Source organism: Oryza sativa, chromosome 5 (assembly GCF_034140825.1).
Source record: "Oryza sativa Japonica Group chromosome 5, ASM3414082v1".
Classification (NCBI taxonomy): Eukaryota; Viridiplantae; Streptophyta; class Magnoliopsida; order Poales; family Poaceae; genus Oryza; species Oryza sativa.
In genome coordinates, this window is record NC_089039.1 from 14,825,656 (window position 1) to 14,896,731 (window position 71,076).

The window sequence follows — 71,076 nt, forward strand, 5'->3', positions numbered from 1 at the left end:
TCAGCCAGGCCTTTGGCCGCTCGCCCCCCACCTCTCGGCGGCGCTCCCGGCGTCGCCTGCCCACCTCCCTCCTCCTGTAACAACTTCCGGCGGCGCCCGTCCCCCTGCGCCTACCTCCCGGCGCCACCCCTACCCCCGGCGTCTCCCCCTCCCCCCTTCCCCCCTCTCCCTCTCCCGGCGTAGCTCTAAGCTTAACTAGGTGATACCCCACGCTTTGCTGCGGGAATTACTAAGTAATCTTCAATATGATTTTTGTTGTGTGAACAATCGAGCTATTGACAACAAATAACGGGTTTGCTGAACTTTGTTATAATGGAGAGAAAAATTGAGTAGAATATGTAAGAAATTGTAAATAATTATCTGCATCGCAAGAAGGTAGGAAGAAAATTGATGTAAAATCGAGGTTGTTATTCTGAGAACAAAATACTCCATATTACATGACTCGTAGTAATTGTTAAACATATATCCAAGAAAATTTGCTTATTTGTTGAAATAATTAGATCATTGCAGTCTTGCAGATAGGATGTCCTTAATTATATTCTTGATTGTATCATAAACTGGAAGACGACTTGTATAAAGATTTGGTCCAATTAGCTAAGAGAACTGGATATCGACGGACCTGGCTCATGTATTTGAGCCATAAAGAAGGTGGAGAAATGAAAAATCTGTTGGAAATAATGCATACTTAGCCATTAATTTTATTCCAAGCATTATTATTTGAAAGCATATACAGCAAGCATAACCTACTTGCGACATGATAGGACAAGAAAAACTCATAAATTCTATCATGCTAGATATCAAACAAGGCATAAATAACCAAGCCAAGTAGGTCATTAGGCTAATCACAATGCTAATCTAGCCGCAATATTTTAATCTAGATGAACAGTACCATGCATATAAAAAACTCAGGTACGAACAAAACTAGATTAGAAATGCACCGGTTCCTTTCCTTTGTAAACGAAAGAATTCACTCACTGAATGGATCGACGGAGATCAGCGAGTTGAAGCAGTGCAGTCAATCGATGATGTCGAGCGGCCGCGTAGAAATACGCTGCCCAGAAACCTTTACACCGCCCCCGTGCAGGTGCGAATGCGGCGAAGGCTCGGAGACACCGCTCGCCGGAATGCTCGTTGCACGACGAGCACCACGGCCGGCTTGGATCGACGGCGACGCAACACGACGGCAGTTTAGGAATTTCAGAGTAGATGGCTATTGTGTTCTGTGTCCTTCAAAGACGTCTCCTTGACTCCTATATAGAGCTAACACTGAACGGCAGCCCACGCTCAATCCGTTGCTCCTCCGCGTCAAAGCCGGATCGGCTCCGTGAGAAACGCAGCCGCCAAACGGCCACAAGCGCACGTTCTCTCTTCACGTGAGAACCAAGTCTTCAGGTGATTGACTCGATCAGCAGAGGTTGTTTTATGCAAGCATCTTGTCATCCAACACATGCTGATCGTGCGGCTAAGCATTAGGCATTTAAATTGATGAAATGATCAATGTTTCCAAGCATGTTATTTCCATCAAAATCAACAACCATTTTTACACAAAGTGATGAAAACAGTGATGATAAAATGGAGTCAATGAAGAATCATTAGCAACCATTATCGTTTTGAGAATATATATAGCAAATTAATATGAGGATCTAGTGAATTTGATTATATATTTGATGGTCTGATTCGGACAGGAAATCTGTAGTAACAATACTCTTTCAAGTTTCTTCTTCATGTTGATAAACTTTGACATGTCAAGTTTAGTGATTAAGTAAACACATAAATACTTGCTACATTCAAGAATGAACCACATGTTACCCAAGAATATGCTGAGAGCGCTCAAAATATGGTTTATCTGCCTCACCAAAAAACATATAGAGATGAGAGCAATGTAATTTTGAAAACATGTGCATGATACAAACTAATAGAAACAGGAAAAATTACATACCGTACATGAAAAATCCTTGTGTCCAACTCAAGCAAAAAAATTCTATGCAGATCTTGTAGTGAAAAGATAATTGTTCTCCAAAAGTTTCATCCAAGATTGTATATCCAACTACTCATGCTGAACTGTTGTAGCAATTGAAAGGCCAAAGCTGCCTATAGCATGCTCTAACATTAATTCACAGCTCATCGGTGAAAAATGTCCGAGAAAACCATGCGCCTGCAATGGAGAAGTGAATACAAAATCCAACATATTTCCTTGTGATGCAACATGCAAGCAGCAACAACGGACACCTAAAAAGAGGCAATTGAATTTAGGTATTTTATCAAATAACTTTGCAAACAATACAAAGTGCATATAAAACGGATGCAGGGCATTTTATCAAACACATAGTGCACATATGATTGGTTACTATGCATACCTGTGCCAAACCGGATGAGGCTCCTGACAGACTTCCTCTGGATCCAAATGATTTGGGAATAGGAGTCTGTCCAACAACGCGTACTTGATCTAACGGGGACTGGGGAGGCAACTGATCCAGAGCTTTTGAGGTGACTGATGGTTGGTATAGGATGATTTGAAAGAGGTTATGAAGAGGATTAGTTGGGTTAATTACGGCACCTCATCTTCGCGTAGGTGGTTGCAGTTTCTTGTCACTGATTTACTTCAAAGAGAAAACAGAACATGGCGCAGTTAATAGAAGGCGATGAGTCGTGGCTGTGGCATCGTTATGGGCTGGGCCAACGGAAAAACGTTTCACGTAACAGAGGCTGAGTAGGATGGGCTGGTCTGGCCTGGCCCAATATTGTTGAATGTCGATCTAACGTCCATCCGGAGACCTGCAAATAATCCAATGGCTCAAGAGAAAAGGATGACGTGGCGCAATGTGGTGCAAGCTTTATAGTCTAGTGGGTACCAACTATATAGGAAGAAAGAATTAGCTCTATAGGAAGAGGCCTTAGTTTGAAGCAGATTGGGCCTGTTCAGTAGCCCCTTGACTACAGTTGTACAGCTACTACCTCCGTCCCAAAATAAGTGCAGCCGTGGATATTCGTTCCCAACGTTTGACCGTCCGTCTTATTTGAAAAATTTATGAAAAATTTGAAAATATTTAGTCACACATAAAGTACTATTCATGTTTTATCATTTAATAGTAATGAAAATACTAATTATAAAAAATTTTCAAATAAGACGAACGGTCAAACGTTGAACGTGAATAGTGCAAAACTGCACTTATTTTGGGACGGAGGGAGTATATCTCTTGTAATAGACTAGTTGCCGTGTTTCTTATACAATAGCTGTACTGTAGGTGTAACTGCAACCGCTGCACCAATAATCTAAGCTGAACATGCTCATTATTGTGTGGATTGTACACAACATTTGCCTGATTATAGCGATAAATTAAATATTTTGATAATAAACTTAATAAATACTAGAAGAATGTATTTTAAGGAAATATATTCTTTAGTCGTGAAGCAAATAATCCGGCAAATAAACTAACAAGAATTGAGAAATTTTGATTTATTTTTTTTCCCGCTGACTTGACTCATGTATTGGTATCACTGGACCAGCCGCTTTTCCTGCAGGAGAATGGGATCCGGATCAAACCCGCCACGCCCGCATGGACGCAATAGTCAACTAGAAGTCAGAGGATGGCCCTGACCAAGAGTACTACGACTATGAATAAGAGTATGATGCGCAAATACGCAATAGCTTTGACCAACTCATCTTCCTGGCCCCTTAGCGCGTACTCATATTTTAGCAGCAGGTTAATCGAGTATACCCTATACTACTGATTAATCAGCCCAAGTGTTTGGATCCAAACTTTGAATCCAAACTTCTAATTTTTTTCATCACATCAACCTGTCGTTTTCAGTCACATTGTAACAATTTCAACCCAAACTTCCAACTTTAGAAGAAACTAAACACAACCAAAATTTCAACTTATAATCTCTCCAAAGCATCGAGTACTGACAATTTCTCATCTCGAGATTCTTGTACTGACAAGTTTTTATTATAAAAAAAGGAAAAAAAAATCGTAAATTAGAAGGCGGCGCCTACAAATTAAGCGAGTCAAACATTTTGGTAGAATGCAAGCAACGGACGGCAGATGTCGCGGACCACCTTAAAACCATACTCCTCGATGACAAGAGCGAGGATTACCACTAGTTAGCTTTGTAACTAGGAGCCTAAGCCAGGGAGGAGCAATGGCGAGCTCGAGCTTGTCGCGCCGTGCCCTCCTCCTCTTCTTCTTGGAGGTAGCCGTCGCCATGGCGCTGCTTCTTCCGGGCGGTCACGCGCGAGTGTGCCCGCCGTGCGGCTCGACGGAGGTGCCGTACCCGCTGAGCACGGCGGACGGGTGCGGCGACCCGGAGTACAAGGTCCGGTGCGCGGCGGCGGCGGCGGGGGGCACGGCGCCCACGCTCCTGTTCGACGCGCTCAACGGCACGTCGTACCCGATCACCTCCATCTCCCCGGCGTCGCAGCGCCTGGTGGTGTCGCCGGCGCCGTTCGTGTCGCCGGGCGCGTGCGTGTCGGTGGGCGCGGCGGCGTCCCGCGGCGTGCAGCTGGACCCATCGCGGCCGTTCAACGTCAGCTCGTCCAACACCGTCATGCTGCTCAACTGCACGGAGCTGCTGCTGCGGTCGCCGCTCAACTGCTCCTCCAACTCGCTCTGCCACGCCTACGCGGGCGCCGCGGGGTCGACGGCGTCGGCGTGCGCGCCGCTGCCGCTGTGCTGCACGTTCGTGGCGGGGGGCTCGTCGACGTCGTACCGCATCCGGCTGGGCCCGCAGTCGTGCAGCGCGTACCGGAGCTTCGTGGGGCTCGACCCGTCGCAGCCGCCGGCGACGTGGGGCAGCCGCCTCGGGCTGGAGCTGCAGTGGGCGACGCCGAGGGAGCCGCTGTGCCGCACGCAGGCCGACTGCGAGGACGGCGCCGCCGCCACCTGCGCCGACGACCCGTCGGCAACCGGAGGCGCGGGCACGGTCCGGCGCTGCCTGTGCGTGTCCGGGCTCGTCTGGAATCCCATCGCTGGCGCGTGCCAGCAGCAGAGTACGTTTAATTTTTTTGCTTCGACGGCTGACAGCTCGGCTGTGAGGCGCCTCTAATTTTTTTTTATGGCTGTTAATTTTGATGCAGATCTCACGGATAGCGGATCCAACCATGCGCCTCTCATTGCTGGTAATTATATTGCTTCCTTCCTTCAGCGCTAGCTAGCGTCTTAATTTCTTATTACTGTCATCCTGGGAAATTAATTAGGACCTCTGTTCTCGATCGGGATGCATGCTTGACGCCTACTATCTAGTTACGACTTCAATTTGCAAGGCGGGCGACTAGCCGCTTGCTTGGTTTTAACGGAGAGAGATCGAATTGTGGAGTCGTTATTCGTTGCTTTGGTGAAAACTCAGTGATTAAGTAGGCCGCTATTACCCTTTTGTTAGTTGTTACTGCGAGTAGTTACTCGCTCCGTGCACAAATATGAAAATTTCTCTTAGCATGGAGTAAAATTAAGAAGGAAAGAATGAGGTATGGATAGGGGTAGAAGTGTGGTCGTTGGGGATAAGACGAAAATAAATTTAAACGAGAGATAAATGATTGATGGGACACATATTATTTTAAAATCTTTACATTTGTGAATAAATTTTAATTGATTGGAATGTTTATAATACTGAATTTTTAAAAAAATATTTGGAATGCTTATATTTGTAGATAGAGGGGGTCGTAGTATTATAGTTATCTGATTATGAATAAGAAATAATCCAAGCATCGAATACATATCAGGAGCATGGTCAAGGCACTTAGTCATTTTTATTCGGTATACAATAAGTAATCCGGGCTGATAAAATAAAATTGAGGTCAATGATCTGGATTGAATATAAATGAGAGATCAACTGAAAGTAGGTTTACATCAGTATCATGCTGGGTCCCATACTCCCTTGCGCCAATGGTCAACTTGCGGCGGCTTACATCCGGAGAAAAGCATTGACCATACCAGAGCAAGTGTAAATCTACTTAACTCCATCCAGAGAGCTAGCATTGTCAGCTTTACAACACGGACGAACCAAGGAAGTTCAACGGTTGGAAATTTGGAATGAGTTGCTGCACGATTTAGCTCGCTTTGGAGTTTGTACGAATTCTCCACGCGAAACAATTTAACTCCTTCGTGGAGCCCAACCATTAAATGGATGTACCAAGATTTTTCTTTGAAAACAATACTTAATAAATAATTCATGGAGGCCACATCTTGGATAGTTTATATATGAAAATTGTCTATCCTGTCTCATGGTGCCACATCAACTTAATTAATTTTTTCTAGATTTGGGATAATCGATTGATCAAAGTTCCAAAACATATAAAATATATCAAATCAAACCATGTTCGCTAATCGCTACAATGAAAATCAACACACCACACAACTCATTTTAACCATTGTGAATTCGGTAGATGTAACCTTCTATCCCACGGTAACAGCAGCAACACACATGTAATTTTCATCTAGCTGGTTAAATATAGGGTGAATAGCTAATTTAGTCCCTCAAGTTTCACCGAAGGTTTAATTTGGTCTTTCACGTTTTATTTTGTCCATATAGCTCCTCTAAATATTTGTTTTGGCTTGAAATCATCCTTGGGTCCACTTAATATGCCATATGGCTATTTCCAGTCAATATTCCTATTAGAAAATATCCTTTTTGCCCTTAATTTGTATACAACTATACACTAGAAAAGAGAAAGCCAATATAAATAAACAACATTACATATGTACTTCCCATTATTTCAATATGTGCACATGAAACTTAAGCAATTGCTATCGTATACACTTGCTAGTACATAATTTATTTTTATTTTACATAATATACTATGTATTATCTATAAAAAATTCAAGCATGCAATTTTTCTCTTTTATATATATATATATATGTGTGTGTGTGTTATTTATGAAGAAAATTGTTGGTTCAAGGATAAATTTGAACTAAAAGGAAAACTTGAAGTACTTATATATATATAGATAGATTGAAATAGAACTAAACTAAGCCTCTGATGAAACTGATGAAACTTGGAGGACTACTTTGACTATTCACCCTTAAATATAGATATTTGATGTTTGTTGTTCCTTAAACATAAGCTAAGGAATTGAAGCATAAGGAATTGATTAACCAGTTAGTACTATTGGTCGACCGTTAATTAATAAGCACATCAAGGCAGCAAGCGTGGAATTTACTAACTAGTGAATTAAGAAGATAATGGATGGTTTAATCTTGCTATAAATACATGAATGCAATGCAGGGATCGTGTGCGGCCTAGGCGGCGCGCTGCTGGTGGCGACTGCAGGACTGTTCGCTTATCGGCGGCAGCAGCGCATCCGGCTGGCCAAGGAGAAGCTGGCCAAGGAGCGCGAGGAGATCCTCAACGCGAACAACTCGAGCGGCCGCACCGCCAAGAACTTCTCCGGGCGAGAGCTGAGGCGCGCCACCGCCAACTTCTCCCGCGACAACCTGCTCGGCGCCGGCGGCTACGGCGAGGTGTACAGGGGCGTCCTCGCGGACGGCACCGTGGTGGCCGTCAAGTGCGCCAAGCTCGGCAACACCAAGTCCACGGAGCAGGTCCTGAACGAGGTGCGCGTGCTGTCGCAGGTGAACCACCGCAGCCTCGTCCGCCTGCTCGGCTGCTGCGTCGACCTGGAGCAGCCTCTGATGGTGTACGAGTTCATCCCCAACGGCACGCTGGCCGACCACCTGTACGGCCCCCTCAGCCACCCCCCGCTCCCGTGGCGGCGGCGGCTGGCCATCGCGCACCACACGGCGCAGGGCATCGCGTACCTGCACTTCTCCGCTGTTCCGCCCATCTACCACCGGGACATCAAGTCGAGCAACATACTCCTCGACGAGCGGATGGATGGCAAGGTATCCGACTTTGGGCTGTCCCGGCTGGCGGAGCAGGGGTTGAGCCACGTCTCGACGTGCGCGCAGGGGACGCTGGGTTACCTCGACCCGGAGTACTACCGGAACTACCAGCTCACCGACAAGAGTGACGTGTATAGCTTCGGTGTCGTGCTGTTGGAGCTTCTGACGTGCAAGCGCGCCATTGACTTTGGCCGTGGCGCCGACGATGTCAACTTGGCCGTGCACGTGCAACGGGCAGCAGAGGAGGAGCGCCTTATGGATGTCGTGGACCCGGTGTTGAAGGATAACGCCACACAGCTGCAATGCGACACCATCAAGGCTCTCGGGTTTCTTGCGTTAGGATGCCTCGAGGAACGCCGCCAAAACCGGCCATCCATGAAGGAGGTTGCAGAGGAGATCGAATACATTATGAATATCGAGGCCGGCAACGCTCATCTCAAGGAGCTGCACAGCTTATGATCAGTGGTCAATTATATTAGTTAGTCAAACAACCCATATAATGCACGGGTTATTATAGTTTTTCTTTCCGAGTTTTCTGTTTTGCTAGTGTCTCCTCACGTTTCAAAAGTAACGAATTTACTCTGTGGAGTTTTCCATTTACTCTTAGGCAGGGTTGAAAATTTCGGATCGAAATTTCCGAAATTTTAGAAATTTCGGTTCTATCGGACCCCACCATATGATATTATTTCGGCCAAAATTTTTATTTTTTTATGATTTAGTAATATTTTGTTTAAATTAGATCAAAATTTATTAAAAAAATTCATATAATTTCGGACCAAAATTTCCAAAATTTCGGTATTTCGGCCACCCCCAAGTACAAATGACCAAACCGAAAGATTAAACCCTGCTCGCAGCTTTCTACATCTGCTTATTCAACAGTAACAAATTTACTTGCATGAATGCGCCCCACATCAGGGTTGGAAATTTTGGTCATTTCGGACCCCTCCGATATGATATTATTTCGGCCGAAATTTTTCAAATTTTTTAATTTTTCGTGAATTTTGGTAATATTTGTTCAAATTCAACTAAATTTTGTTCAAAATTTCGGAAATTTTGGACCGAAATTTCCAAAATTTCGGTATTTCGGTGAGGTCCGATCAAATCGGCTAAACTGAAAAGTTTAACCCTGCCCCACATCATACGACACCATTCCTAGATGGCCATAAAATAATTACTATCAGCTTACAACGCTAGTAATTCTTTTACCAGTGTTATAAATATTGGTTAGACTTCGTGGTCTGCGAGTAAAATAATTACCACCTTCCTCTCGATATAGCCCATGATCTCGTAGCCACCGTATAGTAATATGTTTATTGATGTGTTCAATATACAGTATAAGAGTAAAAGTTGATACTAAGAGGATTGTTAATCTGTATCACAAAATGGCCATATGAATGAAAAAAAATTATAGGCTCAATCACACACGAGGGATACAATTACTCACAGGTGAATCAAACTAGAAAAGAAAAAAAAATGATACAGCCAAAAATTCATCGTGAAGCTAGGATCCTGGTGGCTTTGTTGGATCTTGCTATAAGGATAGAGAGGCTGGTCTGTGTCTTGTGATGGTAGTGGATAGTGGAGAGGGAAACCGGGTGGTGAGCGGTAGTCGACGTTGGAATCATGAAAGGACATAGTGGCGTGGTATAAAGATGAGCTCGACGTTGCGCAGTAGCATCCATCCATCATCTAGCAAGCACGGAAAAAATGCAAAAACATTCTCGTTCATGTCATAGAGACGACGAGGGAAAAAAATAGCAAACAACTTCCATCACCGGCGAACTCCACCCTATCCTCTACGGCCAACCACATGGAGCACGATGTGCAAATGTAAGACCTGTGCAGCCGATCAGATCAATTCAGATAAGGTAATATTGGAGATTACACGTTAATTTGATTTGCAAACAGGGGCTTCATGCGTGAAAGTGAAGGAGAGTATGTAGATGTAAATTGAAGTGTCATTTCCTTACTTGCTTGTTCTGTCAATGTCACCGACGTGGAGCAGCCGCCGGTTATTGCTCTCGGCCTAGGTGAACACCTCCTTGCTGGTTAAGGTACTACCTAGCGTCCGGCTGCGAGGCTCGAAGCAGCACCTTCGCCTCAACCGCCACCGGCCACCACCGTCAACCGCCACGGTGTCGTCGTCCTCCTCCTCCTCCATGGTGCATCACCGATCTGTGGGCTAGGATGGTGGATCAATTCAGATAACCCCCCCGCCCCCCAAGAAAGGAAATAATGAAGTGAGGGCGAGAGTGGTTGGTTGGGTATGGGGAAAATATAATATATACTGGAAGCGAGGAAATTGCTTTTATCGAAATAAATTATTTCCTCCAATAATGGTGGGAGCGGGATGATGGGACGTGGGGTGGGATCGGATGCAGGGAAGTTGTTTTTATCTAAGTAAATCGTTTGCTCCGATAACGATGGGAGCGGGATGATGGGACGTGGGTGAGGTGGGCCTGCGCTGATACATGTTTGACACTTGCTATATTAGGAGCGCACTGCGCTCCTAGTAGTATCTCTATTTGTTTGGATTGTTTTTAACGTTGATTATGTTTTTCTTTTAATTACCTTTGCAGCATATAAATTCTAACTAAAAAAGTTGATGTTAAATTAAAGATATAATGTTGTTCTATCATAAATGAACGCTAATTGTTCTCATTTCTGTTAACAACTATTAAAAAGCTTTCATATTGGTTCATACTATTATTTCACACGCGTTGTGCAAAATGTATATGACAATAAAATTGATCAAAATTGCCTCAGCATTCACTACCAAATTAAGGATGGATTAAAACTTAGATACCATTGCTTCCGTATAATATATAGGCAAATAAATCATCCACATAATTTGTGGCTAGCTAGCATATATATCATGATTGGTACGGTGAGAGTTAGAATTCTTCTCTTCCATCTGTTCACTTATTTTCTTCGAAAATGAATTTAATTTGAAATATGACTGCAACTATATAGATCGAGCACGTTGATGTGCTATAGACTAAAGCCTAGGTTTATTGTTTGAATTACTTTTCCTAACTAACATTCACGTATTTAGTCATTAAAATATTTAAATCAAAACTATATTGTATATGACGACCGGGTCCTTTATGCTAAAAGGCAACCTTTTATGCAAATTAATTCTTCAAACATCTAATTGATATATGAAAGAATTTGTATCCCTTTTACTCATACCATAATTGGATTATTTAAATATTTCTCGAAAGTATCTTCGAATTATTTTTGTTTCAATCAATTTAGTGTAGATATTAGTTTTGTACGACCTCGAGCTTAGCATTATTGGCACTGCTTCAAGCATGTCGACAGTCTGTACACGTTCCCAATATCACCCTCAGCTTGCTCGCCCGCCAACGCTAACCTCGAGTTCGCTAGCTTGCCAACGTTGCCTCCTTCGAACCTGCCTATGGTATCACTTCCCTCGAGTTTGGGCAGTTTGCCCGATGTTGTTGACACTGCTACCCATGTTGCACACTAGCAGACACCACTACTGAAAAATTGATCTTTGCTCGGTCGCCCCAAAACCACAATAGTCCCAGTTATAAAAAGAACCGGGATCTTTAGTTTCAGTTTAAAACCCCATAGCCATTCTACAATCTTTAGTCCCGATTGGTAACACCAACCGGAACTAAAGATAATCTTTATTCCGATTCATCCCCTGTCAGCCCCTGTCAGTCCCTTGTCAGAGGTGCACCTCGCTCAACCTCACATGTGCCCATAGCCATAGAGCTCTGCTATTGCTACGATCGGTATATATATTTTTATTCACACATGGTTGTAATCAAGATGCTAGTTTGATGTGTCTAATCCATAAATCATCGTCGAGCTTTGCATGGTTAGCAAATTGCCTGTTGCCGGCCCACATGCATGCTGTTGGTTGCCACTTGTGCTTCACTTGGTGGATTTTCATGGTGTTTGTCCGATTTTGAAAAAAAAAAACTTATCTTTTGGTTTAATGTCTCGAGTGATTTTTTTAAAAGTCGGAACACGATCTTAAATTGATATATGATGACACAATCTTAAATTTATTGTCATTTTTTTATAAGTTTTGATGTCCGATTGGATGACATGCAAATTGCCAAATACATCAAATATATTTTTCTACTTTTTTAGGATATATCTTTCTACAAGTTAAAATTGTACGTGTAAACTTTGTCTTAATTTTCTGTACTACTTTGAAAAGAGTAGTAGTGGTGGCAGCGAATCATCCACCCCACCTATTTCCATTGTAATTTAACAATTTATCCCATTAACTTCTCTGTATTAAAAATCAATTAAATCTAAATGGATAGCCACATATAAAGTTAAATTAAGGTGAATATTCCTTATAGCAAAATGATAGATAACACGTTTCATGGAGAATATATCTTTTATTTATTTTGAATATTATTATTATATTTCTTTTACCCTAGCAAAGATTCAGCTAGTCTATTATATTTATAAATGCTAGTGAAGTGGTATATGATGAAATAATATATAGTATCTCAAATGTTCGAATGACTTGCAAAGGTTCTCAATAAAAATTTAAAGAATATACATTTTTACAAGTGAAACAATAGTCAACACGTGTCTTAAATTCAAGTTGTGATTTTAATCATAAATAACACAAAAGGTGCAAATAGATAAAAAAAATTGAATGTATAATTTAAAAATTAAAAGTTATAATTATTTAATTTTATTGTTACAAATAATATATAATCTAAAGTTATTGTATTTAAAATTTTTCGTTGGAAATATTTCCGTAATGAAGGGAAAAATTTAAGAAAAATAAACGGAGAAGACGTTCGTAAGTGACTGGATCCTCTCGTACGGGTATGGCATGTCTCCTTTGTTTTTAATCTAACTAGCTAGGTGGCCCGCGTAATTACGCGGCTAGCATCATACAAAATTTTTTAATTTTTTTTACACGTGGTTTTCTTTAAAATTTGTTAAATAGTCATCTCGTTGGCTTAGGATTTTGATAGACTGAACCTTATCATCATTGGGTTTTTAATTTTATAGTTTTTAAAATTCATACTAGCCGTTACCTCTTACTCCTTTTCTATCGCTTTGTTTGCTTCCACGGTCCGCCACGATTTCTACTTATGCACCATGAACTTTAAAGATCTTATAGCTTTAAAGTTCAGTGTCACATCATTTTTATTTTTATATTTTTTAGAAGTACTATCAAACGTCGCCACTGTACTCCTTTACAATCCGCCCGCTGTACCCCTCTTTAGTGTTATTTTGATTTGAAAAATCAAACTTGATCAAGTTTGGTTTCTTTTTTTTTTACTTTCTGGAAGTCCCGTCAATAACTGCGACCCAACTTCTTTATGGTCTACCCGCCACCCCTCCTCTTAATTGTCATTGGTATTCCAAAAATCAAACCTAACCATTATTCGGGTGTTATTCTATAGTTTTAATGTCACATCAACCATCATCACCATACTCCTTTATGGCTCACCCTTGTGCCCCCTCTCTTTAGTATCATTTGTGACTATTGTATTCTAGATAGATTGTTCTTTTAATATTCCTTATAGTTTATTTCGAATTTTTTATTTCTAAATTGTATTCCTACTTTTAACTCTTTTTATAATTTCAAAATTTATTTTTATTTTTATTCCGTATTTTGATTAATGTTGTATTGTGTTTAACCTAGACTGTTCTTTCATTATTCCTAATTTTTTTATTCCCGCACAATTGCACGGCTAGTATCCATACAAAATTATATATTTTTATAATGATTATCTTTAAAATTTGTTAAATTCTTATTGTCTTAAAAACCTTATCATCATCAGGTTTGCCGTCCCTTTGTTTACTTGCTTGACCTACTATGGTTCTATTTATCCTTCTTGGAACCTCAAAAGTTTTTTTTTTCGAATTTTAGCATTTCCACGTGTATTCTTACTTGGACTCTTTTTTCTTTATCTAATTTTGTATTTTATTTTATTTTTTATTCCGAATTTTAATTGTGTTGTAAATGGACTCTTTTTTCAATATTTTTTATCCCAAATTTCAATTATTTCTTAAATGTATTCCTACTTGAAATTTTATATTTATTTTTTAATTTTGGAATTTATTTTATTTTATTTCAAAATTTAATCTGTCGCAACTAGATTTCGGCAATACTAAAAGGGGTAGCGAACAAGCAAGGAAAGTGGATGGGTTATGAGACAAATGCTTTACACTGGTTCAGACCTTCTCGATGAGAAGTAATACCCTACTCTTTTCCAGGGAAATATTCCGGCGAGTGTGTTATTGATCTAACGATCTGATTGTGGTTATTATTCTCGCCCTCAACGAGTGCCCGACCCCTCCTTATATAGGCAAAGGAATCAGGATTACAAGATAGAGACTTTATCCTTACGGTATAAAGCTCTACATATACTTTACAATTGTAACCGATTGGGACTAGGGGATATTACCTTGATACACAAGTTAACATAATACCCGCGTCCTTTTATATACATATTCTATCCACATGAACTATCCCCTATAGCAGTTAGATAGCATAGCCATGTGGGTATATGGTACCCATAATCTCCACAGTAGCCCCTAAGACCTTCATAGTTGACAAAATAATCTTCTACCGAGTCATCTGTACTAATATAAAAAGCACCAGTTCATCAAATCCAGATGTTTTCTAACCTTTAGATCTAATCATCCGACAGCTCATATCAAGAGTTGGATCAACCACTGCGATTAACGATCTCCCACGTCTAAACAGTGGTTAGGGATCGATCAAAGCGAAAAAGAAAACGAAAAAAGCTTCTTTGCTCGCCGCCTCCTCGTGCAGTCGCGCGCCCTACCTCGCACGCACCGGGCGCCGCTGCCGACTCCGGGCGCGCGCCCGCCAGAGCCGCTCGCGGGTTCACCGGCAGAAAATCACGCACGCAATTTGTCACCCCGCCGCCGTCGCATGCCATCCTTCGCACGTCGTTGCACCCCCGTCCCCCTCCACCGCTGACTTCACCCCGCGGCGCGGCCGCTACAAGTCGCTGCAGCCCTGTCACTCCCTCTCCGTTCCCTCGCCCATCGTCGCGCCCCTGTCCCCTCCGCCACCAACTTCGCCCCGCAGCATGGCCGCTCCAATCCGCCGTACCCGTCCCGCACATCGACCATATCCCGCCCCGCGTCATTTGCCGCCCACGCTGCCTCCGGATCACCCATATCCGACCTCCAGCCTCGTCAGATTGGCGCCGCCGCCGACCCTAAGCTTGTCGTCGAGCATTCACCGTCGCCCCATCTGCCCCCCATGCCGATCCATCCCTAGCGCCGTCGCCGATTCACCACCACCAGGTCACGTCCATCGTCTTCTTGATTTGCTCCTTCCGCTTCTTATTTATCCTTTCTTTTGTTGATTTGATCAGAAACTTTATCCTTTCTTTTGTTGATTTGATCAGAAACGGCAATGAATTTTATTTTAACAGAGAGAGGGGGGGGGCAGGGGAGGGGGAATTGATTGAAAAAATGAAAACTGGAGTTTGTTTGAGTCAATCAAATTCAAATATGAATAAACATGGGAATTTTCTGTTTCTTTAGCTAGGCCATGTGCATTTCACATTTGTAATGTTGATGGAAAAGCTACAGATAGGGGCAGAGAGTAACTGGAGAAAATAGAAATAGAAATAGAAATGAGTAGCGATGTTAGTAGCGTACATACTTTACGCAAGTCAATGAGGATCAAGAGGAGGAGGAGGCGGTATCCTAGCTAACTGGTCGTCTCGTGGAGGTAAAAAAAATTTCTTTGATTCCGGCGAACCTATGGCTATGTTTCGTTGATAACTTCTAAAGTTCTTCCTGTTGTTCATCCTGCTATACATGGTGTTCTTTTAAGTCTTTCCTCCAATCGCCTCCTTATGTTCTATTATACCAGTGGTGCCGTACCAATGGCTATGATGTGCAGTCCATATATAGAATCAATCACTGAAAAAAAATGAGTTTAGATAAGTCACAGCCATTAGGACTATATTAAATGAGTAATGAATCATTGTATTTGCACTTTTTGCAGAATCATGGCAGTAATTACATGGTCAGGTTGTGACCAAAAAAAAAATCAGAGATACATATGCTCAGGTTTTGATCAATGAACCACTTGTAGACATTCTCAGATTTTGGCAAAAATGCACAGATACACTACAAACTCAAGACACGTTCTTTGAATTTCTGAGTACAGACAGCGAACACATTCAGAATTTCAGATTGCTTCATCAGTCATCACAGAGGACACAAATTCAGAAAAGCCCTGTTGTGAGAAATGATGATTATTGACACTTCTTGTGTCTTAAGGTAGGTCTCCAGCCTCTAGCCACTCGATGGTATCCAAAACAATAAGTTTTACGGGCTTATCAAGTAGCAACAAATCAGGAACCTGAACAATCAATTTAAGAATGTAAATGCACACAAAAAACATAAAATTTCAATTCGATCACTAGGATAAATTCAAAAATCCAGACCCAATTCATAAAATGATGCAGTTAGTACGAAAATAATATATCTTTAAACGATATAGCTAGCTCTTGTCATGATTCTGATGGTCATTTAAAATATCTATTTGTCAAGATTTTATAAGTGAACAGGATCAATGGCTTAGGTTGCTTTCCTTTGAATGTAGATGCGCGTGCTGGCATGATATTTAGAAAATAGGTTTTCCCTTGAATGCACATTCTATTAGTTAATTTAAATGAACAAAATCTTTATGCATTTTTTCATTACTTTCGAGAGAAGAGGACACTGTAACAAAGGCCAATATAGAGGTAACTTTCTGATTGTTATATACATGGTAATCCTGGCGGCGGCTATCCTACCCACGACGAGGCTACCCAGGTTTTTGCTTGACTCCCTGATTGATTCAGGTTCTTGTTGCCAAACCATTCTCCTTCGGGGTATCAGGGCTACTCCAGCGAGGAGCAGCAGCCACCTTACTACTACCTTGCCGTCGCACAATTTCTGTTCATCTTTTTACTGGAAGTTATGCTAATTGACTAAAACTGTGATGGTACTACACATTGACTTGACAATTGACATATGTATTGCCTACAATGAGGGTTCTGTAGTAGGTGCTTGATGGAATACCCCAGTGAGGAAATTTGTTTTTGTTCTGTACCAGAGAAAAGGTAGCGAGGAGATCTGTGAGTGAAAAAAAAATAACAGTTCAATGTCCAGGCCACCCCTTTATATTTACCAGTTGTAACTTCCTCTTTTGATTGCATTCAGTTGACTCTGCAAAGTACTGCATCACTAACGTCTGTATAAACCTAAAGTTGCATTCAAGTGTAGTGTTTTTGAACTTGTTGTGGTCTATGAGATTTATTCTGAAGGATTATACTGATGATGATATATTGGTGTGCTTTGGATCAGGAAGGCTGTCTCATCCTACTAGTCAATCAAGGGGAATCTAATTGGTAGTATAAATATCAGAGAATTAGGTGATGATCAGGTTCAACATCACAGATTCAGATATTCTCATTTTCTGTGTTCTTTAACCAGTGGCACAATGTGTGCTATCAGTGTAATTAAAATAGGGATTTCTTAATATGTATTGCTCTTTGGATGATTTCAGTATTTCAACGAGTTCTTAATAGACCTTTTTTTTTCATCTGTGCATGCAAGAGGATGCAACCTACTTGGGATGGTGGCACCTCTAGCCATAGGTTTGGAGGAGGGCAACAAGCAGATGCACCAAAGGGAGCTCAAATATGAGGAATTATGTGGCAAAAATAGCTTGCTGAAGAGGAATCTTGGTAAGATATGACATAAGTTCAGAAAGTTAATCACTGCTGCAACCATCTCTGGTGAGTCTTTTTGAGAAAGACCACATAGGAAAGGGACGAGATGAGCACTTCTAGCTACAGATGCTTAGGCAAAGTTGGGATTCCATACAAAGGAAATGTATTTAACTTTGTATGAATTGTACATATGCACTAAAAAACATATAAATCTGCTCTCTTATGTGTGGCTTCCCAAGTTTGATAAACTAGCCGTCAACCCGTGCCTTGCACGGGTTATTGGTATTGGTAGTATAAAGATCAAAATTTTAACCATACGTTCACTAGGTTGGCCATATTCGAATTGTAGCATGTTAGATTGAAATAATAGTTAAGTACTCCTTTCGTCCCAGAATATAAGCATTTTTAGAGTTAGACAACGGTTATTAAGAAAGTTGGTACAATTAAATAGGGGAGTGTTGTGGCTGAAGGAGAAGTGGAGATAGCTGGAAAAATTGAATGGTAGATGATTGTGATTCGTTAAGAAGAGAATGTTGGTGGTAAATTGTTATATTTTGGGACAAATTCTAAAAGCTAGAAGTTGTTATATTTTGGTACGGAATGAATACTACTTGTTAATTATTAATTTTGAATCAAACAAATGCTAAATTTGTGATACATCCAACTTTTTTATTTGATATTGTGGAATTCTGGAATTAATTAAGTATTTAGTTGAGTCTGTGGTCGAGTTTAAATTTAAGTACACCCTGTAATTTAATAATTTTGAAATTAAAAAAAATAGTTATACTCAGTATGGATCCTAGAAGATATAAGATATATGTAATTAGCTTTTTTGTTTTATCATTCCCAAAACTCATAATAATAATTAGTGATCTATAGTCTCTTGTCTATTTGTACCGGTTAAGTACAAATTAAAGAGTCCACGATATTGCCAATTGCATGTTTTATTTTTTCACAAACCCTAAATAAAACCTAATGTTGTGATTTTGTGATTTTGCCACGATATATGCTATTTAACGTGAATTTGGTCACGTCTATCATATCAAGCCTAGATTGTTTACTCTGGCTGAAAGTAATACTCATATGAACCTACGTAGTATATGATAAATATTTGTTTACGTGCATGATTATTCGCTTAGTAGGTTTCTAGCTAGTTCAAATGGATAAACCGTGTGTATGATTAATTCTGAATTTCGTTCTCTTTACGTCGCATGATTTATTATCGAGAAGAATATTTATCCCAAAGAGTCAGGATTGCTAAAATTATGGGGGTCTTAGTTTCAGTCACGTCATGTATCCTATATGATACTCTACTAAGTATGCTTCTCTCTATCTCTCTCATTTCCTCTTCCAAGTAGATAATAATTAAATTAATTTTACTCCTAATTCTTATAAACTGTGTACTAAAAAACAAAAGGTAAATATTGAAACTTATAATGTAATTATAGTTTATGTTTTGAAATTTAGCGTGTAATTAACTACAATGCAAGTGTATGCAATATATTGTAGTTACCTTTCGGTTTTCATAAAAGAAAATGTATCTCCAAATTAGGCTGCTAAATTATACTTGTAAATGAAGCTCTATATATTAACTGAAATACTTGTTAGGAAAAATTGATATAAGGACTAACCCAAACGAATGAACATGAACACTGAACAGAAAGCTGCAAACTACATGTACATATGCATTGCATACGGGATATACCGGGCATATGGAAAATTAAATATAGTTGATTGCATTCAGAGAATTATAGATCAATATATTTTTATCTGCTTCTACTGTCATTAAACAACTTGTCAAAATCAGAATTGACAACTTAGAACTTGCAAGTTTAATGGAATAAAAAAACACATTCAATATGTAAAAGATGATCAGCAAATAGTTGATCATTCCAATCAAAACCATAAATTGAGTGCGTCCTAATTAAATAGACTGCTAAATATGTATTGCAAATTGAACATGCAAACCATGCAAATTCAAAGGAATACATATATATGTATATTGTAGATGCAGCAATAGATCTGTAGCAGATGCAGTGACGGATGTGCAAGTAATTTTTTATTTTGTAGCAAACTTTTTTCCCCCAAAATTCATTTGGTTAAATTTCGTTTCAGGTTAAAATTTATTCAATCTTTATGGAGTAAAAACAGTACGTCAAACCAGAGACTTAATAGGGATGAACGATACCTCTGGAGCGATCACTGATTCACTGGAAACTTTTAACTTCTCCTCGTGATTGAGGCAAATTGTCGCTGATCGGGACCACAGTCTGGGATCAAGGTCGACTGCAGCCTATGCATATCTCGTCGCCCTCGCTCACGTCCTTCTCGATCGCGTTCGCCGTTTCTTTATCGCTTCTTAATTTCCAATCTGATTTCTCACGATGGAACTTGGAGATAAATTAGATGGGTTCTGTCCTTCCATCGATAACTGGATAGATAGGATTTGCAAGGAGCCCACTGAGTTTAAGATTGATTGGCCCACGATGTTAAAGTATTGCAGGATCTACGGTGTAGATTAAACGACTTATCTAATTGACGCTTAGATCTTTCTGGTTAACGTGAGAGCTCCAAAAAAGTGCCCGATTAGTATAGGTATAGATTGCCCAATTTGTTCTGTAACCGCAAGATGCCATGAACTATATATTTAAGAACTTGTTTCACAAAACTATATATTTAAGAACTTGTTTTACAAAACTATAAATTTAGTGTACTCGTTTATCACAGAACTATACATTTAGTGTCTTCATTTATCACAAAAGTACAAATTTAGTGTCTCCATTATCATAAAATTACAAATTTAATGTCTTCATTATCACAAAACTACTGGTTTTAACAATGCTAAAACCTGTATTTTGTGATAATGAAGACAATAAACCAGTTTTGTGATAAATGAATATATTAAATCTGTAGTTGTGTGATATATCGTGCAAAGTATCTATAGTTTTATGATAAGCGAAGACACTGAATCTATAGTTTTGTGGAACATGTTATTAGATCTGTAGTTTTATAATAGATTGTGTAAAATATCTATAATTTTATGAAATATACTCAATATTTTTTTCTAACATGAAATTTTAAGAATTATTAAAGACAAATAGAATTATACCGTGGCTCCACTACTCAACCAATCACAATCCTCCACCATTTACTTCTACGTACTTTCTTAATAACCGTGTCCAACTCTAAAAATGCTTATAATGTGAGACGGAGGGAGTAAAACACAGCACGTATTAGTGCATGATTAATTAAGTATTAGTTTAAAAAACATGAAATTAATATGATTTTAAAGCAACTTTTCTTTATATTTTTTTACATAAAATACACAGATCGGAAAAGCGTGCGTATAAAAAGAAGTAAGTATAAGTTAGGAAGATGGAGTAAAAAGCACACCCTTAACCCACTAACTTATGTTTTGCCTCATTGTACCCCTTGAACTACTAAAATTGGTTTGCTCGAGCATTTATCTTCTTCGTCTCTTTTTATATGAGTCATATTCTATTTGCAGGGCCAGACATAACACCATTATCAAAGCTCTAAAATATTTTTAAAAGTTTTCATGACTATTGTTTGAAATTTAAAACCACGATGTTCAAATCATGCTTAGTGCTTTGAAATATATGTATACGGTGGTAAAAAAATATGAAAAATGCTGAGAGGTAGGTTATAATGTATCTATATATCAATCCTACCAAATTTGCTTGCAAAATACGATGTATATAGTTATATATCTTTATCTACTTAAAACATTAATAGTGTTTTTGCCGTGCATCGTACAAAAGTGTGTCACACAATTTTTCATTCGACATGTGAATTGTTGGTCCGTTTCCATGTCCCCCGCAAGCGTCCGATTCTTCCGCCCACGTGAAACGGAAACAATCACATATAAAAATTCAGTTTCCAATCTGAGCACGACAACATCACGCACCCGCTGCCTGTGGCCTCAAGCAGTGACCTATGCCTCCCCTATCACAAAAACGAGACCCGTGGCGGTCAGTTGTCTTTTGAGCTGATAGAATTTTTGCTGGTGGGTCTCACGAATCTGTCTTCCATAGTTATTAGGATCAAACCGGATCGGCGGTCCGACCGGGGAAAACCAGGTCAGACCGGGCTGGCTTTTGGTGATGGGCTGAGGCGAGGCCCGCTGAGCAAAGTCCACCAAAAATCGCTGGAAAAGGATGGGGATTCGACCTTGGGCAGTGACCTATGCCTCCCCTATCACAAAAACGACACCCGTGGCGGTCAGTTGTCTTTTGAGCTGATAGATTTTTTGCTGGTGGGTCTCACGAAATCGCTGGAAAAGGATGGGGATTCGACCTTGGGTCGCACGGTTGAGAGCTGCACGCGCTACCCACCACACCATCGCTTCGCTTCTGTTGGTCTAAGACATTAATCCTATAATACTTTAAATCGCGGTTGGACCGGCCGAACCACCAAACCAGTGAACCGAGACCTCGACCGGCTCATTCTCCGGTCCGGTATAGAAATCTTCAAGTAAACTATGCTGTCTTCAAGTGTATAGAAATCTTGTGACCGCCACAGTTCATAGAATATACTTTACTCCCTTCGTTTCATATTATTTTTTTCACTCAACCAGTTTTAGCTATTAAATATTTTTGTTTCACTGATTCACCAGTTGCACATATAATAGTTCATTTTCTTAAAAAATAGCTACCATATGTACCCACGTGTGAAAACCCTGTTTTCGTGTGCGATTTGTGCTGCCCATATGGAAAGATACTAAAAATTATTTTTTATAGTGATAAGCGCCCTTATAGCAAAAAAAATATTTAGACCTAGTAGCCTGCAAGAACAGGTTTTAGCCAAATGCGAAAATCATTTTTTATAGTGATAAGTGCCCTTGCAACAAAAAATAAAATCTTTATACCACACCAATAAGTAATTATATCACTACGTGAAACCCACATCTCTATCATATGTTCCATCCACAACGTGCATGAGACCCACCCAGGTTCATGAAAAAAGGCCCCCAAATATCCATCATCTAACTCTCCGCCACCGTACACCAAAAAAATAACATATGTAATTTGGATTTCCTATCACAACGCACGAGCATGTTTGCTATTCTTAAAAGAAAGAAATGAGAGAGATGAAAGGAAATGGTTCACTTGAGGTGCCTTATCTTGAAGTCGAGTTTCGAAATTGACCCTGAATTGAAATACCAGATATAACAGATCCCTAATCTTGCAAAACCGGGTCACATTAGGTCCCAAGGCAGTATTGCTCCCCGGTTTTGGTGACGTGGTGGCTGAGTCAGCGTGGGGCCCATGTGGGTCCCACATGTCAGTCCATAATCTTCTCCCACCTATCTCACCTTTCTTCCCTTCTCAACCCAAACCTCCAGGGCAGCCGACAACAGGTAGGGAGAAGAGTGGCGACTGACGGCTGCGTCATGGACCTGCACGGCGAAGAGCGCGAAAAAGCGAAGTAGGAAGGGCTCCCGACACATCGTCCCCTTGGGTTACACCACAACATTGTTGCGTGGCAGCTCGCCGCGCATCTGCGCCGTGTCCGCATTGTGGTCGCATGTCAGCCACACCGTCGGGATTGGTGAGAGAATCTCCAAGAGTTGGGAGATGGAGTACGTTGCGACGCCTGAGTATACTCGCGAGCACCACTGACTCCATGAGTGCCCGTGCATGCACGCGAAGAGGACGCTAGACGCTGAATTGCGGGAGAGGTGTGTGGTGGCCGGTGACCAGTAGGGAGAAGGGAGGCGGTCATTGGGCGGCGGCGGTAGGTAGAAGCCCGACGACGGCGCCTGGCGATTGGTGGGAATAAGGTTGGCAGCCAACAAGAAGCTTGGCGGTGGCGAGCGTTGGGGAGAAGGGCGCATGCATCGAGGACGATGCGACCGCAATGTGGAGTAGATGGAGTTGACCTCGAAGACGATGCGGTGGAGCCGTGCGTTCGCCTCTGCGGAGGAGAAGCGAAGCTCGGGGACACCTGAACACATCGGCTTTTGAGCAGCTCGACAGGGGCGACTATGAGCTTGGGGGGTAGGAGCTTGGCCAGCGTGACGAGGCGGAAGCCCCAGCCCTCATGCGTGCTGGTGAAAACGACATTGCAGTTGTAGTTGGGACCCGCGCCACACCCCGCACGCACGCAAGTCCATGACGTGAGCGCTCCCGGCCGTTGGGAGCCACGTCAGCCGGCAGCCTCCGCCGTCAAGCTTTTCCCCGCCAACCGACACCCTTCTCCCTACCTATTGGCGAATGCCCTAGAGGTTTGGGTTGAGATGGGAGTAGAGGGGAGTGAGGTGGAAGAAGATTGCTGGTTGGCTTGTGGGGTCCACGTGGGCCCTACACTGACTCAGCCGCCACGTCAACAAAACCGGAAAGCAATACTATCTTGAATTAAAAGTGATCCGGTTTTACAAGATTAGGGGTTGAGGACCGTTTAAAACTCAACGACAAGATAAGGGACCTTAGATGAACTATTTTGGGAGACGAAAAAACTCCAGCCTCATGGGCCTGTGCATAAGACCCATAGGCAGGCGACACCGCGGCAGCCGAGCGCTGCACGACCTCTGCCTCCCTAATCCGTCCCGTCTCCTCGCCCGTCGCCCTCGACTCCCGTCTCCTCGCCTGCCGATCTCCATCCTGCTAGCAGAGGTGGCGCCGGCGTCCTCCTGCTCCCGCCGCATTTGCATCCTAATCCATCCCATCTGGCCTCGGCCTCGAATTTCGTCTCCTCGCCCACCGCTTGCGCCGATCCCCATCCTGCGAGCAGAGGTGGAGCCCGGCGTCCTCCTTCTTCCACCGCATCGTCGTTCGCCGGTGAGCATCCCTCTCTACCCATACCTCATCAGGTATTCTGCGTTATCCCTCAAAAAGTTTGGGGGTTAGATCTGCCTCTACCCAGCTCCACCTACTTTCAAGTTGTTAATTTTGATTTCCGTTTTTAGCTGATGTAATTTGGTTACTGAATCTCATCCAAACACCCTTAGAACGAAAAATGTAAGCTCACATACTTTGTACTCATCCAAACTCACATAAATTTCTTAAGAAGAATCTAGACCACAAACTACTCATAGTCACACAATATCTTTTTATCAAGGTATACTCTTATAAGAAATTTTCATTTCTCAAAATTTTCTAAAGGACATACTGTGACACTTGGCATTAATCTAATTTAACTTTTTTTTCTTTATCAGGTTATAAATTTTCTAAAAGACATTTGTGCCACTTGGCATGAATCTAATTTAACATTCTTTCTTTATCAGGTTATAAATTGACACCATTGAACGTACTTTATCTTTCTGTCCACACATGGCTACCACCGCCGCGACGACCATGGTGGCGGCGGTGCACCACCCCCGCCCCTGCTTCCGCGTGCGCGCCGCCTGGGACATGAACCCGAGCGCCTCCCCCAAGCCCAAGGCCAAGCCCCCGCCTCCCCCGCCGCCGCCGTTGCCGACCGCCCCCGCCCCCACCCACGCCGACCTCTTCGCCCGCCACAGCAACAGCGAGGGCCAAGGTAATCTCCATCCCTCCTCTCCGCTTTCCCAAACCGCTGGAAGCTTATGAGAATATTGTGTGCTTAGGTGGTAGTGGCGCTGAACCACTATATATGACATCTACTGAATGTGTCTTAATACAATTTCTATGAAATGATTATGTAGAGTTATTGTCTTCGATTGTCAAGAGCAATAGAATGGTTGTGCCATCTGTGTCTCTGTAATCGGTTTGTTCTAGTGTGTGTAGTTGAAATGGTTGGTCTGAAAATGTCTGAATTTGATCGATGGTTTGTTGCTTTGGTTTGCAGTGCCAAAGAAGACCACAAGTATGGGATTTGAAAGGTGGTGGTTACCACCTCCGCCAGAGGTGAAGAAGCCCCGTTCGCTCTACAACGCTGCATCATTGGCGTACTTGGGGGACTGCATATATGAAGTGAGAAACAGTTTGACTCAATTGTGGTTATGCACTGAAAATTGTTATTATGTAATTTTATTACATATAGCTCAGCCTATTTGTCACTTCTATTTGTATTGGATTAGTAAGAGATAAGATGGTGCATATAACGTGCACAAAACTTTCAACTTCAGGTCTGTATACTGTAGGATGATCTGATAAGAATGGTTCTGCTCTTTGATTATGCAGCTTTATGCTCGGAGACATTTCTTCTTTCCACCACTGAGCATCAATGACTACAACAAGCGTGTAATGGATGTCGTGAAATGTGAATCACAGGTTTGGATTTGGCTCTTCATCTTTCTAATCAAATGGATTTGATAGCCAGATTCTTCTTATTATCTATCTTTTTGGGTCTGTGCTTTGCATACCTTGATGGACATTGTCTGCTATAAGCAAAAATTTACTCAATGCTTTCCATTTTTATGGCTGTTGTTTTCAATTCTAAAGGGCAGTTCTCTTGTTTGTTATTTTTCTGTTCTGTTTGCTACATGATAATCACACAATAAGTATATCAAATATTATTTACATTATTTTTGGTTATTTTCCTTTATTCAGGACCTTCTGCTGAACAAACTTCTTGGAGAAGATTTTCTAACTCAAGAAGAAAGGTAAACCAATAATTCTAGCCTTCTGCCAGATGTAAAATATATGCTAATGATAAAATTCTTATCAGGAAATTTTATGCTCTAGTGCCCGTGTACATGACTGAACTTTTATGGGATGTTAGCCCTTTAGTGTCCACTGTCCAGGACTTGTAAATTCATCTATCTAGGACTTGTCTTTTGTTGTAGGCCATCTGTTCTTTTATTTTTGGATTTTTATAGTGTTTGATACTATCTTCTGTGTCCGATGCTGATATCAATGTGCGCATGCTTCAGAAGTACTGAATTTCCTTATTCTGCAGGGACATACTTCGTTGGGGAAGAAATATTGTTAGCAGCAAGACACGTACCAGAAAACGTGCTGGAATTGCAGTTTATAATCGAGCATCTTCACTTGAGACACTGGTGTGTTCCACTATAGACTAATTAATGATTGCTATATTGGGGAAAAATCAACTCTAAGCTGCAACTTCTGTTGTACTACCCTCACACTACTTTTGTTGAGAAGACTAATCCTTGCGTTGTTGGTTGGTATTTCTATTATTAGATTGGATATCTTTACCTCACAAATTTCAAGCGCTTGGAGCAATTGATGTTCCAGTTAGGATTTACAAGTGGTGCTTCCTCACATCATATTGCAGATGAGCTAGTCTCAGGCTTTAAGTAATGCATCGTTGGTTTCTTGTCATGTAATTAAGGTATTTCATCTTGACTTTCTGTTACTAACGGATAACCATTGGCAGGAAAAAGAACTCCACTTCTGTACAATCTCAGCAACAAGCAGCGCAGTGAATAGTTTCTGTATTGCAGCAAACATGGTATGATCTAAACAATAGTTATCTGGTGACCACAACCAGCACAAAAATTCATTTAGTTTTGGTGTATGACATCCAAAAGTGGTTGCTCAATGAATGAATAGCAATTACCGTTTGTCTGTCAAACAAGTATCGAGTGAATTGAGCAATGTACATGTATGCAAATATCATTCAGTGCAAGAAAATGGTGTCACTTCCAGGAGGGTGTGGCGGTTCTGATCTGTAGATTCTGAGGTGGCAAGCCGTTGTGTTATTACTACTCATTAGGTTGATATAGGTCGTGGTATCTTTGACACCTTGTGTATGAAGGAGCTGCGAAACTGCAAGATATGCTGAATGATTTGATGCAGAGTTTTAGCACGACTTCAGAATTAACCTGTTCTATGTGCTTCATGGATTCAGTGCACTACCATTATGAGACAGATGCCTTTGCTTTGCTGTTTGTTGTGATCTAATGTAAACAACACAATGTGGAAGTATTTGAGGCCATAAGAAAAGTGGCAGAGTTGGTATAATATATTTAATCTTAAGAACAAACCATAGAAATCTGTTGTATTTTCCATGTATAAACGGTGTACTTGGATCAACCAGACGATTGCTTACTTTGCATAAGATGTTTCATCTCATAACACGACCGATAAGTTACTAAGCAATCGCAATTAAAAGGAAAGAACTTCTCTTCTTTCTAAAGTAACTATTAAGATCGATCCATGAACCATTCAAGGAAAAGAGAAAAAAAAAGCAAGATTAAAAACCTAGATCCACGATGCTACCGCTGTCGCTGATGGCGAGGAGGGGTTACCCGTGAACCGAGCTAGGATCAGAGGCCGAGGAGCGTCCGCTGCTCGGCCTCGAGGACGGACTCGTACTCAACCTGCATCTGCTCCCGGTCCATGATCCAGATGAGCGGCACCGCCAGCACGATGCCCGTCGTCCCCACCACCCACGCCGCCTTCGGGGGGCGCTAATGGGCGGGTGAGCGATCACCCCCCATCCCTCCCCTTACACACTCCTCTCCTCTTTCTCCTCCCTTCTTCTCTTCATACTACACCATAAATTTTTTAAAAAAAACGAGTTAGAAAAAAATTTATGTATAGAAATACTATATATAAAAAATATTTGAATTCAAATTCAAATTTGAATAGGGCATATAAACTTTTGATTTATATACTTTGGGTCTATAAATTATAGGTGTATAAACTTTACATGTGTAAACTTGAGGGGTATTATATATAAAAAATATTTGAATTTAAATTCAAATTTGAATTCAAATACTTGAGGGGTATATAAATTTTTGACTTATAAACTTTGGGTCTATAAACTTTAGGTGTATAAACTTTAGATGTGTAAACTTGAAGTGTACAAACTTTAGGTGCATAAATTTACTAAAATAGAAAAGTAATACGGTGCCAAAAAAAGAAAACTACGTGAGGAGTAGAGGGGTGATCGCTCTGGGCGATCGATCGTCCATTAGCTTTCTCGCGCTCGGTGGGGTATATACTGATCCCCTAGCACGTATCGTCTGGTTATACTCGGATACGATAATTGTACACGTATGTATGTATGTATGTATGTATTTGGATACAACTCTTGTACCCTAGTATCCGAGTATGGTACAGGAATTATTTGTTACTTACCGGACAGATCTTGATTAATTGCTTGGTGCTATAGTCTGCTTAAGCACTTCGCGTCGCCCACGCGCCGGTAGCTCGGGGCGAAGCCCTAGCCGCCCCTCCCTTTTTTATCTACAGCCGATGCAACATGTTTTAGGATTACGTACCTTTGTTTATCCTATACTTTACAGCCGATTCGATCCAGGTTGCATCGGCTAGGTCCTTACAATACGTCATCGTCTTATCAACCGATCACCTATCATATTCTAGCATAATTTTATTATTTATTCTTGTTGGTTGCATGATTAAACCAACTGGCACGTCCTGAACCCGAAAGTATGATTTGGACATGCACTGGAGCTACCCAGAACTCCTAGACCATCGTGTTTTTCACGTCAACACCCACATTCATCAACCCCAATGGCTAAAAGGTGGGCCTAGTTATAGCTTGGAGGACGGCTGCAGCTACCCCCACTCCACGTGTCTGGCGATAGGTGAGCCCATCGTATCCGACTAGCCCGCTTAGAGGGACAATGACAAGACTAAGCCTACCAACTCTTCTAAGTTGGATCCCACTTTTGTATGTATGCATGAGTTCCGTTGACTCCCCTTGACATATAAAATGAGGATCCATGCCAAAAAAAAATGTTTCGATTCAGTTCGATTAAACTAGATTCAGAACACTTTGCAAAAAGGATTCAACCTCTAGCTCATTGTAAACTTCATTATATAGAGGAAAACCACAAGGTGTAAAGTATTACGCTCCCGAGCAACCCAAACCTATAAATCACTTGTGCACATCCACCTGTACGAACCCGAACACAAGCTCGGGTACTTGCACCTTGGTCGAACTCTTAAGGGAGGGTGTTGTGCCTTTCCGCTATAGGAGCGTCGTGCTCCAACAAAGTTGAAAGGGAAAAAAGTGAGAGAAGAATGAGAAGATGAAAAAAAAAGAAAACTTTTCAGTGGGCCTCATTTTCCAATAACTGAGTTAGTGATGATGTCACGTTAGTATCCGCTGGCATGCCATATCATCACCACATAGGATCCCACAGAAACCATGGCAATTTGGGACCGAAATGACACGCTTTGACAAGCTCTAGATCGGAAGTTCACTTTATTTTTTAAAATATTTTTTGAAAAACATATAGTTTAAGAAATAATGATAAAACATATGCATCAGAGACATTCCCAAGGTATGAAATTAACGTCAAATGAAAAAGAACAAATAGTATACTATGGTTAGATGCGCATAATCGGCTTGAGAGGTGATTTTTCAATTATGTTGGTGGCAGTTATCGATGGATGCCGAGCACTATTATTGACCACTGACTCCCAGTTCGGCTTCACACCGGCCATCACTAGCTAGCTAGTGCTGACCATTGACCAGCCGTTGTACCTTCTGTTAGTGATATGCTCTAGAGACAATTATAGAGATGATTGTATCATATATTATGTTTACATATTTATCCGACATTGTTCCTTGAAATAGATAACTCCTTATTAGTTAATAAATATGTGATTCTTTCATGAGACTCTTTATATTGTTTGTTACTATTTCTAAAGGATCCCTGATCAAATATCATATGTGGAACAAATATGTTTATATGATCAGCACATGTATTAATTGATGATCATGTCTCATGGATCATGGTATAGAGATACCAAATTAATAATGTGGACACATGTTGGTGAACATGTTATTGGATAGATCCAACATGAGACACTGCAAGAGCCATATGTGTTGTGTCATCAGTGATCTCATTAAGTATTGGTGTTGAATCCTTAGACTTGAGATTATCATGGTTCTCAACATATGTAGTAGCTTACTTAGGGACTGCTAAACGCTACTCCGTAATTGGGTAGTTATAAAAGTAGTTTTCGGGTATGCTATGAAACATGTAGTGGGATATGAATAATCAAAATGGGATTTGCCCCTCCTATGGAGAGATATCTCTGGGCCCCTCGATGTTGTAGATTATGGAAGTGCATGGCCATGTCAAAGGTGATTGAGGAGTCAATCACAAGTTATATAATCTATCAACAGGTTCGAGTGAATGATTGAGCTATTAGAGGATGGCACATATCTAGCCTTGAGCTTAATCGATATCGTGAGGCAAAGGAGTTCATACAAGTATACACTAGAGGTTTAGCCGATATGATCTTTATGTATGCCCGGTGGGTCAATACGTTCTGCTAGGGACCGCTGTTGATGCGTGGACCGAAAAGGAGTTTTCGGGTTACAGCTGAGTATATATGAACCTACAGGGTCGCACGCTTAATGGGTCGGAATAAGGAGATTGGATAGAGATCCAATATGAGCTTAATTCGGATAGGGATCCAAATAGGAGTCCTACGGGCCTTGGAGGCCCGAGTGATGGATCCTATATATTCGTGAGGGGTGTGACCGGCGGAGGCATTGCATCATGTGAGAAACCCTAGCCGTCACTTCCCTCCCGAGCAAAACCCTAGCCACGCGCGGGTGCTAGCACATCTGTGCGTGGCGTTCCGTCCCTGTACGTGTGGATACCGGTAGAGGCGCCACTGGTTTGCGGTGCTAATCGGCGTGGGAGTACGGCGAGGAGAACGCACGAGGAGGAGAAGGTTGAGCCGGTGAGATCGACTACTTCATCTACATCGACGCGCGCTACTTCGCGAGAGTTCCTTTGACTTCTCAACGTCTTCTTCCGCTGCGCAGCGCGTCGAGTGGTAACGATCTATGATCTAATACTTGCATGGTTCCTAGTTTACGCGATAGAAAATTTTGATTTATGTTATCGTAGCCTACGCGTATCCCAACACCTTTACCTCATGATCAGCCAGCGGTCGATCCACACAGATGTATGATTTATCTCGTATATACTCCCTTCATTTCACAATGTAAGTCATTCTAGCATTTCCCACATTCATATTGATGTTAATGAATCTAGACATATATATCTATCTAGATTTATTGACATTAATATGAATATGGAAAATGCTAGAATGACTTATATTGTGAAACGGAGGAAGTATGTAGGAATCTGCAACTGAAGCTCCATACAGAAGGGCACACAGCTTGATAAGCTAGTAACTGTATAGTTGAGAGTATATATATAGTGGCAGTGCACACCATGTCCAATTTTGTTAGTGCGTGGAACTTCGCAAAAAAGCCTCTCGATTCTCTATTTTTACAGCGCAGTCCTATTTCGCGCTTTTACCCTTCTCCACATCTAATACTCGGATTTAAGAAGGGCCCTTACGTAGAATACCGCCTCAGGGAAACTGTTCGGAAGAGACCTATTTGGATTTACGAATAAAACGGAGGACTTTTTTTGAAAAAACCCACCGCGCGCACTACACATGCTGTAGAAAAATCCCTACTTGGCACGCCTCCTCGCCCGCCCAACCCGCGCCCCTTAATGTACTTCGATTACTGGTTTAGTACCGGTTTATTAAAAACCGTGCACTGATGACTAATTATGAGAGCCGGTTTTGTTGATGAAAAAACACGCACTGGCCTGAGAGATATGCTTAACTATAGTGCAGGTCCAAATCTTGCTTTCGGGTTCTAGGCGTGCCAGTTTGTTTGATCCTACAACCAAAAAGAAACAAAGAAAGAAAACGAAGTTAAATCCGTCAACGATGGCCGATCGGTTGCTTGCGGATGTTGATATATTTGGCTTTCCAAGAGCCGATGTTGGTGCTATCGGCTGTTTTAGGGCTATTCCTGAAATAGGCTGATGTTTATCAGTGATAAGTGTCCTATACTGCGGAAAAGTCCCTTCTGGAAGGAATATTGGCCCCTTTGCTTGATGTTCAACAATTGTATCATCGACCACAGACTTGATCATGTTGGTTAAAGTGTTAATTAGTACCCCTGATTGGTTGGTTAAAGCATTGTGCACAGTATAATCAATTAGGTCTTGCAAGTTTTTGGGTTCCACAGGAGTCTCCTCTTGCTTGACTTCTTTATCCTTCCCAGAACTTGATTCTGGATCCTTATTATTTGGCAGGGCCACTTTGTACCTTTGGATTACTGTGCATGAGCGAGTCTGAACAAATGAGTGCAGAAATTGGTTCTGCAGCATGTTCATCAGGTCTTCACATTCTGCCTTTTGTTCTGGTGTCAACTTGTCCATTGTTATTGGGATAATGTTCTTTGGGTTGACATCAGTTGACTTGGGGTCCACCATGATGAAGATTTATCAAAAGTGTCCCACCGCGCGTGCCAAAAGCGTGTTGATGCAAAAAACACACACTGGCCTGAGAGATCTGCTTAACTCTAGTGCAGGTCCAAATCTTGCTTTCGGATTCTAGGCGTGCCGGTTGGTTTAATCCTGCAACCAACAAGAAACAAAGAAAGAAAACGAAGTTAAATCCGTCAACAATAGCCGATCGGTTGCTTGCCGATGTCGTATCGTTGAATATTAAGCTGATGTAGTTTGCATTGGATTGGCTATGGTAAGTAGAACAGAAAGAGAGATAGATTTACTTAATCGGCTGTAGATATCAATTTATATAATCTAAGCCTCAAAGTATGTTTGAACCAAGTGATTGGGATAGATCGGACAAGGAGCCGAGACAGTATAAATCACTTATGTCTAAAAATATTTCAAGTCAGAGATTATATACATTCATGGCATAGCCGATGAAGTTAGATCTAATGTGTATCGGCTATTACTCTGATACTACTTTATGCAGAGATATTACTGTAAGTAAAATATACTAAACATATATCGATCTAATATCAAGATGACTTAACCAGATTAATGATAAGCTTAATATATTTTACCACAGTAAGATCTCAATATAAAGGGCAGATTTAGCATATCAAGCAAACAAGACAACTAAATCAGATAAGATTGGCTGAAACTCCGATACTATCTCTATTAGCAATCATAGAACAAGCTAGATCTCATGATTCTGAATATTATTTAATAGATCAAACTTAACTGATGCAGCATTAAACAAAGAAAGAATCGCAAGATCTAAAGCCAACCGATGAAAGCCTTTTCGAGATGGTAGATACACTATATAATCTGAAACAACATTGATATATAACCCTATCGGCTATTTTCTGATGACAGATGCTAGCCGATGAGGTTATATAGCAATACTGATCTAGATTATATAGCATATATGATAACTCGACGATTTACATAAACGATATTAGAGTGTCATGAAGATGGAAGCACTAATCCCGAGAACGCAAGCCGCCATAACAAGTTTTACCTACTGCTGGAGATCGAAACCGATGCAGCCCAACTCGAAAGCAATAACTCGTTGAAACAATAAAATAAGAAAAAGGGTGGCGATGCTCCGAAAGTGTTGTTGAACTGGTTGTTGTTTTATTTACATGGTCTTGGGTCCTATTTATACCCAGAATACATAATATGTCCTTGTCGGACACGACTCTTATCTCTATTACAACTCAAAATAAGGATAATTCCTAAAAACAAACTCTTTTACCAACAAAATCTATAAAGAAACTATCAAAATATCTAATTAATAGATACAATTGCCTTCTTCGGACTTAATCCGCACGTGGCAATCCTCATGAAGCACACCAACCGAATCCGACAACGATCCTGTCACCTCTCTATCGGAATCGGCTATACCAGCTTTCCTTGTCCGATTCGGCTCCAGCCAACGCATACCGTAGCCGATTTGGCTCATAGCTGATCCATACTCTGTTTCTGTGACCACCGGCTTCCCCCAAATCTGCTTTGGTTCTTACTTCAAATCCAATGCACGATTTACCAATTTTGTCGTTAACAGGTTCGCAAGAAAAAAAAAGGTACGGATGAGTATTCATCAATACCGAATCTTTAAATAAACCAATACTAATAAAGAATTGATGGGTGAGAAATCCTTATTAGTGTCTGGTTTTCTCCACTTGATGCTAATAGGACGATATGAGTGGGTTGTTCTATAGTAGTGGTATTGTGTTAAGTCACCGCGTTTCGTGTTATTTGATAAACATATTTCGTGAGAACTTATGAGCTATCCTATCGAGTACCTCTCTCGCTTAATACTCAACATCATGATTATTATTCTTGAATATTATTATCCTATCGAGTTTTAAGGTTCTCTTCAGAAAAACCCATATGTTGGGTTGGATCAGATCCTAACACAAAACCCAGCAGAGATACGGAAGAAAAGAAGAAAAAGATGGGAGAAGAGGAAGAGAACAAGAGAGCTGACGAGCTATATCTAGATCAAAAATCGCATTATGTGTGTATCTTTAAAATATGGGTATACACCTCGCTAGTAGCGATCATGCTGCCTGGCTACACCCAGTCCGTCTCTCGAGCTCATGTGGCGTCTTTGCTTAGCCTTTATCCACTCCTAGCCGTGCACAACTTATCGCTCCCACAGCACCTACGCGCATACAAGCAAGAGGAGATGCCCTCTTCTTTTCTAGGGGTTTGCTGCTCGAGTCCAGTTGGCACTATGTCTACAAAAAGAGATGCATCTTATGTCTTTATAGCATTGTGCCAACAGATCATGCCTTCAAAGCACAAGGTTCTTGCACCCGAAATGTATGCATAGCCAAACCACTCGCCTGAGTTGGCATGGGTCAAAGTGCCTTCCTCCGCTACAATCCGCATTGAGATGGAGGAGAAATCGACAATCATATGTGATCATGTCACTGCCCCAGAGATTCCAATATATCCATCATGCTAGCGGCAAGTACACTTAGGTATGCGAAAGATAAAACAAGATTTACCAAACCTTTACTCAGTAGTACCACCATGTGAATATGGCTTGATCATACATGATTATGCTTCCTTTGTTTATTTCCATATACTCTGGTTTGGGTATTTTTGTGAGACATCCATAGGCTTTTTAAATTAAGCATGGTTCTTAGATTAAAATAGTTTACTTTAATCAAATTAGACATGGTGTCAAATTTGATTAATGAACCATTAGAGCTAGCACTTTCATGGACATTGGATGTATATCTTCTATGGACTAATGCCTGCAGGAAAGTTTTCAAACCGACGGGTGAGTCCTCAAGTTCAATTCACACTGGAGGTAAATCAGGGCCTATGAAACAAATAAGTAAATTGCTAACATGCAAAGGAGGAACACATCACCTTTGCAAGGTGCATGGTAAGTATACTGTCAAATGCTCCTTTGATTGTGTTCGTGCAATTTTACCTCTGCCCTGTATGAGGTTTTGCTTAAACAAAACTTTGGTGAACAATAAAAATTTTTAAAAAATGTTTTCAAGAATAAGAGACATGACTTTCGAAAAAATAATAATAAATGACAAACTTACGGGATCCACGTTTCTTAAGGTTTGAATTTAGTTCCTCTTTAGCATGGATGTGAACAACTAATCTTGAGGCTATGATAAAAATCTTTTCAATTCTTTGTAGTCCCTCATGTATTTGTTGTCCACTAACCTTTTGCAGGGAATAAAATGACAATCAAGGAGCAGTGTACAATAACTTCAAACACTTATGTCACGCTCCTTGGTCTTATGGGAAAGAGATGCACAAGGAACCACTCAGAACAAATGAAAAACTTTTTGCATTCAATTGAGGTATAAGCTTGGTAAAAAAAACTATCCGATAAGAATCTTCAATACTTTGTGCATCGTCACCCCACGTCTCCATCCTGCTAGGATACCCACCATATCCATTGTTGCCAAAAAAAAGATAAAATAAAATAAAATAAAGTTGTCTCCTTGATCTTCCAACCAAGTGAGTCATTTTTGCTTCACTCTTGTCTTTGTTTTTTTTTTCTTTTTGTCTCCAATAAAGCATCCTAGGTACAAAGACAAGTGTGGGGGTGATCTTGCACATCAACTCCATAACCAAAGCAAGATCACCCTAGAAGTGATGAGCCATGGCAAACCACACAAGGGGAAATTGATGCAGTCAGACCTAATGAGGGGTCAACCAAACCTCCAGTTCGGCTGAACCACCTCTTCCATGGATCGTCCTTTGTTTTATACAGAGGGTAGGTTTGCACAATTTTTTTTCCTTTGGACATCCATTCTATCTTGAGTTTAATTTGATTATCAATTCTAAAACATCGAAGATAATTAAACTCAAGCTAGGGTTGTTACAATTAGAATTCATGGTCTCCCTGAAAATAACATGCATGCCTATTATTCTTAGCTCATTAATTGTTGCGTGTGGTGATATATCCAATAGGGACCCATGCTATCTAGGTAATTAAAAATCCTGCTTTTCATGTTGCACACTTGGGAATTTTATAAAAAAATAATATATAAATATATAACGATGCTAAACTCCTCATTGATATTTTTATTCCCACTAGAGCCATAGGTTGATCATTTATGATTAGCTTGCTACATACGCTGCTCGTTATTACATTGAGCTTTGCCAAAATATTGTGACCCGTGTGAGATGCTTTTCATACTTTCATGATCAAGAACACACATACACTCCACATACACGCATAAATACTAAACTTCTACATTGGAAGCTAGCATCTCTCATGTACCACTCTTTCCATTCATTATCCTCAAAATAAATACTCCATGTCATTTATGCTTCTTCCTCCAAAGTTCTTTCAAAAAAAAGAGATAGAGAGGAATGGGTATGCAAAAAGAAAGAATAAGTCTTGCTCATACAAGTATGGAGCATCATGATGAAAAAAAAAAGGAGAGGAAGCAAAGAAAAAAAAGATAGCCATGCACTCTCCCAAATTTCACAAGACAGAAGAAATGGAGGAGGAGGTATAAAAAAAGGAGTTATTATTATTATTATTTTCCTTTTTCCACCAACAAATTTACTATACACATACACATGCACATTCTTGATCAGAAAGTATGTCTTGTATTTCCGTGGATCCATTATTTGACTTTGCAATATATGTGATACAAGTGATGCTCTACTCTTTTCTATACCCTGAGCTCCACATAAGCCTTATTAGATGGTAGGAAACAATCATATGCCTTTGTGAGGAATCATACACCATTAAGTGATTGAGAAAATCAATTGAGGAGCAAAGCAAAGTTATACTTTTGTGTTACTTGAAAAACCCCAAGTTGTTCTTCATGAAAAGTTAGGGTGGCTTGAGTCAAGATTGTTCCATTTCTCAATTGCCTAGGATCGCATGGTAGATACTACAAAGACCCACAAGTACAAATATGGCTTTGAATAATTTGTTTCCATGATTATTAGTAAGGAAGTCATAACCCTTTTGTAGAGTCCATAGCCTTCACTCGGGACGAGCAAAGGTTAAGTGTGGGGGTGTTGTTGACGGTCCTTAAATCATAATATCTGACCGTCAATGCCTACATATAATGAAATAAAATGAGGTATCTAACTTAGTGATAGGGATTATTACCTAGTGTTGGTGAAATATGTGTATGCAGGTATTTTATGGATGAAAACCACCCGTCATGCGACAAAATACACCTCCGGACAATCAGGACAATTTTAGGCGGATTGGAGGGTCCATATGTCAATCAAAACCAATTAGAATTAAGCCAAATCAAAGTACATGATGTTGGGGGCCCATTAAGCAACCTCCTAGTCGAAGAAGAGGCCGGAAGGTGGGCTTTTGGGTTCGGCCGAACCACCAGTTCGGCCAAACCCTTCCTAGCACCTCCCACCATCTGCTTCCTCATGTACCTGCCTGATTACTCCTCAATGACGGTTGGAGGGCATTTAGGACATTTCTCATAGCTGTAACCGTCATATAGAGCCTATAAAAAGAGAAGCTCATCTTACTTCCATCACACACAACTTTGAGCTGAATCACAGGAGGCTCTTATTTTATATTTTTTTGACTGAGAGAACCCAAGTAGAAAAGATGTGTTTGTCCTCGGTCCAGCAACATGTAGCCTTCGCTAGGTCTGGTTCAAACAGGAATGAAGCCTCACTCTCTTCCTACACTACAGTGCACTTCGAACCAGACCTTACCGGGATATATGCCACTTGTTTGAGGGGTAAACTAATCATTTCTAATTGTTTCTATCTCTTAATAATAAAATAATGGCCACGGCACCCTCTGGTAAATTATCAGTTTTTCGGTGTCCTTGACCGTCTCATGTTTTTACGGTGTACCACAAACTTTGAGTGTCACGTGGCAAATTTTACCTATGCAAATAATTATCCCTCAGAAAAAGAGATTACTTAATTTACAATTATTTAAAAGAACCATGCAAAATATATAACCTTCAGAAATAATTAATGCAACAACAATAAGAGTTATTAGGAAACGGATGGAGTATGAAGCTCGACATTTTTTAGGTCTTCAATGTGTAACTTTGGCTGTAAGTTTATATTAGAATGAGTTTATAAAATCAAATAAATTTAAGAGATTGTGTAGGTATTTTCCAAGATAAACCTACACATAATATTTTCATGTTTTGGAACTTAGAATTTTAAAAGTTATTGATGGTAAATGTATTAAAAGTTTGACCAAATCTTGTCTAAAAGTCAAATATTCATGACCAAAGATAGTATAAGTATGTACTTGCTCCAAAATCAAATGAAAACCTGATGTATATTAGGAGAAAATAAAAAGGGTAAAACAAACTTCATATGATTAGGACATCTTCAGAATCATGCATACAAATGGCGTCCTCGTTGTAGTACAGTAGTTACTAATTAGTCCGTGTACTACAGAAGATTATTCCAGTCTCTGGATTGTAAGGAAGGTAAACAAGAGTGTACGTGGGACACACAGATTAATCAACTGGTTCAGTATCTCACAGGACAGTCCGTTAACAATCAAATTAACTGTTATAAACTCCAACAATTTTCCCTATAAAACATGAGAACAGAAGCTTGAGAAGAATACTAAACGGTAGTTTGGTCTTATCGGCCATCTGGATGCATCATCTCTGAGAAGACAGCCTTTTGTCCAGAGATGCTCATAGTTGAGCGGGATGATGGTTGCAACCTGGTCGTTAAAGGCGATGATAACACGTTCAATGCTGTCTCTTCGCAGTTTTCCTCTGCACTCTCCTGCAGCTGTAGTGCAACCTCGAGGTTCCACAGGACATCACCCATGGATGGCCTGTTCATGCTGTAATCAGCAACACACTGCTCTGCAGTCTCTGTGAATTTCCTGAAGCACTGTGGGGTGATTTCCCCTTGGAGATGGGGGTCAATAATCTCACTGAGTATGCCTTTCTTACGGCAAGACAGTGCCCAGTCACGCAAGCTCACTTGCTCCTCTGGAAGTTCAGGGTTTATTACCGGACGTGCGCATAGAACCTCGAACAAAAGAACCCCAAAGGAGAAGACATCTGATTTCTTGGTGAGTTTCTGCCTTCGAAAGTACTCCGGGTCAAGATATCCAAAGCTGCCTTTCACAACAGTGCTCACATAGGTTTTGTCCTTGTCTGTGCTAACCTTGGACAGCCCAAAATCTGAAACCTTTGCCACCCATTTGCCATCCAACAGAATGTTGGTACTCTTCACATCGCGGTGGATGATGGTCTGCTTCGCACCAGTGTGTAGGTAATGCAGCCCCAACGCTGCACCGATGCAGATCTCAAGCCGTTGCTTCCATGGAAGAGGTGGCTTTTGGGAGCCATACAAGTGCTCTTGAAGGGTACCATTTTCCATGTAATCTCACACAAGGATCATCTCGTTCTCGTCTTCGCAATAGCCAATCAGAGAAACTAGGTGGCGATGACGGAGCTTGGACAACATCTCAATCTCTGTCTGAAATTCGTTGATACCCTGCTGGGACAGAGGGTCTCCACGCTTGATTGCCACCTTCATTCCATGATCTAACTCACCCTTGTATACATTCCCAAACCCGCCTTTGCCAAGGAGAAAGGCTTCATCAAAGTTACTGGTAGCTTCCTGGATTTGCAAGAACGTGAATTGGTGGCAAAGGTTGGATTTCTTTGAGAGCAAGGTGGCTAATAACAACTCTTTGTTCGTATTTCCATGATCAACTCTTTTCTTTCGTATGTTGATAATATACATGCTCAAACTGGCAATCAACAGCACCACCAAAACAAAAATAGCTCCACCAATGGTTGCCAGACGAGGATCCCCATCACGGTGGCTCCAGGGAATAGGGTTCATTCCAGCAAGGTTACTTTTGTTGACATCCTGTAGCTTGAAGACCTCAAGACCATTCAGAATTGCATCAACAAATTCTGGGTTGGTTTCAACATCAGGGTGAAGTGCAACTCTCAGGTCTGTCTGACCATAACCAATTGGGCCAACTATGTAGTTGGTGTAGATTGGCACACCAATTCCTCCACTCAAAACAATGACATCCATCTTCTGTGCTGTCTGGTTGTTGATGTATACAAAGAACGTCCTCTGGTTCGCCTTGGTTATTGGGTGCTGGATCTCACAGAAATGGAGCCGTAAAAGATAGTGGAATCCTGCATCAATCGGTAGAATCCATGTAAGATTGTACCTCAAGTTGATATATCCCTTTAGCCCCATGGACCTTGCTGTCTCATATAGACCAACTGGGGCTATGTAACTTGGCATGGTACGAGGGTAACTGATGGTTACAGTGTCATCCTTGAAAAAGTTCAGGCCTGAGTCTCCAGAAATGTAAGGGGAATCCTTGCCCCATGTGCGACAAAATTCAGAATCATCTTTTGGGGAGATTGTCTCACCCCCAACATTAAGACGATACATCGTCTGAAGGCCTATATTAACAGAGATTGGGAATGGATCTGAGATTCCAACATTTAAAAATGTTGGCGCAGGTTTCGTGAAAATATCAGGAGTGGACACAACCTCAATGCCATTCACAAACGCATAAGAACCGGTGTGGTGAGGAGACAGGGAAAATGTGACATCGAGATCACCCGAAGGAACATTCACTGAGTATTCAAGGATGAGATAGGTTCGACCCATCGCATGAGCTACCTGGGAAGGATTAAAATCATTCAGAAGGACAAGGATCCCAGCAGTGACACTAAACAAGGCATCTGCAGCAGCACGATCAGCATACTCAGTAGGATAAAAGTAGAGGCGAAGGAACACACGACCAGGGTTAAGACCAAACCAATATGTGAAATTGGAACTAAATATGCGTGCCGTCATGTAAGGCACTGGGGAGGGAAGCAAGGGGTCTAGGTATGACGCGTTGGCTGCCAAACCATCCAATGCTAACTTGGAGTTAGCATCCCCTTCCCAAGTTCGACCATCAGAATCAATGGCAGTGCTGGTGCCACCACATCTAAGGCGGATTTGGTGAGGACCTGTGAAGTTACCAGCCACCACATCAAGTAACAAGAGAGAGAACAGTGGAATGCACAGGAGGGTAGCCAGTTCTGTTCTGTTAGCCATTCCAGCTGCTGGGTGTATGAAGTTGAGTCATGTGAGGATTTCTGTACAACAGAATAATATAGGGAAATATAAGCCTATAAGGTGTGTTACATCTAAGAGCAGTTGTTCTGTCATGCTAGAATATTGGAAACCTTCTATGGATATGCAAAAAGATTTAGAATAACAATTAACTTGTGTACAGTATTCTTGTTCATGAAGTAGATACAACCACAGAGAGCTAGATATTTGACCTGAAATTATCAATGGAAGGGAAAAAAACTACACTTTGTGATTAAAATCTGAATCAAGAAAAAATATTAATTAACTACTCCCTCCGTTCCAAAATATAAGCATTTTTAGCATAGTGAGAAGTCAAACATTTTCAACTTTGACTATTAATAGCAAAAAAATAGAAAAGATCACTCATATAAAATTGATGTTACTAGATTTATCATTAAACAAACTATCATAATATATAGCTCTTTTTATTTAAAATATCTTACTTTTATAGATTTTATTGGTCAAAGTAGCATCTTGGAGACTGTGTCATAGTCCAAAAATGCTTATATTTTGGGACAAAGGGAGTATAAGATTCTCCTTGATTGATTTAATTGTTCTTCTATTTTCCCTTTGTATGATTTTTCAACAATAAAGGCTAGTAAAAATTTTCAGATATGTGGATCTATTTCCAAATTGACATACAGTGACTACAATTTCATTCAAGATAAGGGTGATTTCTCATATCAAATCAAATATTAACCTTTTTGTTGCTCCAAAGGAGATTCTTTGTATTTTACGATAATATGAATACGAAAAATATCTTCATAATCTGATGATTGGTGTCGTTTAATTCATTGAATTATCTCACCAGTTAAGCAGTTATGTTTTATGTAAGCACCTATAGCACATGGCAGATCTTCAATCGAATCTTGGCCATCATGTAAGGGTTTATAGATTTGAGTATAGAAAGATAGCTGCATACCAGTAAGAAAACCTCCAGAACAACAAACCAAATCGCATTTCAAACAACAAAAAAGAAACTACCTCAAAGACGGAAATGATGAAACAAGGAGATTGAAATTACCTCATAAGATACTCGAAGCTATCATTTGCCAAAGAAATAGAGGTTTAACCTATAGGACATGATAAAATGGGAGCTGCGGCTTGTCTGGTCGATGTAGAGATCAGGTGACTACATGATGAGATTATGGAGGACATATGGTAGTGGATTTTGACAGAAAAGTACCTATTATTTCAACAAAATTGGAAGAATCACTTCTTGGTTTCTTTATTTGAATTATTATGTCACTAAGGTTTCTAATGTCAATGCGTCAAACATCCATGAATCGTCGGGTTCACATTAGTCGTACAAAGTAGGGTTAGTTCTTTACCAACTTCCGAAACCACTATATCAAAATGCTAGTTTAAGTAAAACTTGGTCCATCAAAATTCAAATGAGACATAAATATATCACACAATATGTTATAAAAGTTAGTCGATATAGCGGAACAACGACTAACCCTCCCGATCGCTTCACATCCCCGGGGCTTTGATTATGGGCGCTCCTCCCCAACCAACATAGCGCCTAGCCGATACGAGTCCATAGCACGCCGCCATCATCTCCTTGCGTGTCTACGCTATATTGTAGTCACCATGGTTATATTGTGGTGCCCCCCTCTCTATTTAAGAGAGATCCCGGGTTACAGAGTCCAACTCTAACTCCACCCCTTAACACCTATTACAACTCCAAGTCCAACTGTAACCAAATAGGACTAGTATATTCGACACCTATTCTAACATAATATGTTGATAGCAATGTAAAAATGGTTTACCTACTTTCCAGATAATTTCGTAAATTCGCTTACCAATAGACAAAGGTTCTGAAAACCAACAGACACAAATCGATTATTGACATGTATACCTATTTTTAAGCATACAAAAATAGCTGCAGTAATGGTTAATATTGTTTTGGCTGACTGCAAATATTGTTAAGTGCATGATGGACTCACACCTAGTTAAGAGTTTGAATGCTTTGATTACAGTCAAAACGGTAAAACTAGAAGAAATGTAACATAACTTACAAAGCTTGGGTGCAGTCTTTTTCTGGAAATGCCAGGTTCTACCTAGCACAACATAATCAATGCTACCACCAATTCCATGTGCTTATTGAGTCACAGCCCCTACCCACATGATACTGATCTAATCACCAAAAAGAACAGGTCGAAGCATGTACATGATGAAACGAGAAAATAATACAGAGAAAAATGAGGAACAAGACCATGGACAGAGAACACAACAAAGAGTGAACAACATGTTCTGCGACTAAATAGTTTAAGTGCCTAATTTAGACCTAGACCCAACCATCAGAATACAATTAAAAAAAAAGAGGCAGGTATCTGCAAATGAAATGGTGCCATAAAATGCATAGTATCAGATCAGAAATCTGGAAACCTTATGAGGGTGCCAAAGAAAATTAACTAATAATCCTAGTGGTATATATGAGGAGGCATTCTGCTAAATGGCAACGCAGTAGCTTTCACAAGAGACCAGTGAATTGTCCTGTGTAGCATCTCAGAATTGACAATAGAAAGTTCAGTATTTGTACCTTTGCGATTTCATTTCTTCCTATTGAGGATTTGTAGTGCCGTTGCTAGAAGGAAATGAAATGAATATATGACGACTTTGACTCCAATGTCTTAAACAGATATACATACGTACAAGTAGAATATCTGCGTCATTCTCTTTGTTTAGGAACTACAGAATTTGTGGAGCACTGAAATCAATGTTAAGAACTGTATTCTGTTAAAGATATATATAATATGCTTTGTAGATCCCCAACCAACAGGTCATCCACAGAAGGCTTACTATCTTAGTATGTCTTTTTCATATACAATCAAAGACCAACGTCACACTTGCTTAGTACCAACTATCACTCAGGAATGGTGTGGGACAGAAACACAATCAGCAAAGAAGATAAATGGAGGAAGGGCACTTCATTAGAAAAACATAACATAGTCCCCAAGTCATTCGAAATGGTGGTTTTAATTTTTTTTAAAAAAATCACAAGCATATATACATATCCTTGGTATATTTTCCAATTTTTCCAAAGCAGAAGGGCGACAAGAATAATCCTTTTAGCTTCTCGCTTGCGGAAATCCTGTTTGGCGATCGATCGCTCTGGGGATGGATCAGCGATCGATCCCCTCCCCCTCCCTCCCTCCACCTGGTTTCTTTTTTTGGCACCCTCCCTCCACCTGGTTTTCATTTTTGGCACCGCATTACTTTTCTATTTTAGTAAATTTATACACCTAAAGTTTATACATCTCCAGTTTACACATCTAAAGTTTAGAGACCAAAAGTTTATAAGTCAAAAGTTTATATATCCGATTCAAATTTGAATTTGAATTCAAATATTTTTTATATATATAGTATTTTTATACATCTAAAGTTTATACACCTAAAGTTTATAGACCTAAAGTTTATAGATCTAAAGTTTATAAGTCAAAAGTTTATATACCCGTTTCAAATTTGAATTTGAATTATATCTGATTCAAATTTGAATTTGAATTTAAATATTTTCTATATATAGTATTTCTATACATCTAAAGTTTATACACCTAAAGTTTATAGATCCAAAGTTTATAAGCCAAAAGTTTACATACCCGATTCAAATTTGAATTTGAATTCAAATTTTTTTTATATATAGTATTTCTATACATAAATTTTTCTAACTTTTGTTTTTTAAAAAAATTTGTGTGGTGTACTGTAGTAGAAAGAGAAGAAGAAGAGGAGGAAGGGGAGAAGAGGGAGGAGTATAGGGGGAGAGACGGGGCCAACCGATCGCTGGGCGATCGCCCTGGCGATCGCCATTAGCCTCCCCCTCTCGCTTGAGCTTTTAGCATTGAAAGACATGGCCCAGGAATGCGCCAGTTCGATTAAGCATGTCAGGGCATGCAAAGTGTGCAACACGACAAGCTAGTCAAGCTAAAGTTATGGGGCCTCTGAGTACCGATTTCTCGAATCAATTTCATATCTAATTCGTTTATTTAATTTAGTGAGCACATCATAAGAACAGAATACATAGAAAAATATTCACATTGACATGGCAATCAAGCAAGCAGATAACCTTGCATGCACTAAAACTCACCGGTGAACATGCGATTCCACAGCCATTTGTTGCGAGGCCACCGTCCCTCTCCTAGACATTCCATCGAACATCTCGCGTGCACACTGTAGCAATGCCAGGGTACAGACGCACGAACGAACTCGTTCTCACACCGTTAAAAAACAAGAAGATAATAAGTACACGTCTGACTGCATGCCACCGAAAAGGATGCTTGTAGAGATTGGTGATATTGTTAATCCCACCTTGGTGGTTTCGCGGTTAGGCGAGCACCACCCCACCAACAACCCCCCCCCCCCCCAACCCACCCAAAAACGGCTGCCGTGCCGATACCTGCTCGTCTTGACCGGCCGGAGTCTAGAACATATCGTCCCAGGAATTTCCGTGCAGCCACCGCTCGCAAGTGGGTGTCGCCGCGTCGGCATGATAGATCGGTTCAATTCAACCTCGTGAGTTGTGATATTTGTCGCTTTGGGTAGGACTAGGAGCCTGAAATTTTTACATTTTGATCCTTCTTGAAAACTTATTTTACAAATAAACCTCTGCAAAACTTATTCCGAAAATGATCTTTTTTTTTTCGCCAGAGAGGCTGACGCCGCCCTCCAACATAGCGGCACCAGCCACCCTGGTGCCGTCTCCGTGCCACCGTGGAACTGGGGGAACGTGGAAGGTGTGACGTGGCAAATGAGGGCGCAAGCCACACTGGCGCTGCCCCAGCTACCACGGCGCCAGCACAGCTGGCGCACTCGTCCTGGGGGAGGGGGGTGCCCTCAGCCCCTTCTACCTTGGGCGGGAGGCTGGCGCCGCCCCCACCACCCCACCCCCTTTTGCCTCGGGCGGAAGGCTGGCACCACTCCACCCCCTCTGTCTCTACTTACTTGCTGGCGCCCTCCCCCCCACCCCCCAAAAGCACGGCACTATGGCGCAGCCCTCCCGACCTCTAGAACCATATGCCAATTCACAGTTCGCAAACAATGCATTGCAAATTCATAGTTCACGGGTCGCAAACATCGGAACCAATTTACAGCAAACATACAAAACAAAACTAGTCCACATCGAACATCACATAATCCACATAATGCATAAGTCCATCACATAGTCCAATTCATAGGAAACATACAAAACAAAACTAATCCACATCAAACATCACATAGTCCATAAGTCCATCACATAATCCACAACTCCATCACATAATCCATAAGTTCACAAGTCCATCACATAATCCACAAGTCCATCGCATAGTCCATAAGTTCACAAGTCCACATGTGCATTAAACAAGTTAACACATATCAGAAAAAGTTAAACTTCCTAGAAATCACTTCTTGCGTTGACGCCAAAGAGCTTGCGAGCCTGGAGTGTACCTATATTTGAAAAACCAATGTTCACAACATTTACAAATCGAAGCGAGGGAAATCAAATAACATATGAGAATGGTAAGCCCAGTGTAACTCTTTTTCCTTGACCGAGTGGATCGTAAGTTGTAGGTGGTGGGCTGCGACGCCTGAGACACATCGGGCAGCTGCAACATGCCTATCTCGTCTGCGTCTGGTGTGATGTAGTCGTCGTACAAAAATAAACCAAACAACTTTTAAAATTGTTACGGTATACCCCATTCACCATTCACCATACAGGACTGACTTTACCGGGGGCATCGTCAAAATATGTCTACGTACAGACCATTCGGGGTCGCTTTGACTTTTCTTTTTATTAGAAACGTTTGACCATTTGTATTATTTCAAAAATTAGTGCAAATATAAAAAAGATTCATACTTAAATTGATAATAAAGCAACTCAAAAAAGAGTAAATAATAATTCCATAATTTTTTGAATAAGACGAATGATAAAACCTTACAAACAAAAACTCAAAGCGACAAGTATTTTAGGATGGAGGTAGTACTCTCTTCATCCAGAATATAAATATCTAGATAACTTGCCATGCCGCATCCTCCTTAAACTCGATCTCTTCTGGATAAATTTCCTTAAATAGATTAATTTCTTTAACCGAATCCTCCATGAATCCGACTGCTGGCGACTTGATAACTCCCATCGGTTGATTCCAGAACTCTAAAGCTGATATTGATTTTAGGCTGATGACATCTTTGGGGCTTACCAAATTTCACTATCAACATTGGTGGACAGCATGGTGGCGACGGCGAAGCGGGACGGTGCGGCTGCTGGGTGACGACGATTGAGTGGGGGCTCCTCACTCTCACCTCCCTCCCGTTGCCCCTGCCTCCATTCATGACGAGATGCGGCGTCGGAAGCAGGCAGCGTGGGTGATCCTAGCTAGCTGGGGCGGCACGATGGAGAGGGCGGTGGGTAGCAGCGAGGTGTCGACAGCGGAGTCCTTTCGGACGGCGGCGGCCTGAGTGTCGATGTCCTGTCCGTGGCAGGATGAAGATGGTTCGGGCGGTGGTCCCGTAGGCAGTGGCGGCGGCCCGGGACAGTGGTGGTCTGAGCACCGGCGCAAGGATCTTGTCGAGGAGCAGGTGGAGGTCGACCTTGGCGACAGCGGCGGCCCAGGACAGCAGCGACCTTAGCTCTGGCGCAAGGCTCTTAGCGAGGAACAGGCGGAGGTCAACCCAGGCGGCAGCGGCGGTGGGCCTAGGGGCAGCGGGACACCGGGACCCGGGACGGCAATGGCTTGAGCACCGGCACGACGCTCCCAGCGAGGAGCAAGGCTGAGGTTGACTCTAGCGGCGGCAATGGCCCTATGGGCAACGGTGGCGCCCTGAGAACGGGCACAGGACTCTCAATGAGGAGCAGGTGGAGGTCGGCCCCAGCGGCGGCGGGCTGGGAGTACAAAAGGCGGACAAACATCCTCTGACGACAACGATGGCCCTATGGGCGGCAGAGGCCAAGGAATTTTGGCGAAGTGGAAGTCGATCCCGTCGGCTCGCGGCTAGTTCTGACTAAACACCGAACGATGATGGATGAAAGTCAGATGAAGATGGCACCAACGAAGGTTGACAACGACGGCACACTAGGGGCCGCGGCGACTAGACGACTTCCACTCGCTAGTATGTCGGGAAGAAGAGAAGGAGGGGTGTGCCGAGGTCATTTGTTTTTCTTTTCTTTTTTGATTGAGTGTTCTCCTCCTTGTTGAGGTGTGAGTCTAAGTGTTCTTATATCCTTTTGGCTCTGTATATCCTATCCTTCATGTATATAGAGGCCGGACTAATGAAAATCTATTATCTAAAAAAAATCTTCCACTCACACCAAAGCCAAATATAATCCACACAAACAAAACGAGCTCCTGCCAAACTTGGTAAAGGTGATAGGCACCGAAAGCCACCTCACTTCCAATGGACGGCAGAATCCCAGCTATAGCTAGCTAGCTTAGGTTCTTCGTTCCGGGATCAGTTGACAGTGTCCCCCATCACATCTGCTTCCCCTCTGCATCGTCTGTCAATACGATCCGCGGTTCGGCTGGTTTCCACTTTCTCCAGGCAGACTGGCGTTTTTCCAAGCTGTCATTTGCTAGTGGTTGCTATTAGTGATTTGATTGGAACCTGTAGTACCGGCTAGTGGATGTCGTTCACATCTGATGTTCCAAGAAGCAAGAGCAGCGAATTAACCAGGTTTGTTCATACAGCAACGAGCAGCAGGAAGCAATTGCACATTGTTTGAACATTCACTGAACCGGGAGGTGAGATAGCCGTTCCTTGACTCATGTCATCACTCATCACATCTGATCAGGGTCAATGAGGAGGAATATCCAATATTACCTTTGTTTATTACCAACCTCTTGAAATTAAGATACTTGAACAATGCTGAAAAATTCTGGAAATACTTCAAGAGTAGGGCACTGGTATTATATACATACCAATACCATCCTGAAAATGTTAGAGGACGGTCAGGGCACCAAGGTTCAGTGTTGTGCAATATGATCTATGATGCTGATCTACTTGTAGTTTAATACAGGATGGGATCAAACAGCTGAAAGTACAGAACTTCTCGTAGTTGTAAAAGGGAGTATGTAGTCAAAACTCAGAAAGGGATAAGTGGGTGATATCTTCCATGCTCTTTTATTACAAGATTACAACTGCATTAGGAGGTAAGAATCTCAACCCCCTTCAATTTAGAGGTACCTATACAATTACTGCGATTTTGAAAGAAACATAGATCTGCTAAAGAACTAAAACATACATATATTTAGCCCAAAATGATGCATAGCAAGGCTAGTAGAGCAAGTAAGATAACTATACAATTAGCTATTCCTGACAAGAATTCTGTTGAGGCACACCACAAATCTAGGGAGCAATATTAGAGCTTGCAATTTGATTTTCATCTTCCATCTGGTGTCATGAGCTGGGAGAAGATGTTGCTTGGGGTCAGCCCATCAGACTCCACGCTCGCAATGCTACGGTCAGTGATGCTCAAAGAAGTTGTCGTTGTAGTGGTAGTAGTCACGTCGGTCGACGGCTCATCTGAATGCAGCCTGGCCACAACCAGCGGCGACGTGCTCGCTGACGTCCCCTCGGTCAGGCTGCTACTGTCCTCCGTGCTCTCCTGCAGCTGGAGCGCAAACTCGAGGTTCCAGAGCACATCACCCATGGACGGCCTGTCGACGCTGCGATCGGCCACACATTTCTCCGCGGTCTCGGCGAACTTCAAGAAGCACTGGGGAGCGATCTTCCCTTTGAGGAGTGGGTCAATGATCTCGCCAAGAACACCTTTCTTCTGGCAACGCAGAGCCCAGTCTGCAAGGCTCACTTGCTCCTTCGGAAGTGATGGGCTCAGGGCGTTGCGGGCGCACAGGACCTCGAACAGCACAACTCCGAAGGAGTAGACATCAGATTTCTCGGTAAGCTGCTGCCGTCGGAAGTACTCAGGATCAAGGTATCCGAAGCTGCCCTTCACCACTGTGCTCACATGGGTGTTGTCCACGTTTGGACCGGCCTTGGACAGCCCGAAGTCGGAAACCTTGGCAACCCACTTGTCATCCAGCAAAATGTTGGTGGTCTTGACATCGCGGTGGATGATGGTTTGCTTTGCACCCGTGTGCAGGTAATACAGCCCACGGGCGGCGCCGATGCAGATCTCCAGCCTCTGCTTCCACGACAATGGTGGGTTCTTGGTGTTGTACAAGTGTTCTCGAAGTGTCCCATGAGCCATGTAGTCATATACCAAAATCATCTCATTCCTATCCTCGCAGTACCCGATTAGAGACACAAGGTGACGGTGTCGGAGCTTGGACAGCATCTCAATCTCATTCTGGAACTCATGGACACCCTGCTCAGACAGCGGGTTCCCACGCTTGATTGCAACTCTAGTGCCACTGTCTATCTCTCCAAGGTAAACGTTGCCAAATCCACCTTTGCCGAGGAGGAAGGATTTGTCGAAATTGTTGGTGGCAGCCTGGATTTCTGCAAACGAAAAGTGCCGGCAAAGATTGGCTGGCAGCATCGAGTGGCTCCCTGTGTTGGTTGTCTTTCCTGAGGTGGCTGACTGTGACTTGGTGAAATCAGTGAGAGGAGTCCAGCGTCCTTCATCAGATTTGCCAGTATCCTTTGCTACCTTCTTCTTTCGTCTACAGATGATGCACAATCCAACACAAGCAATCAACAACACGGCAAGGCCACCCACTGCTCCACCTATGGCTGCTGGGGCAACACTCTTTGATTTACCTCTACTAGATCCCCCATTGGGATTCACACCAGGCTTTGGTGGAAGTGGAGGGTTGAGCCCAGCAAGGTTATTTCTTCCAAGGTCCTGTAGCTTGAAGACCTCAAGGCCATTTAGTATTGCATCAAAATACTCTGGTTTGCTTGAAAGATCAGGGTGAAGCGCGACCCACAGGTCCGTCTGGCCAGAACCAACCGTTGTGACAACATAGTTGGTATATGTTGTTCTGCCAATTCCTCCACTCCAAACAATGACGTCCATTTGATTCTGCGCCGTCTGGTTGTTGATGTAAATGAAAAATGATCTCTGATTCACCTTGGTTATTGGATACTGGATCTCACAGAAATGGAACCTCAAGAGGTAGGTGAACCCCGCATCAACCGGTAAGATCCATGTAAGATTGTAGTTCAGGTTGATCTGTGCAGTTGGCCCCATTGACCTTGCTGTTGCGTAGACTGCAACTGGTGCAGTGTAATTTGGCTCAGTATTTGGATATTTGATGGTGACATTACCATCTTTGGAGAAGGTCACCCCATAGGCAGCACCATATATGTAAGGAGAATCATTATCCCAAGAACGATAGAATCCAGAATCACCTTGCGGAGAGATGGGCTGTCCCCCAACATTGAGCCGGTACATCGTTTGGAGACCCATCACAGGATCTATGCCATATTGCACATTGTCCCCGCCATTGGCAGATGTAGGTGTCGGTGTTGTGAAGATGTCAGGCGTGGGCACAATCTCAATCCCATTCACAAATGCATAAGACCCGTTTCGTGTGGACGGGGCAAAGGTGAGTTTTAGGCTGCTTGAAGTGACATTAACCGAGAATTCTCGAAAGAAGTAGGCAGAGCTTGTTGCCAGAGCAGTTTGTGATGCGTTGAAGTTGTCTAAAAGGATCAGATTGTTGGTTGTGACACCAAAGTAGGCATTTGCAGAATCAAGGTTCCCATTATAATTAGTTGGATAGAAGTGTAGGCGCACGAACATGCGGCCTGGGCTGACAGGGAAGGAATAGGTGTAATTTGAAGTGAAGAATCGAGCAGTCATGTAAGGCACGGGTGATGGGAGCGAAGGGTCTTGGTATGAAGCCCTGGCTACATTGCCTTTCACCGATGGCGCAAACTTGGAGCTAGCATCCCCATCCCAGCTCCGATTGTAGCTATCAGGTTGCACACCAGAGGCTCCACAATTCAGAAAGATTGGAGCAGAGGCCGTGGAATTGTTATCAGCCGCCATGGCAATCGATAGGAGGGCTGACAGTGTGAGCCATTGGATGGTAGCTAGTAGGCTTGGGTGCATCATTGAAGTGGTGGTTGGTGTATCAGGATCAAAAGTTTGAGGATTCGTTCACATCAATTTGCTATAAGAGTTGGGAACACTTGCATAATGCCTTTTCTCTGGGTGGGATTTGAGGCAAGGAAAATGTAGAGTTTGGAGGATTGTACTCTTGTTTACTGAAGAAAGCACATCCAGATAGCTGTAATCCTGTAGATTCACCTGCAATCAGAGCAAACGAAGGGTTCGGAAATTCTGCAAATTGTAGATTGGAAAGATGAATAACAAGAAATGGATCCCTAATAATAGCACAAGTTTATCTGTTTAGATGATAAAATATTGGAAGCAAACTGAATATAAACCATACCGAGAAGTACTATGAAACACGGTAGTAATTTCTGCTGAAGAGAACAGAATTTGAAAGTTACGGCAAAACCTTTTGGTTTGATCCATTTTCTAGGTTATTATTATTACAAATTTCGCACCATCTACTGTTACAAAAAGAGATGTGTCGGACACCAGAACATTAAGTTGTCGATACTGAACGCGACAAATCCTTTGTCAAAAACTAATATAAGTCAACAGGTAAAATGTTAGAAATTTGTAACTAAAACCAAAAGAAAAATCTAAAAAGGGAGGAAAATAAACACGATCAAAGCTCCAGAACGATCATTTCGCATATGGGGAAAACTAACAGAATAAAAATCGCCCGTATTTCGCTAGTTCCGATCCCCATCTGCAAAACCGGCGATCCTGCAGTTCTGCTGATGAGAAGGGATCATAATACTAAGTACTCCAACTCCATTGCATGCAGCAAAACAGAAATACAAAGAGAACTCGATCGATTAGCTCAACTGATCAACCACCCCCACCCCCCAAACCTCCCAGCCCAGATTTGGGGTTTTTCGCTGGGCCAAAATTTCGCGCCAAGAATAGCAACCCCATAACCAAGAACGTACCCCAAGAATGGTAGCCGCGGCGGCCACGGAGCACAACCAATCCAAGCAGGAAGAACTAACAGGAGAGGAGATGAAGAGGCAAGAGCTAGTACCTCGTCGACCTCGCGGCGTCGGAGAGGGAGAGATGGACTCCGCGCGCCCCGCGGCAGTTTCTAGTTGCTGCGCGTGTTTCGGTGGCCAAAACGATGGTGGGAAATCGAGCTCGGGTCCGTAGTGGAGTTGAGGGGTGGATGATGGGCTCGTGCTAGTGCTAGTGCTACTCTTGTATATAGTGGAGTTTCACGGAGAGGTCCCTCTGTTCTCCACAAATTCGTCGTTGCTTTTCTCTTTCTTGTTCTTGTTCAGCTTCCTTTCTTTTTCTCCCATTCAATAAATTATTCTCATTTTTCTCCATTCCGGTGTGATGATGGTTTCTTGGTTATCTTTTTGTTTGGTATGGATGAATTATGGGGGTCAAGTCGGCACAATGGCACGCCCCTAGTTTTGTCGACGATGCCCTGCTTGGGGTTATAGACTTATAGTTGTGGAAAATCCAGTTGTCGGGTGAGCTAATTAACATTCTGTGGTGTTAGAGAATGCATGTGGTTGTTTGGTGTGCTTTTGTCGGGGAAACACTGAAACGAACTAATTTACCGGGCGCATTCTTTTCGGTCCGTAAGTTTTGACTGATTAGCTGCACGCAAAACAATAAACACAATTAGCACAGAATTAATTAAGAAATAATTATTAAGATGTTAAAAAAATAAATTTATTTGATTTTTAAAAATACCTTCTATCTATAAAGTTTTTCACACGCAATATTCCGTTTAGCAGTTTGAAAAACTGAAAAAGGATGAGTAGCCTGTGTAGCCAAGCTCAATTAGCTCATTACAACCGTAGACAGAATTGAGGAGAACTGTGTTTAAGTCATTTGCATTGATTCGGCCTCATGATTTTATTTTCTTTGTAGATCATCTATCAAGTTCAAGACATACGGTGTTCTGTTGATTGTTATATGCGTCACATTCGATAGAAATTTTCACTACTACACAAAACAGCAAATAGGTGTCGACGCTGTAGATACCGGAAGTGCTAAAACCGGCACCTATAGGTCTTTTTTCACCTCCACGGATTGAAAACAAAGAAAAATCGGCACCTTTAAGTGATTATAGGTACATTAGGTGTCATTTTTCAAAAAAAAACAACACCTTAAATTATTTATAGGAGTCGAATTTTTTAATGAACCGACACCTATAATAAATTAAAGGTGACACATTTTAAAAACCGAGCCGAGCCGAGGAGCGGATAAGACCGAGTGAGCGGTCGACAGCGCTGAATGAGCGGACAACTCTCTCTCTCTCTCTATCTCTCTCTCTCTCTCGCTCTCATCAGCGCGGCTCCCATGGGTGGCGGTGGCGCCCTCCTCTCTACCAGATCCAGCCGGGGGGGAGGAGGCGGCGACTGCGGCGGCGGGAGGCGCCCTCCCCTCCGCCAGATCTTGCCGGGAGGGGAGTCGGCAACAGCAGGAGGTGCTGTGACGGCCCGACAGCGGCCTCCCCACCCAGTGGTGGTGGCGGCCCGACAGCAGAGGCGGCTAAGGTGGCCCTTGAAGAAGTTATTCATGTTGTGTTCCCCTTGAAGGAGGTGTTCATGTTGTGTTCTTGTGCTCGGTTGTAAGGGGTTGAACGGGAGAAGGGAATTGCTTATTCGAGCCGATGCATTGAGCCGGTATTTTTTTTTTTTTGCGTTCCAGAGACCTCAAAGGTGTTGGTTCTGGAACCCGGCACCGATGACGGAAGTTATTTGTAAGGCCTTCATGGTGTCTGTTGGGAAAACTGGCACCTAAGGGGGTTTCTCAACCGGCACCATTTAGAGTTTATGTAGTAGTGTTTGGGACGATTTCTTGTACATTTCCGATCTTAGGATTTACTTCATGATTCGTGATCTGACGTGACTCTAACTCTCAGGATCTTGATAAACATCTATGTTAGGGTTTATGGTCCATACTTTGGTGGGGGTGGGAGGGGAGATATCGCTAGGCTTAGAGGGATGACCGTGAGAGATGACGGCTCGACAGTGGATAGTGAACATGAGCAGGAGGTGAGGCGGCGGCCCAACGGTGGACAGTGAGCACGGGCAAGCGGTGAGGTGTCAGGGTTTGCGCTAGAGCTACGGAGATGGAGGAGGGTACCAGAGGCAGGGGACATGATGAGGACCAGAGCACCTTGCCATTGCTGGTTTGAGGAGTAGAGGTGAGGGGAAAGGGGGAAGGCCGGGTAGGGGGTGTCTAGTAGGTGTTGTTGGTGTCTTCTGGCAAGCTAGTATGGCCTATGTTACCTTGATACAGTGCACAGCTCACGTATCCATATCAGATACAGTACGTCCTCGGATACGGATACGTATCGATACGCTCTGATACGTATCCCTCGTTAACCAGGTTTCCAAATAAAAATAATAATTATGGATATGCTGCCGATACGTTTCGATGCATCGCCACTAGCCGCCGTCCCGGCCCGACACGGCGACGCCCATCTCATGGAGCGTGGCGACAAGACAACGAGTGCAGGCGGCAGGCTGCGCAGCGCCTCCACCGTTCGCGGCCGTCGCAGTGCCTTTGACTTCCGTTGTGGTGCCTTTGACACGGCGACGCCCATCTCATGGAGCGCGGCGACAAGACAACGAGTGCAGGCGGCAGGCTGCGCAGCGCCTCCACCGTTCGCGGCCGTCGCAGTGCCTTTGACTTCCGTTGTGGTGCCTCCGCGGCTCCGCCGTCCACCGGGCTGAAATTATTACATTTTGGTCCTTTTTGAAAACTTATTTTACAAATAGACCCCTGGGAAAACTTAAACCGGAAATGGTCCTTTTTGGGACGCCAGAGTGGCTGGCGCCGTACCCCAACATGGCGGCACCAGCCACAATGGCGCCGTGCCTGTGCCACCGTGGCAATAGGGCTGTCGTGGAGGTGCTGACTAGGCCGAAGGGGGCGCCAGCCCAAGTGGCGCCGCCCCTCATACCACGGCGCCAGCATGGCTGGCGCGCCCCTCCTCTGCGGGCCCCACCAACTTTCTCCCCCCCCCCAAAATTTTCGCCAAGTCTGTTCTGCCTCCAGGCAACGGCTGGCGCCCCCCCCCCCCCCCCCCCCGACCGCGGCGCCAGGGTGGCTGGCGCCCCCCTCCTCCCCCCATCGAAGCCCTTCTGCCTCCGGGCCTCGGCTGGCGCCGCCCTCATGGACCACGGCGCCAGGGTAGCTGGCGCCGCCCTCCCCCAGCCCGAAACCCTTCTGCCTCGCGGCACTGGCTGGCACCGCCCTTCCCAACCTCGGCGCCAGGGTGGTTGGCGCCGCCCTCTGCCTCCCTGCAAATTGAAGATCCATATTGCACAAATGTACCAATTCACAGTTCGCAATTCAAATCACAATTCACAGATTCGTACAGACTAAAACAGGTTCCAATTGCACAAATCACAATGCCAAAAGTCCATCACATAGTCCTCAGATAGTCCATCACATATTCCACACATCAAACAATGCCAAAAGTCCATCACATATCCCACACATCAAACAATGCAAAAAGTCCATCCTATATTCCACACATGAAACAATGTCAAAAGTCCATCACATAGTCCTCACATAGTCCATCACATTTTATATCACATAGTGCACCACATATGTCATACTACCAACCAATAGATTAACTTCATACAAATTACTTCTTCCGTTGCAGCCGAATTGCTTGCGAGCCCGGAGTGTACCTACATTTGAAAATCCAATGTTTAAAACATTTTAAAAACAAAATAAGGGAAATCAAATAACATTTGAGAATGGTAAGCTCATTTTACCTCTTTTTCGCTGCCCGAGTGGATCACAAGTTGTATTGCGTGGGTTGCGTCCCCTGAGGCGCGTCGGGAAGCTGTGACATGTCTATCTCCTCGGCGTCTGGTGCGACGTAGTCCTCATCCTCCTCGTCCTCATCGTCATCGTCGTCGCTAGGTGGAGCCGGCGCCTTCCCCTTTCCCCTCCCTTGCTTAATGCGTGACGACGACGAGCCACCAACTCCTTCACGCTCTTCTATCCTGATAGAGTGTCGAGCAGTACTTGGACGCGTGGATTGAGGTAGTGGTGGTGGTTGTCTCCCCGGTTGGTACACGTCGTCCAATCCAACCGACCTGCAACCTAATCTTGCTGCAAGTTTCCGGCACCTTTGACGAACTTTCTGCATTTCAAAAAAAAAAGAAGTTTGTTAGGCATAACTCAAGTAATGCAAAGTGCTAAATAAATTTTACCTCTAAAACATTGCGGAGCGTGTTCTCCGTGTCCTCACCACCCCTCGGAGCTTGGAGGGCATGCCCCATTTCATTCACACTCCTGAGGAGCTCTCTCGACTGAAAGCGTGAAAAGATATATGTTAGGGTCTAGGGTGCAAATGGAAGTAACTTTGACAAATGCAAGAAAACTTACGACTCTGTCTCTAAGTGGGGCGTGCTCCATTTGATATCCAACTCTAGTCCGGACATCATAGGGATTCCGCCCCTCATCGGAGTCGCGGTCATCCTCTATGTCGGCTTCCGTCCAAGTAGGGCGGAGGAACAGTCTATATGTCCTATGCAGCCAACGAAGGTACTCTGAGAAAAGATGATTTTGGTGTATAGTCTCGATGTACCTATCGTTCATTCCGGCTGTTCTCCATTCATCAATGTATCTATTATGCTCTAGTCCCCAGTCTTTCACCTTCTTTGTTCTCACCCTGTCATACCTAGACAAGTAGAAGGTGATGAAACAGTAGTGAGCATCAACAAGGGTTAAATGGTACAAAATTGAACATTGACAATGAAAGCAAACAAAGATAAGAAATATTTACTTGTGTAATTCAACTCCAGTTGAGATGTCCTCAACCGGCCAATCTTGTTTCTTCCCGAACTGTCGCATGACACGGTGCGGAAGGTGGTACTCAACTGCCCAGAAACAAATCAATGGGCACTGGTACATGAAATAGTCAGAGTCTCGATTGCACATCGAGTTCAGGGTCAGGCTTGAAGCCTCATTTGTGTGGTATGGTAACCACTCAATCTGCAAAAGTTGAAGAGATGTCGTTGGTTAGTATCTTAATTAAAGAAGTAAATGTCTAACTAGAAGTGATATTGGAAGCACTTACATGTTGAGGCTGCAAGTAATCCATCTCATTGACATAATGCTTGTATGCCACATCCCGGTGAGCATGTGCAGTGGCAGTACTCTCAAAAAGGTAGGCCACTGTCTTCTCCATGTCTGGCTCATTCTAGGGCCAAGGAGTGAAGCTTTGCCTCCACTTAGGCCTTCTAACCGGTAGTCTTAACCACATCCACATCTGAATCAATAGCACACAACCACTCATGTTGGATGATGGTGCCTGACGACAACAGGCCTCACAGAGCTGTCTATATGTCCACGCCAACACTGCTGACCCCCAACTGAAACGGCCCAGATCACCAAGGTTGGCGACCAAAGGAATCCATATCGCCGAAGCAATGTCACCCCCAGCATCAGGAAACAGAACCCCTCCCAACAAGTGCAAGATGTATGCACGGGCATAACACTCAGCACGCCATGGCTCAGCATCGTCGTCAAGATGTGAGAAGTTCTGACTCAGCCAAGACAGGGGTATTCCATTCTGCTTCTTCTTCCCCCCTTGCCCCTGCTCAATGTTCAGTGGAATGCCAAACAGCTGCTGCACTTGTGCATGCCATCCAGGAGTCTCTGTCCTGCCCGTCACGGCATGCCCCCGTAATGGGAGGGCCAAGATCATAGCCACATCCTGTAGAGTGATGGTCATCTCACCACTGGGGAGGTGGAAGCTGTGTGTCTCAGGCCTCCATCTGTTCACAAGTGCTGTCAACGCAGGAGCGTTGAACACTGGCATTCCTCTGCTCACGACCAAGGCCACCCTGAGCAACCCGGCAGCCCTTAGGTACGGGATGTACCTATCGTCGAACACTGGGGGGGCATGAGCTCTGACTCGGAGCGGTTGAAGTACCTGCATTAGCAATTGTAAATCAATTAGTTAATATAATGTCAAATACACGCTACCGATACTTATGCACAAGTGAATCAATGCCGATTCATACCCTCCCCGCCTCGATCGCAGCCCTGCGATGACGGGCCTCGTAGTACGCCTCCAAGGCTGGGTAAGTCGGCGGTTGTCCCTCCTCGGCCATCCTACATGAAAAAGTAATAAATTCACCGTTAGTTACCAATGTGACATATATTAAAAGAAAATGAATGCGAGAACATGAGTAGGAAAACAAAATATTTACCTCCCTAACACTTAAATTTTTTTTGGACTTCTTCTTTTTTGGACGCTTAGGACACTTAGTTTTCTTGTGACCCTCCTGGTGACACAACGAGCATCTATTTTGCACCGGCGCAGCATCAAGTTGAACGCATGAAGGTGGTTTCCTTCCAGAACCACCCAGACCCGAGTCCATTTCGTTCTTGAATCGTTTCGATCTCCTCTTCCCTCTTGTTTTAATCTTCAAATTTGGGTCAGCAACAAATTCTTCACCATTGTACGATGGCCACTGTGTGGGGTCGAGGTATGGCTCAAAGCGACTTGCCCATGTGTTCACAACGGCTCTTGAAGAGAACTGATACGGCATTCGGTTGGGAGATTCCTTATCAATTGCATGAATCAGATAAACGTGTATAAGATGTGAGCAAGGCATATGGTAGAGCAATGGCCTTTGGCAAGAACATGAGTTCCCCTCACCTTCAACTTTGAAGGCTCTTGCGCCGAATCTAACACCACCACGTGTTATACCACCCCTCTCTGTGACCTCGTATGTCTTTTTCTGCTTATCGAAACACCTTGCAGTGTGTTTGTTCGCCTTACTTTCTTGCACCTTCATCTTACTGTCAACCTTGGTGGACCAACGCTGCCCTAACTGGACTCGCTTCAAAGCTTCATCATGTCTGTTCACAAAGTAGTCATTGCACTTCATGAACGTAAATGATACGATGGCCGTCACTGGAAGCTTACGAACACCAACTAGCACGCTATTGAACTGTTCGGCCATGTTGGTTGTCATGTAACCCCACCGGCGGCCATTTCTATCGTATGCACGAGACCACTTATCTTTATCCAACAACTCATCTTCAAGCCATTTACGAGGACCTTCGGGAATACGCTGCCTTAGTGCCTCAACATCCCTCTCAAATATCCACTTCTCGTCAATCTGACATATCCTTAGGAGCTCTTTTGTCTGATGCTTGTCCGCACCGGCCTTGTGGAAATTAGCACTGAAGTGCCTCATGCACCACCGGTGGTGAACCGATGGCAATCCTGGAACAGGAGTCATCATGGCATTCATTATACCAGCATGTCGATCTGAGATAATACAAACCTCCCTATGCGGCCCAACCACAACCCGTCGGACAAGATCGATAAACCAGCACCAGTCTCGTGAATTCTCTTTCTCCACCAAGGCAAAAGCTAAAGGTACAAGTTGGTCCTCCGCATCAGCTGATAATGCAGTCATCAAGGCACCACCGTATTTCCCAGTTAGGAAGGTTGCATCTATAGCTAGTACTGGCCTACAATGCTTAAAAGCCTCAATGGAAGGACCAAAGCACCAGAATGCACGCATAAAAATTTTCTTGGTCACTCCATCAACGTTGACAACCCTATCAGGATGAGTATCGATGTGGTAGACCATACTGGGATTCCTCTGCTTAATGGCTTGCAGCAAAGTGGGCAAACGGACATACGCTTCACCCCATTCACCATAAATGAGCTTCATAGCCTCCTCTCGTGCCCTCCAAGCCTTGCCATACTTCACCCTATACTGGAAAACCTCAAATATATACAAAGCTAACGCAGAAGCAGAGAGTGTAGGTTGCAGTTTTATGGCATTGCATAACCTATTTGCTATGAACTTTGATGTCAGTTGCCGGTGGCTCCCTGAACCTTCGGCAGTAGCACAACTATGTTCCTTACCTACCCGTAATATCCTCCACGTGCCACTAGACCTCTTAGTTGCATGGACCTTCCATTTGCACCGTGGGTTTTCACATTTAACAGTGTACCTCCTATTTGCGGCAGAATTGACAACACGGTATGGACGATGGTGCACGATGGCGTACTCCTGGAGCCATAGCTTCAATGTGACCATGGATGGGAACTCTAAACCCTTTCTGAGACCATCCACCTGGAATGGTTCTGGCAACTGATCTAGGTTGATGCCGTCATCTAGTAGTGCACCATGGGCATGTGTTAGGTCCCTAAACTCAGGAATGTCCGGCTTCCTCCCAAACACCTTCTCAAACGCACGACATTCCTCTAATGCTAACTTGTCATTATTAGTAAGTGGAGGGAATAGACGGTCATCATCAGAGTCTTCAGCAAATTCAACATCATATTGCTCAACACTTGCCTCCTCGTCAACATCATCTCTATTGACTTCTACTGAGACAGAATCGTGACCACCACTCAATTCGACATCAAAGTAATCATCTGGATTCACATATTGGCCTGCTACTTCTGTCGGGTATTCAGGGTTGACTCCGTACGACGACCAATGAACACTCGCCGACAAATGTTCACTTAGATCAAGCCCCTCTTGTTCTAACTCCCTTTTCATCACCCTCGCTGCATCCACATCATCAGTACCGCAATGTCTCTTTGATGGTCCTGCCTCCCATAAATCATTTCCAAGCAAAGGTCTCTTCTTCTCTCCTTCCCCCTCCAAGTCTTCTCGTACCAACTCACTCTTACTTGCACCCCCTCCACGACGAGAATAATATGTCACAAAATTCTTCTCAACGTAATGATAAGAAGGAGATTTGTTTAGATCCAAATTTTCTACGGTACGAACTAACTTTGATGCAAACACCTCTAGAGATCTAAACTGAGACTCTTTTACCAAATCAAAGTAAACTTCCCATTCCAACTGACCTATCACATTTAATATATACTTATGCCCTTGACCAACATCGTATCTCCCATAAAAACGAATCTCCACATTATCCTCGGTCCATCCAAGAACTTCTTTCACTCGTGACCTTAGTTCATCTAGAGTTGGGTGGGTGGGAAACAAAATGGTCTTCAATGACATATCCTCAAACTCAACATGTCCACCAACATAAGGTTCCACCACTCTACCACCGTAGTAAACACGAACAAGTCTATCCATCTACACCAAAAAATCAAATGTAACTTTGCAACAAAAATTAAATCTTCATTCCTAAACGTAGTCCAAACCGACATATTATAACCAATGCATAACTTAAATTGTCCCAAAGCTACTACTCCAAAAAAATATTTAATCCACCTACAACTATCAACAAGTTTACTACTGCATTACACATCGAAATATTACAAATACTCTATCATACAACCCAAACCTCCGTCATGCCTCAACCATAATTTTTCATCCATCCATCCAACCAAACCATCCAAAAATTAACATTACCACATATATGGTTAAAAAAATCATGACACCAATGAGTACATTGCAAACATGTAGCACTACAACAAGCCAATCCTAAGAACAAATGCTAAAAATCACAAATTTGGGTAAAAAAGGGGTTCTAGGGTTACCCACCGATCTACAAATTCAACCAATAAAAATGAAAAAAAAGAAGGGGGAATGAAGGAGTCTACCTTTCTCTTCAATTTCCACAACAAATCCCGCGAAAAACGGCTTCAAATTGAGTGGATTTGAGGTGGAGAGGTGAGGGGGAGAGAGAGGGAGAAGAACAGCAGCTCGCTGCTCGGGCTGGGAATGGCGAAAATGGGAGTGGGGAGGAGAAAGGTGGTGGGGCCCACGGGGTTTAAGGCACAGAGGAGGGGCGCGCCAGCTATGCTGGCGCCGTGGTATGAGGGGCGGCGCTAGTGTGGCTGGCGCCCCCTTTCTGCCCAGTCAGCACCTCCACGACAGCCCTAGTGCCACGGTGGCACGGGCACGGCGCCAGTGTGGCTGGCGCCGCCATGTTGGGGTACGGCGCCAGCCACTCTGGCGCCCCAAAAAGGACTATTTCCGGTTTAAGTTTTCCAGGGGTCTATTTGTAAAATAAGTTTTCAAAAAGGACCCAATTATAAAAATTTCAGGTCCACCGGGTGTCATGGCGCTGCCGTACGCCGAAGGGCCACCGTCGTCTGCCTCCCGTCGTGGTGCCGCCATCTGACGCAGCCCCTTCACCGGCAGCCGGGCGCCAGAGCTCCGCAACCAGGCAAGCGCAGCCGCACATCCCTCACTGCCTAGTACTTTTCGTTCTTCTACTCCGCTCCACTCTCTTTCCAATCCAGGCTTATCTAAAATTTGTTCCCCTTTGTTATTTTCTTGGTACAAGACTACTAGTGCCATATCTTGTTAGATGCGATGTATTTTGATGGATGCTTGAGTGGTAATGCATCTAGATATCCAGCAACTAGCAGTTCTAATGGTTGTATGGCTGCTAATGCGGCTGGGCATTGGAGGAGATAGCTTTGAGTTGTTTCATGGTTATGTTGGACGACTGATTTTCTTAAGCAAACTGACCTTGAGAGAGTCCAGAATATGTTGGTGTATTGGACCCACTATTTTTACACTTATTTAATTTGCTATACCATGTTCCTTAGAAAATGCCGTATCCCTTTATCGCCGTATCACGTATCCGTATCCGTATCTCCGTATCAAGATAACATAGAGCATGGCTAGGCACTGGGCAGTGCCACAGGAGGTGGGGACGGAAGTATGGAAGGGAAGAAGAGATATTTGGGCTGGGATTGTTGCACAAATCTCAAAGCACGATCGAACGGTCTAGAATTTATAGACTGTCCCTATATGTATTAGAGAAAATTCTTATATATCATAGAGAGAAAAAACGTCTCATACACTCTCAAATTAACATCTCATACACGAATTCTTATATCATAGTAGACTGAAATGCCAAAAAGAGTTAATTAAGTGCACACGTCAAGTATTATAATTAACTTAAGATGTAGGAGTAGGTCGGAAATGTGCAATCACTCTTCTATTAGTCAAAAAGAACTTCATGATATTTGCCAGCACGCTCAGGTTGTTAATTTCATGTAATAAATTTGTCTAAAATGAACGTTTCTGATGATAGAGATAGCCAGAAAAATCAAACCCTTCAACCAAGATATTTCTACACAATGCCTGATGAAAAATGGTACTCATAAATGCTTGACAATAGCATATATAGTGCTCATCAGTTGCATCCTAGAATTAGATAAGTATAGCCGCCGAGAGATAACCGGCTATGCAGGCAATTGAGGAAGTACAAACGTAGCAATTATGCAAATGTCAAATGAATCCTTCGCTGAAAATGAACTTATAAGGTCACTGCCGTAAGAGGGATGCATAGTTTCACACTATAGTCTATTACAAAATAATCAAGTGTATTTATTGTATTATTTTGTACTACCTCATTATTTTTTTACTCTACATTTTGGACATTGTTACACGCCCACTTGCACATATCTCATCAATACGTTTTATACCTATATGTTTATAAAATTGACTAAAACTATGATTGTTTATGGAATATTTTTCAAAAAAAAGCTACTAAATGCCAATTTTGTTATATTAAATCCTAATGTTTTTGTATTTATTATAATATTTTGTAATTTGACTATACGCATTAATGCAAAAGTTTTCATATTTGAGAACGAATGTAGTAGCATGTTGTTGCTTTAGTTATAATGCTAAAAGTTCCGTGAATAGAACCAGTGAGTAGTGAATTCTGACGTCCCTCCTTTGTTTATGTCATCCAAATGGTTATATTTTTTTTTGAAAATATTCAACAAGATAGATTAATATGTGATAGATCACTCCACAAATGTGCAAATAAAATTCAACTTCTATAAATTGTAGCTAGTTAACATATATTCACAGTCAATTTTATTTTTTCATTGCAACTTGTAGAAGTTAATGTTTCTGAAGTGATTTATCACATATTAATCTATCTTATCATTTTTTCAAAATTTTTCATAACTATTTAGATAATATGCAAAGAACAAAAGGATGTCCTCTCGAGAGTTTAGAATAATTTCTTCCAGTGAGCGTCTTAATATGATAATATCTGCTCAACATATTATATTTATTTATTTAGGGCCTGTTTAGATTGTAGCAAAAATAAACATTACTAAATTTTGGCAATTTGACAATATTACCAAGTTTTTACATGATTTATTATGTATTTACAAGAGTTCAACAAAAAAAATTAAATGGATGCATATATTTGACAACTTTACGAAAAAATAATATGGTTTGAAATGGCACTAATCTAAACAACCCCTTATTCTCTTTACTTGAGAACAGGGCAGTAGGCTAGTGATAGGAAGGACCGAAACAGGATAGACAAGCATGCATGTGAGAGCGCCTGTTGTGAGCAGGACATATGCGATATGCTGATATGTGTACTACTCTATTGACAAATGAAATATCTCTCCAGTTTGTGGGCGTGGTGACTGTTAATTGAACTCACGTAATAATTTATACGAAGCGGAGGGTTGTTCCGGCTTATATAATCGAGCCGACCGGCCAAATGGAACACAATTGGTGGCCAATCAGTCGGAAACGACGTACGGCCACGATAAGCAGGTTGTTTATAAACTAACTCAAAGCACACTAAGCTATAGCCAGCCCCGTGTACTTCACCATTAATTGCACACTTTAATTCTGATTAAGAGTTGATTAGGCTGCCGGCGGCGATGCAAGTCACTGTCGTGTTCCCGCACGGCCACGTTTTCTACGGGGAAACTTTGACGGCCATAGAATAATTAATCAACGTGGGATGGGAATCGAGAATTCAGACTCGGTCAATGTGTAGGCACCAGGTTCGTGTGGCTCTTGTTTTTGGCTCATTGTGTGTGCCAATGCTTTTGCTGTGTTGTCACGGGCATGCATGTCTGGAATCCGAATGGACTTCTCTCAAAATTGAGAGCTTTCAGTGCTATAGATCCAATTTTGCTAAAGTAAAATTGTTTTTCGTTTTCATGGCTGGTACTTTTCTCTTCCGGTTAAGCCCTGTTCTGTAGATACTGGATTATCGTTGGCACGTTTCCTAAGCATAGGAACTGTACTGTACGATTTATTTTTTAAAAAAAGAAAGTTATGTACAGAAGGTTTTAAAATCAAACTAATTTATTTTTTTTAAATTACTTCTCCCGAAAGGCACTGAAGATCAACCAAATCAACACACTTACGAACAAGGCAGCCAAAGATATGTGCTAGAGTATCCTCTCCTCACATGTTTAATTAAAAAAGATGTACTCCTAAAGTAGGTCATGAATGCCGATAAATGAAGTCGTGTAACAACATAAAGGACTCTTTGAATCGCAGGGTTAAAAAAATGGAGAAATAGAAAAAACACAGGATTCTGATAGGAATTGAAGTGTAAAACAGTGGATTGCAAAACACGGGAAAAACACAGGAAGGGACGTTTGATTGGAGTGCGGGAAAACTTAGAAATCAGATGAGAGAGATATACTCAAATGCAATTTTCCAAAAGGTTGGAACTATTGCTAAATTTCCTTCAAAATCAACATACAATGTGTCATTCCATAGTAATTTCATAGGATTTGAAAAGCTTCAATCCTTTGAATCAAAGAAACAAATAGGAAAATTTCCTATAGGATTTAAATCTAATGAAATTATTACATAAATCTTTTGATTCAAATGGCCCTTAAATGCCTTACCACGAGGTTTTTAGTTGTTGGACCCTTGTTCTCATGCAAGGGTTAGACGACCTGGGTTCAAAGCCTCACCCCTCCTAATTATTTGATATTATGTCCTTCCCTAATATTCTAGTTTTTTTTTGTTCTCATGCAAAACTTGCACTTCTATAAATTGAGATGGTACCGGTTGATTGGATATACCATCATGAATATAAGATCAAATGCCCAGTACAGAGTGAAGCAGATTTGCAAAAGACAAATGTTTCGATAGACTTAGTGTTTTTTTTAAAAAAAGAGCAGAAAAACAAAAAACCAAAGGCAGAAGCTGTGTCCCATTTCATTGATAAAGAAGAGATACACATCGATCTAAAAAAACGGTTCACACTGAAAACATCATCATAGATCAATCGTTATAGGTACACTAAACACCAGAAAAACACCAATTGCAACCAAAACACCAATACCACCGAAATAGACTTCACCGAAATAACATAATGGTATAGGTTAATGCATGAGTGGGAGAAGGGAGATGAACATTCATTTAAGTGATTTACTAAAAGTAACACATTGGTCCTCGGATCAAAACGATGCGAGTCAAGGTCAGCTAAATGACATTTTACGAGTCCCCAGCCTTGTCAATATCAAATGGTGTCCCCATCAACCTTTCTCTGAAGAATCAAATTGAAGAATTTGATGTTTTGTTTCTATACAATTGTATAAATAGGTGACCTTGACGTCTTGGTGCTACTTGCGTAGACTGCCTGCCTGGCTGGCTAACAATAGGAAACTTTCATGACCAACTTGGGTCAATTAATCCGTAGACAAATTTGGTTTAGGGTAGTCTATTGGGATTGATAGCTCAGGCTCCTCTGATCTTCTTGGATTTTAATGAATTGCAGATAGAGTAGAATTGTTGCAAACACGATGTAATTGAGTTTCATAGACGAGGTAAGAAACAAGAGCATATGAAGGATGAATTCGAAACTGTAATAAACTCCTATTCATCAGAGTTTCAGAGACGAGATTTTACATGTGCTGGGATTCAGAGTTTCAGATTAGACACTCATTTTTCCCTGCATATTAGTCTATGTTTCTCTGAAATTTCCTCTTCATCAGTATAACGCAGTAAATGCAAATAACGTGGTCTAGTCCTAAGTTCTTCGTTGCTTCACTCGAACAGGTTTGCAGGAATTAGTAATGCCTTTTAAACACCTTCGGTACTACATAATTAGCTAATTACATATGACAAAATGAAATGGTAGGTTGAAAGGGAATAATGGGCGTGCTTGATGCAGCCACAAGGAAAGGTTTTGGCCCATACAATGCCATCTCTAAGAACACAGAATGCCCAAATCAGGAAGTATATAAGCTGAGGGCAGACTACTGAATACTACTGGAGAAAAATCCAATCCAATTTGATATAGCTCTCACTAGCCATTTAGGCCCATGCTGGCCCAATCAATTGCAACTTGAATTTGATCCACTGTCTTTGCATGTGGCTCAAACCCCCCTTAGGATAAAATACAATTTCTCTTGCATTCAGTTTTGTTTCCTTGATACATCTCGGTTGTAAATTCACTGCAGTATTGTGCTTATCTTCCCCGCCAAAAAAAAAAAAAGGTCTGCTTATCTTCTTCAGGCTTCAGGCTTATAGGTTGAATACTCTCACCGATCGTCAAGCAGGTAAAACATTCGATTTAGTGTCATTTTCCTTGACAATTTGAACATATGAATGATAATTAGAGTTATAGCCTTATAGGGTGTGTTTAGTTCACGCTAAAATTGAAAATTTGATTAAAATTGAAACGATGTGATGGAAAAGTTGGAAGTTTTATATGTGTAAAAAAGTTTTGATGTGATGGAAAAGTTAGAAGTTTGAAGAAAAAGTTGGGAACTAGACATAGCCTTATTATTGAAGTTACTTTCCAAGTCCAAATCTTCCTCATAAATATTCAACCTACTTGCGCTGTCACCGAAGCAACATCTAGCTTAATTGTTAATACTGCATGATGGCAAAGTTTTGTAGTTGTGGAGACATACTTCAGGAATTAGGATGCTGCTTACTCAACTTCGAGATTGCATTGCGAAATTCTGCAGCACTTCTTTTTTTAAGGTATACTACCTGAGGTGACAGATACTTCCATTTATGAAAGTATGCTTAAATTTAAACTTGTGTGGGATGGCAGATATACTTCCAGTAGAGTTTTTAATCACTACTCCCTCTATTTACTTTTGATAGTAATATTTCATCTTAGCACAATGACCAATGATAAATAATTCTACTTATCATCTATTTAAACATGCTACTAGTTATTCATCGTAAACAAGTGATTTATTAATATTTATATTTCTCGATGCCCATATAACCAATCTTGTGTAAAAGAATGGAGAGTTACGCATTAAATCCGAGAAAGTCATTAAGATGATAGGTGGTTAGATTGAAATATGCCTATCAAAAATAAATTTTCAGATTTAGAAATATGTCTATCAAAAATAGATGGAGAGAGTATCTGTATAAGTTGGAATCAATAACATCGAGATCTAAAACTGAATGGAAGCTGCACTGACCTATACTACTACTACCAGCCTGCAGGGCCTTAGGAGCTCATGGCAGTTGTCCTGACCGCACTGCCTTAGGACTGGCCCTGTACAAAATAAGTAAAAGAAATAGTTTACAGGGTTAAGTGTTTTAATGAAATAGTTCAGATGACTAAAATAATTTATTTTTTCAGAATAAGTTCAGTGTATCATTTTTTTTACACCAGTTCAGTGAATCATTTTGAGGGGAAGAGAGTGAGCCATTATGAGGGGGTTACGTGCAAGCAAAACCCGAACTGCACATCAAAATCCAGCCCAGCAAGGCCTGTTTACGAAAAGGGCGTGGCCCAACTAACGCACAAAAGACAGAAGCACAAAGGCCCACATTCCCAACAAGAACGCGTCGATTTTCTCCCGTGCAGCCACGTACGCTTTGCGTTGCCGCTTCCCCAGCACCGCCAAATCTAATCCATGATCCATCATCTCAATCTCTTCCCTCCCAAATCGACATCTTAACGATTCCTTTTGCTTAAAACCTTAACCTAAAACAAGTGTATCAGTCTCAGCAATGTCCATGATAGTAATAGCCACCACCATCTATCTGCATCCATGATCTCTCTCTCTCTCTCTCTCTCTCTGTTGCTTCCAAGCCAAGACGACCCTGTCTTGCTCACTGACTGTACGTACATGGATCTCATCAAGCTCAGCTCCCATGCCTCCCTCCGGTATAAATTGCAGCCATGTGGAGCTTCACCACCGGCGGCGGCGGCGGCCATGGAGACGTCGTACAGGGAGGAAGAAGCGAGGAGGAAGGCATCCCTGCTCCACTGCATCTTCTTCTTCCTCCTCGGAGCTCTCGCCATGGCCGCAGCGATCGCCGTTCTACACGAGTCATCATACTGGGAGTGGCGCTGTAATCGCCTCACCGACATCGTCGTTGACGGCGACGACGGCGATGGTCCGAGCAGCAGCGAGGTGGTCGACGGCGGCGGCGAGTGGGGGATGGTGAGGACGAGGGGCGCGCAGTTCGTCGTCGGCGGCGGCCGGCCGTTCTACGTGAACGGGTTCAACACGTACTGGCTGATGGTCCTCGCCGTCGACCCGTCGACGAGGGGGAAGGTCACCGAGGTGTTCCGGCAGGCGGCGGCGGTCGGGCTCACGG

At 42.3% G+C, this 71,076-nt stretch overlaps 7 protein-coding genes and 1 long non-coding RNA gene across 9 annotated transcripts in view; 4 read left to right on the plus strand and 4 right to left on the minus strand.

Annotated features, from left to right (window-relative positions):
- The first annotated feature begins 4,090 nt into the window (after nucleotides 1-4,090).
- Nucleotides 4,091-8,439, plus strand: LOC4338400 (wall-associated receptor kinase-like 20). Its single transcript, XM_015781942.3, has 3 exons — nucleotides 4,091-4,990; nucleotides 5,078-5,119; nucleotides 7,223-8,439. Exons 1-3 carry the CDS (start codon nucleotides 4,144-4,146, stop codon nucleotides 8,296-8,298), a joined length of 1,965 nt encoding a protein of 654 aa, XP_015637428.1. The 5' UTR covers nucleotides 4,091-4,143; the 3' UTR covers nucleotides 8,299-8,439.
- Nucleotides 8,440-24,848: 16,409 nt separating this feature from the next.
- Nucleotides 24,849-27,293, plus strand: LOC4338401 (uncharacterized). The gene is made up of 7 exons (XM_015782623.3): nucleotides 24,849-25,064; nucleotides 25,353-25,477; nucleotides 25,688-25,777; nucleotides 26,057-26,109; nucleotides 26,406-26,508; nucleotides 26,651-26,766; nucleotides 26,847-27,293. Exons 1-7 carry the CDS (start codon nucleotides 24,857-24,859, stop codon nucleotides 26,893-26,895), a joined length of 744 nt encoding a protein of 247 aa, XP_015638109.1. The 5' UTR covers nucleotides 24,849-24,856; the 3' UTR covers nucleotides 26,896-27,293.
- Nucleotides 27,294-39,066: 11,773 nt separating this feature from the next.
- On the minus strand, nucleotides 39,067-42,947 carry LOC9268893 (receptor-like protein kinase FERONIA). Its single transcript, XM_026025284.2, is given in 2 exon segments — nucleotides 39,067-41,786; nucleotides 42,842-42,947. A coding segment is annotated over 1 exon segment (2,457 nt). The 5' UTR covers nucleotides 41,779-41,786; nucleotides 42,842-42,947; the 3' UTR covers nucleotides 39,067-39,321.
- A 6,913-nt stretch (nucleotides 42,948-49,860) lies between these two features.
- Nucleotides 49,861-53,980, minus strand: LOC4338403 (receptor-like protein kinase FERONIA). Of its 2 annotated transcripts, none has more exons than XM_015784639.3 (2): nucleotides 53,838-53,980; nucleotides 49,861-53,008 (listed from the first exon to the last, which is right to left on the minus strand). In XM_015784639.3, exon 2 carries the CDS (start codon nucleotides 52,811-52,813, stop codon nucleotides 50,168-50,170), a length of 2,646 nt encoding a protein of 881 aa, XP_015640125.1. In that variant the 5' UTR covers nucleotides 52,814-53,008; nucleotides 53,838-53,980; the 3' UTR covers nucleotides 49,861-50,167. The 2 variants fall into 2 exon arrangements, with proteins under 2 accessions (XP_015640125.1, XP_015640126.1); XM_015784640.3 differs by having other exon boundaries at nucleotides 49,861-53,041.
- A 2,411-nt stretch (nucleotides 53,981-56,391) lies between these two features.
- LOC136356426 (uncharacterized) lies at nucleotides 56,392-64,250 on the plus strand. Its single transcript, XR_010741216.1, has 2 exons — nucleotides 56,392-56,494; nucleotides 63,804-64,250. It is a non-coding gene; the product is annotated as an uncharacterized lncRNA (long non-coding RNA).
- On the minus strand, nucleotides 57,553-58,792 carry LOC136356749 (uncharacterized). The gene is made up of 4 exons (XM_066311058.1): nucleotides 58,581-58,792; nucleotides 58,181-58,475; nucleotides 58,006-58,104; nucleotides 57,553-57,935 (listed from the first exon to the last, which is right to left on the minus strand). Exons 1-4 carry the CDS (start codon nucleotides 58,733-58,735, stop codon nucleotides 57,585-57,587), a joined length of 900 nt encoding a protein of 299 aa, XP_066167155.1. The 5' UTR covers nucleotides 58,736-58,792; the 3' UTR covers nucleotides 57,553-57,584.
- LOC136356514 (uncharacterized) lies at nucleotides 59,051-62,334 on the minus strand. The gene is made up of 5 exons (XM_066310526.1): nucleotides 60,013-62,334; nucleotides 59,814-59,914; nucleotides 59,680-59,732; nucleotides 59,164-59,587; nucleotides 59,051-59,066 (listed from the first exon to the last, which is right to left on the minus strand). The coding sequence occupies exons 1-5, from the start codon at nucleotides 62,332-62,334 to the stop codon at nucleotides 59,051-59,053; spliced, it is 2,916 nt and encodes a 971-aa protein (XP_066166623.1).
- A 6,185-nt stretch (nucleotides 64,251-70,435) lies between the features above and the next one.
- The window catches only part of LOC107276043 (putative mannan endo-1,4-beta-mannosidase 5), a 2,691-nt gene continuing 2,050 nt past the window's right edge, over nucleotides 70,436-71,076 (plus strand). The window contains exon 1 of the mRNA XM_015782834.3: nucleotides 70,436-71,076. This exon is cut by the window's right edge and continues 83 nt beyond it. Within this exon, the coding sequence (XP_015638320.1) occupies nucleotides 70,524-71,076 (553 nt within the window). The 5' untranslated portion in view covers nucleotides 70,436-70,523.

Coding starts and splice junctions, on each gene's coding strand:
- LOC136356514 (XM_066310526.1), bottom strand. CDS start 62,334: ATGAAAAGGGAGTTAGAACAAGAGGGGCTTGATCTAAGTGAACATTTG. Junction 59,733..59,813: donor GGCGGGGAGGGTATGAATCG/GCATTGATTCAC, acceptor TTGCTAATGCAG/GTACTTCAACCGCTCCGAGT. Junction 59,588..59,679: donor CCCCCAGTGTTCGACGATAG/GTACATCCCGTA, acceptor CTGCGTTGACAG/CACTTGTGAACAGATGGAGG.
- LOC4338401 (XM_015782623.3), top strand. CDS start 24,857: ATGGCTACCACCGCCGCGACGACCATGGTGGCGGCGGTGCACCACCCC. Junction 25,478..25,687: donor TGGGGGACTGCATATATGAA/GTGAGAAACAGT, acceptor TTGATTATGCAG/CTTTATGCTCGGAGACATTT. Junction 25,778..26,056: donor TCGTGAAATGTGAATCACAG/GTTTGGATTTGG, acceptor TCCTTTATTCAG/GACCTTCTGCTGAACAAACT.
- LOC4338403 (XM_015784639.3), bottom strand. CDS start 52,813: ATGATGCACCCAAGCCTACTAGCTACCATCCAATGGCTCACACTGTCA.
- LOC136356749 (XM_066311058.1), bottom strand. CDS start 58,735: ATGTGCAATCGAGACTCTGACTATTTCATGTACCAGTGCCCATTGATT. Junction 58,476..58,580: donor ACTGGAGTTGAATTACACAA/GTAAATATTTCT, acceptor CTACTTGTCTAG/GTATGACAGGGTGAGAACAA. Junction 57,936..58,005: donor CGCTCCGCAATGTTTTAGAG/GTAAAATTTATT, acceptor TTTGAAATGCAG/AAAGTTCGTCAAAGGTGCCG.
- LOC4338400 (XM_015781942.3), top strand. CDS start 4,144: ATGGCGAGCTCGAGCTTGTCGCGCCGTGCCCTCCTCCTCTTCTTCTTG. Junction 4,991..5,077: donor TGGCGCGTGCCAGCAGCAGA/GTACGTTTAATT, acceptor ATTTTGATGCAG/ATCTCACGGATAGCGGATCC. Junction 5,120..7,222: donor CCATGCGCCTCTCATTGCTG/GTAATTATATTG, acceptor AATGCAATGCAG/GGATCGTGTGCGGCCTAGGC.